The sequence below is a fragment of the Oreochromis niloticus genome, linkage group LG3, assembly GCF_001858045.2.
Source record: "Oreochromis niloticus isolate F11D_XX linkage group LG3, O_niloticus_UMD_NMBU, whole genome shotgun sequence".
Classification (NCBI taxonomy): domain Eukaryota; kingdom Metazoa; phylum Chordata; class Actinopteri; order Cichliformes; family Cichlidae; genus Oreochromis; species Oreochromis niloticus.
Window position 1 is genome coordinate 85,034,620 of NC_031967.2, and position 72,089 is coordinate 85,106,708.

General features: G+C 42.8%; 2 protein-coding genes across 2 annotated transcripts; both read left to right on the plus strand.

The window, feature by feature from the left end:
- The first annotated feature begins 13,260 nt into the window (after window positions 1-13,260).
- LOC109200014 (protein NLRC3-like) lies at window positions 13,261-34,425 on the plus strand. The gene is made up of 5 exons (XM_025905864.1): window positions 13,261-13,313; window positions 13,398-13,499; window positions 22,596-22,674; window positions 32,244-32,445; window positions 32,612-34,425. The coding sequence occupies exons 3-5, from the start codon at window positions 22,657-22,659 to the stop codon at window positions 34,423-34,425; spliced, it is 2,034 nt and encodes a 677-aa protein (XP_025761649.1). The 5' UTR covers window positions 13,261-13,313; window positions 13,398-13,499; window positions 22,596-22,656.
- A 12,975-nt stretch (window positions 34,426-47,400) lies between these two features.
- Window positions 47,401-47,922, plus strand: LOC112846043 (stonustoxin subunit alpha-like; the record flags this gene model as incomplete). Its single annotated transcript, XM_025905272.1, has 1 exon — window positions 47,401-47,922. A coding segment is annotated over one exon (522 nt), but the record flags the coding sequence as incomplete, so codon positions are not given.
- Between the last annotated feature and the right edge of the window lie 24,167 nt (window positions 47,923-72,089).

Sequence of the window (72,089 nt, forward strand, 5' to 3'; positions counted from 1 at the left end):
TGTGTGCATGTTTTAGACGTGTGTCACATGTAGAAACACAAAAATCCCACAATGACACAAAGATGTGTTTGACACAACAATTTGACTTCAATGTGAACGTTTGCCATTAAATAACCTTCTTCATCCAGCTGACAGCATCCTTCATTCTATGATATGAACAGTTCCTCCTGTTGATGACAAACCTCTGACATGATCTGCTTGAGGAGCTTTTTCATGTGAAGCTCTCTGAGCTCAGGGCTAAGTTGCTGTGTTTCATCTTTAAGAGCTGCTGCCTCCTCGCCGGACTTGTTCTTCTCTTCTTCTCCTAATGACACCATTTCTGCTTCAGATCTTTCACTGGGCCTAAAACAGATGAAGAGTAGATCTACTGCTGTTCACTGTTTGTGTCAATATGGAGAAATATGAAAGACAAACACAGCACATACAGAGAAATGTAGACAGAATGTGCAGCCAGTGCAGTAAATGGTCTAAATATCAGCTCTTTAGAAAATGATCCTGATGAACATGAAACTAACATCCAATGAGAAACACAGCTTCCTTGTTTCATGTCCAATAACAATAAATGAAGAGCTAATAAAGAGCTATTCTATTGTAAAATGCTGAGATGATTATTAGACAGAACCCAGCGGCTCACCAAAAGCCTGCATTGAAAATCTATATGAAAGTAATCTATGCTCATATATGGCAAAATCCTTTAACTGTCACTGTGTTTTTCATCTGTGCTCTTGTTGGTTGGACAAGTTTGTAAATGACAAAGAGCTCAGTGGACTTTGCATCCATCAAATCCTGTTAGATGTTTGTTTTTCCTTCACAGCTTTGTGATGAAGGCTAAAGAACAGAGATATGAACTATTGCCAATATGAATCCTGATGCATGACGTGGGCACAGACCCACCAAAGCAACACTCAGCTCACCTCATTCCAGGCGCTTGTCTGCTGGAGACCATGAGCCTTGTTAGTCACACATTAGCACCGTGGTAGGAAACAGCCTCCATCATTTCATTAGATCTGAATTTGGACTGTTTCCCTCTGGATGAGAACCAAGTCTGTCAAATCTATTGATCCAACACAAACTATCAAACACATTGGCTCACAGTCAGATTGGCTTTGTATGGATGGTGTAACAGGGGCTGGGAAAGGATGCTGAAAGCTGAATATAATACAGAACAATAACAGGACATATAATCATGTAGCAAACATGATCTTCAACAGGCACACTTCTATTATTCATGATCACAAACACAAAGAACTTGTGCAGCCCTGATATCAGCCCTAATATATGAGTGTGTTTGCCCAAAGATTGAAACAGCATCAACATGACAGCTGTAAGAAATCTTCTCTCAGTCTTGTTTGGCAGAAGATCCCTGCAACAAAGATTGTAGCTGAAAGATGACGTGTGTAAAGTTTGTCTTTGGGAGGGTTGAGGCTGTTTTTAGACCTTTGATAGTTTCCAATCCAGTTCTGAAAGACAGAAATAAAAACAACATCATTAAGATCAGATCATGGAGCTGTTTTCTGCCTTGTTTCTAGCTTCACATTACAAGACTTTACTACAATAAAGATGCTAACATGTATCTGTAGGAACAACATCATTGAATCTATAACAACTGGAGCCAAACCAGTGGCTCTGCTGGGATCACTGGTGAGCCAACACTTCCTTGTTGGATGCAGATTTCAGGGTTTCCTTTTGCTCCTCCGTTATAACTGTTCTCTCTTCTCAACACATGATGACACAAAGGAATCAGCAGTGATGAAGATGATGCTGAAGAGAAGCACACATTTCACACATATAACAGAGCAGTCCAGTTACACACACCTCTGATTGACCTTAGGCCTCAAACAAAGACACAAAACACTAACTTAATAATAATGCATTGCATTTATATAGCGCTTTTCAAGGCACCCAAAACGCTTTACAATTCCACTATTCATTCACACACTGGTGGAGGCAAGCTACAGTTGTAGCCACAGCTGCCCTGGGGCAGACTGACAGAAGCGAGGCTGCCATATCGCGCCATCGGCCCCTCTGGCCAACACCAGTAGGCGGTAGGGTGAAGTGTCTTGCCCAAGGACACAACGGACAGAGAGGCTGGGAATCGAACCGGCGACCTTCCGGTTACAGGGGCCCTTCCCAACCCCCTGAGCCGACAACCATTTTTCCCTCAAAAGTCGGAGAGGGCCTCGGACCACATGTCCGAAAACTAACTCCGCGGGGCTAAAACCAAGCGACTCCGGTCTAGCCTCTCTAATGGCAAACAACAGTAGGGGCAACCCCTCATCCCATTCTTTACCAGACTCCAAACAAAACTTATGTAACATAACTTTGAGGGTGTGGTGGAACCTTTCCAAAGCACCTTGACTTTTGGGGTGATATGGACTGGATGTAAGATGCTCGGCATGTAGTTCATCAACAACCTGCGCAAAGACTCTGGACATGAAGTTGGTGCCTTGGTCCGTTTGAATGATTTTTGGCAACCCAAACACAGAAAAGAATCTGATCAAAGCTTTAATAACCGCTTTGGCTTTCACAGTACGCAGCAGAATAGCTTCCGGAAATCTCGTTGCTGAGCACATTATAGTAAGAATGTACTGATTACCGGCCTTTGTTCTTGGCAACGGTCCCACACAATCCAGTATTACCTTTTCAAAACGTTCACTCATCACTGGGATAGGCGATAACAGTGCAGGTGGAATGGGTTTGTTAGGTTTGCCCGCCAACTGGCTGGTGGCACAAGACCGACAGTAAGCAGCCACATGTTTCTTTAAGCCAGGCCAAAAGAAATTACGCAGCACTCGGTAATAAGTTTTATTTACTCCGAGATGCCCAGCCATGCCGGCATCATGTGCTAGGCTTAGCACCTGATCACGATGTTGAGATGGTACCACCACCTGTGTAACACTTGATGTGCCACTCTGATCAGAGGACCACCGCCGCATTAACACGCCATCCTGCAGCAGAAAAAGGGGAAGAACGCTTTCCCCAGCCGTGGCAGCGGCTGCAAAACAGGGACTCAAAGACCTGTCATTTTCCTGAGCGCTTATCAAAGCTTCTTTATTGATATCCCCACTTAATGCCGGTGTTAAATTTAGCACACTGCATTTATCCCCCACACTGTCTATCTCCCCAACACAAGGTTTTTGCTCCCCAGCCACAAACGTATCTGCGATACTAATGATATCCCCAAATTTACGCGTTTGCGCCCGAGTAACAGCGCAAACGGGATAAACTGTCGCTTTGGATCAGTAACATCTGAGGCAACCACAGGGGTATCCATCACCTCAGGCGGTGGAAACACTTTCCCCCCCGAGTAGATTGTTGCCCAAAATAAACGACACACCTTTAAACGGCAACTGTCATCTTATGGCAACCTACACAGGTCCAGTTGTGATGGGTGAGTGTAAATATACTCGGTGGAGGGGTGCCCGAAGAACACTCATTGCAATTCCCCACACTAACACATCCGTGTGGCAGGCAGTTTTATCCAACAGTGGCAACACATCATCTAACAAAATAGATCGATGCGGCCCGGTGTCTCGGAGAATAGTGATGGGAACCCTGTCGTCTTTTCCTGCCACCGAAACGAAGCCTTGGGAAAGGAATGGTTTAAAACGTGACTCTACCTCGATTTCTGCGTCACACCCCTGCATCTGATCAGGACAGATAGGTGGGGAGACTACTTTAATGAGCCCCATGGGTCCCTTAGACCCTCTGCGCTGCTCTTTCTTCCACAGCGCAGGACAACCGGCGATCAGGTGACCAGAATCACGGCAATAAAACCATTCCCACCTGTCAGTTTCCTCCTGCCTCACCCTTTGGGTCTGTCTAAGGTATTTTTGTCTCTTTTCCTGCACTCCCCTCACTTCTCGTGCCGCCTCAGTTGAAAAAAATGACTTTATGAGTGAGGATGAACTCATCCGCTAAAACCGCTGCTTTTGCTAGGGACGTCACCTTCTGCTCATTTAAATACACTACCAACTGATCCGGGAGACACTTTTTAAATTCTTCTAAAAGAACCAACTCCTTCAATCCCTCAATATCCTTCACGTTGCTGGCTTGCATCCAGCGTTCAAACAAGCGAAGTTTCTCACGGGCAAACTCCACAAAGGTTTGTTCAGCGGTCTTTTCACTCTCACGAAATTTCTGTCGATAAGCTTCAGGAACTAATTCATACGCGTGCAAAATTGATTTCTTCATAATATCATATTGGAGGCTGTCATTAACGCAAAGGCTAGTACACTTCCTGAGCCTTGCCGATTAACTTACACTGAAGTAGCATCGCCCAAAACTCGTTAGGCCAACTCAATGCAGCTGCTATACGCTCAAAAGCGCTAAAATAGGAATCAACCTCAGCCTCCCGAAACGGAAGCACTAGTCTAACGTGTTTGGTGATGTCAAAACTTGGTGAAGAAATTGTGGATGTATCAGGGTGATTTGAGACGGGCGTGGAGGCAGTGGCCACAGGTATTGAGACAGCGGCGGGCTTGCGCTCCAGCTCCAAAGCTCTAACACGGAGGTGCATAGCCTGCACTTCCAGCTCCTTAGCGCGCACCTCCACCTCCCTAATACAGAGGGTCAAAAGGAGGTCCGCCGCAGCAGACCCTACTGCCTGAGGCTCCACCTCAGCCGCATCCGACTCCATTTCAGCCGCGTCCGACTCCACCTCAGCCGCTTCTGGCTTCACCCCAGCCGGGGGCACATTAGCATGCCATTTGGCATCCGGCTCCGGTCCAGTCGCCGGAGCCACCTCCACGCCTCCCCCGCCTTCAGGGGAGGGAGAATGCCCCGCTCCACCAAACCTGCACACAAGGCAGCCTTCACCTCCGCTTTACGGGCATTGTAGGACACTTTAATATCAAAAAAACTCGCCACAATAAGCAAATCCGCCTTTCGACACAACTCTATCTTATCCCCCCATACACACACACAGAGACACACGGCACCACACACAAAAGAAAAGCCGGCCGAACAAACCACAGACCAAAAAACGGGACAAAACGGATGAGCCCCCAAAATTGTTACGACCCGGCTCGTAATGACCGTAACCAGCGCGGGATGTCATGCGACTTCCCCCACCCCAAACAGACACAGCCACAGCGTTGGACTTTTAACAATAATTTATTTACACTAACGGCACAATGGGGGAGTATATACTTCGGGGTGAGCCAAGGCCAACACAATAAACAAAACTCAACCTATGCTTCGGTTCCCCTCTAACCTGTTCATGGAGAAGAAAACAAAGAAATAACACAGACTGACCTCCCTGGCCTAAAAACACAGGAGAAAAGAAGGCCTCCCAAAATAATTGGCACCTCACCCCTACTTACTCCGCACCTCACACACATGCCCGACTTTGTACTAAAGGACTATGGCTGCAGCCGCGCCGTCTGGACCAGGGGCAGGTGCATGGGAAGTCTGCCACACGTCTGCCACAGTTCTTCAGTCACCCTTTTGTAGCTCACGGCCACCGCAGGAACCAGTCACATCAGGCCGGTCATTAGGTCCACCGATCACAGCCGAGTCCCTGCACAGGTGAATTTACATACATACATCACGAAACACCCGTAACAGGTAGACACAGTGATGCTGACTGGGACACAGAGCTGAATGATGCAGCATCAGGACACTGTTTCAGTCTGACTGACAGAGAAACCTGTAGCTGCATCTACATGTGAGGCAGAGGCCACACAAAGCAGGTTTCTATGTTTCACAGTGACTGAGATCTTCAGTGGGGGTGGACATGCTTCTGTACAGACCTCTGAGGAGAACCAAGGTGCAGTCAAAGAGTCCAGTCTGTCCTCACAGATGTGAACATGTGGTTTCATCAGGTCTGCTGTCAGCTAGCAGGCTCACATCAGAATCACTGTTCCTGAAAAAAACAGTCTGTGTGACATCATCAGGCAGCTGATCGTCCCAGATCTGAATGGTTTCTGTCTCTACTGAGGAAGTCAGAGAATATCACTGAGGTGTGGATCAGGTCTGAGCAATGTTCCCTCTAAGCTGCACACGTGCGCAATTGCGCACTGCTGGCACGGTCTCTGCACACAGAAAATCTGTGTTGCGTACAAAAAAAAATCTAACCTGAATTGAAATTAAAATTAAACAATTCTGTTTTGCAGTGTTAGTCAGTAAGTGACCGGCTGCTCCTGTATGGGATTAGAACGATGCCACCTTATCCCATAGTCCCAGCCAATGATGCCATTCACATTCGTATATACGCAGCCAATCAACGTCGTTGACAGGCTACGACAGCGTCCTTGTGCCGTCACCGGTGTTTTAGCTGGCACAGCTGCGTAGCTGATGTGGAGTGAAGCCACGTTAATGGCAACGTGTACAACCATTGTTTGTTAGCTTTGATATCCACACACTCTGCACGTTTGTGAGTAACTGTGATGAAGATGTGCAGAGATCTGTGTACAAACAGGAGAAAGACTGTAAAGACTCTGTGCTTCTAACAGCCTCTGTTAACATATGTGAGGTTGTTTGTTGTTGTTGCCGTGGAGCTTTTCACTGCTTGGGTCAGCAGGTCATGTGATCAGGTTTGTTCTGCTGGACGATGGTTCAGTGTCTTGGTTTGTTTGCATTCATCAATAAATATCTAAATAAATCAAAGACTCCATGTTTGTTCTTTCATCATGTGACCTCTGCTCATCCATCTCTGTGTGTATCAGGATACATTTAGTTCATAATACACAGAAAAATCAGAGTTATTACCTGTAATAAATGTGAAAGATTCCTGCAGTGATAACCAGGCAGGACTGAAAGACATCACAGCTGTCACCACGGTAACAGCACCGTCCATCCACAGGTGGGGGAGGAGCAAAAAGAGGGACTTTCACCATTTTATACTAAAAACACTCGACTAATGTTTCTAATATGAAACAAATAAGCCCACATTAATGTGAGCATTTATTAAATAATAATAATAATGATTTCCTCCTGATCTCATTTCCATAGCAGAGAAAACTGTGGTGTATATTGAGGTGGAGGGTGTGGTCTATGGCTCAGGTGTAGAGTGAGGGTGGGGTGCACCACAGCAGCATGCTGGGACTGCTGAGGGTGGAGGAGGGAGTGATGATGACATCAGAGCTGCAGCAAAGCAGTCAGCAGCACAGAGACCAGTGAACACACAGTCTGTTCATCTTTGCATAGATACAATATATAGCACAATATTGAATGACCGAGACGCTGTGTGAGCTTCCACAGATACACTGACGTCAGTATCCAGAGTCCTCCTGCTGCTCCCCCCTCAGAGCCCCGTGATCAGCACCAACACATTCAGTTAGATGACAGAGTCCAGCTGCAGCTAGAATCAGCTCCCCTCTGTCAACAACAGCACAGCGTCAGTGTTTCACACTCAGTGAAAGGAGGAAACACCAGAAGAACACCATGTGTGCTACGTTTCCCAGGACAGACTACAAACTGCACAAATACAGAGCAGCATGTGGAAGGACCTGGAGCTGCATTTAAAGAGAAAAGACAGCGTGATGTCCTGTATGGACAGGTGGAAGGAACCAAGTCCTCAGCTGAAACACTCGTGTTTGTCCACAGACAGGAAACACAGCAGGAAACAAAGAAGTGCAGCTCATGGATAACACACTTCCTGTCAGTCAGAATGAGGCTGGAGCCAAACACAGAAAGGTGTTTTTGTCCAGATGAGCCCAGAGAAGAAACACGAGTGTTCACAGACATCAGAAGCTCAGAGAGGTGAAACATGAGGTTGGAGTCCTCGTCAGCATTCAGAAGAGCTGCTGTGAAACCCTGAGTACTCATGACAGACTCTGATGGCACAAACACATCATGATTCAAACAGAAAGACAAACATGGAGCTCCTGATCCTCCTGCATGAGAACAAGCTGACATGAGCGCTGTGTCTGAGAGTGTCTCCCTGTCACAGTGACAAGAACACAGCTGCTGCTCACAGTCATTAAACTGACCTGAGGTCAGCTGCTAGCACGTCTCTGTGCTCCTTACATATGAACCATGTGACCTCACATCAGTGCTGTGGATGACTGTAGTCATAGAAGAGTAGAGCTGTAGCAGGTGGTGTGAGGAGGAGGAGGAGGTGGTGTATTCTAGCTAACGCAGTACTGAAACACTCCAGCAGAGGGCGCTGTCAAGTCCTTATTGTAACACAGTTACTGTGTGCAGTTATACTTCATACATAATCTGCACTTATTTCCATCAGACATGCTGTCAGTAAATGATTGGTTTCTATTGATTCTACTTCCTGTTGACTAGTTTGATGACAGTGAAACAATCACAGCTGATTGTGTGATGATGTAAACTGTCACTGTTACATTCAGTGTGTGTGACATCATGTTAGTGCAGCTGATAACAGCCTGGTTATGATGCTGTTAGAAACACATGAACGTGTCCATAGATCAGTGTGTGTTTAACATGAGAGCTTCAGCCCTGCTGATGTGTTCAATTATGAGCACCTTCTACAGAGGCACCATTGAGAGTATCCTCACCAACTGCATCACTGTGTGGTATGACTCCTGCACTGGGTCCTGCAGGAAAAAAATGACAACGGGTAGTGAGAGCAGCAGAGAGGATTGTGGGGACCTCTCTTGCCTCCCTCCCCAGGAGATCTACTGCACCTGCCTCATCTGGAAAGTCCTCTCCATTACAGGTGACTCCAATCATCCCTTCAACAGCTTCTTCAGTTTGCTGCCATCAGGAAGGATACTGAAGAGCCTCCGGGCCAGAACCCGCAGACTGAGAAACAGCTTCGTCCATCAGGCTGTCAGGAGGCTGACCATCTCTGAATCGAAAAGAGGGGCCCAAGGGTACATCTTTCGCCATCTTACAATGCTGTGATTGCAGCCATTCCCCAACTCAGAATCTGTGTCTTTGATTAGTAGTCGTTGATCAATGGTCATAAGAATTTGCATACGAACAATCATGGAATTAACCCCCCAGCCCATTGTTCATTCAGTGGTGCTAGTTTCCTTCACTGTGCAAATGTACTGTTTATGAGGTTGGGGAAACCTGCAGTCAGCTGAGACTGAAGAAGTCACCTGGATGAGTGACAAAACGTTTCTTCCACTGAAAATGTCCGGATGAACAGAATCAACCTTTTGGAATTTACTTTCTTAGATGATTGAGCCTGCATCAGGACATTATTTTATTAATATTTTTGAAACGATAGCAGCACAAACAAAAATTTTTCCAGCACAAACCAGCACAAACGTAGCACAAACGTTTGACATCAAATTTGTTTGATTCCATTAATGTAGGGGGGCTGGTTGACCTCTGATGACCTCTAGAAATTTTTATTAATATCTTTAAAATGACAGCGGCACAAACGAAAATTTTTGCAGCACAAACGTAGCACAAACGTTTGATACCACTTTTGTTGGATTTGAAGAAGGTGGGGGGGCCAACTTCACTCAGGTGTTCCAACACACAGAGGTGTTTTTGCATACAAACTTTCTGTGGACGATCAGTAAGAAAGTCTCTGATCCAGTGAATAATGAATCGGTGCAATAAAATGTGTGTCCTCGTTGTTTTAAAGTCAGATCAACAAATAAACTTCTTGCCTGAGCATCTGTTGTTGTTAGTGATGTGTAGCTGTATAAACTTACAGCAGCGTTGCATCCAACACGTTCTCACTCCCAACTCGTCAAATGTGTAACACATGGTCAGGGTCCCTCTGCTTCACCCCCCTCGCGTCGAGAATTGACGTGAAGGGTCCTCCTATTGAATACTACAGGGCTTTGGAGTTGACGTCACGCCGCAGTGCATTGTGGGATCGCGGCGCCATGTCAGTAGGCTAGAAGGCAAAACAAGCGTACAGTGTTGGAATCGGGACTGCCAGAAACATGCTCAAAATCAGCGCGAAAGACAAAGGGCCGTATCGCGACCGATTGCGCCCAGACGCCAAGAGACGGTACTTTGAAAAAATTGTGTGCATCGGTAATGTGGACCCGTATGAAATAAGGAAGTGGAGTTGAAACCCAGACGACCTACCGCCTTTGTCCTATCCCGATATCTTCGCATACCTTGTCTGTGGAGTCAGCGCATACACAACAAACCAGTTTTAGAATTATAAATCCCTGAAGGCCGACATCCAATTCATGAACGTCTGGGTGCAAGATTTGTCCGTCTTTATGCCTCCACGCTGCGAGTACGTTGTCGTTAAGACAAAGGTAAGTCGGTTTGAACATGATAACTTTCTAAACAACTTCCTTGTTACAGTTTTTGATTTGCACGTACAGCCAACCCATCTATATTAGCCTTGGTTCATAACAGACCTTTTATTAAAAGTGTTTTTTGTGTGTTTCAGGTACTGCACTCACAACGATTGAATGAAACTGCACTCCAACCACTGTGACCTCGTTGTGTGGACACAGAGAGACCTTGCTGTGATACGTATCTTGCCTGATGTGGATTTCTGGGAACCACGTTTAAAGCAAGCACAAGACTTCTTTCTTAAAGTGTGTCTTCCTGAACTTGTTGGGAAATACTTCTCCAAACACCATGCTGCTCTAAATAACCTGTAATGTTTCATTCTGTGGTTCAAGATCGATGCCAGCTGTGTGTTGCCATGTAAATAGTTTGCATTTCATTTTTATGTACTTGCTAAGTACATGTGATAAGATCAAGAATAAAAAAAAACAAATACACTATTCTTTTCTGTTTTATTAAAACTACTTCACACAAAGTACAATTATTTACAATGAACCACACATGCAACACAACAGCTTTATGAATACTCAACAAGAGCAAGTTTCATTTGGCGCTGGTTTAAAAACCACACTGGGGCACATATTCACCAAAACACAGCAAACCTTAACAATCTTATCAAGCAGTGTTGTGTTTATTTCTGCTCTGCCCTGTTCATTGCACACACAATGCTTCGTCTGCCCTTTAGCTTCCGTGATGCTGTCCGATCGCCACTGTCCACATTTGCAGCTGGTACCTCAACCTCCACTTGTCCAACACAACTGCTGTCCACAACCTCTATGACATTGTGATTTTGTTGTTGGTCTTCTGTCAGATCTTCAGCGATCACTTCTGCACGTGGCACACCTTCAGACTCTGCAGCTGCATAAAAGCCTGTAAGATAAAATTAGTGCACATGACAGGTGTGTGATTCATCTGGAAGTTATGTGCGGATTAGTGTACAATGAGAGCAATTTAGTATGTTTTTAGAGGCCCATGAGCAGTGTTGGTGCCCAGTCTGGATTTGTTACATCCATTTCATATGCTGGTTTGCCTCCAATAATGCTAAATCATAAGCTACTCAGTCGACATGATGACATGACATGGTTCTGCAGCATCACACATTAGCATGTTTTATCTCATTATCTATGACCTCAGCACATTGAAAATAACACTAAAAGCCTTTTAAGAGTGATATGAATTAATTTACAACTCACCGGAAAGAAAATGTGGAGAGCAAACCAACAAAAAGCTGGGATTGCACAGAACTCGATCCGCTCGTCTCACCGCTGCAATGCAAGCCTGACGTCTTTGTTTAATAAATTTGGATACATGGCATCCCTCACGTTGCCTCCAGGATGGAAAATGATGAAAAGAGAGCCCATTATCCAGCTTCTTGCTTTTACGATCGTGTAATCTAACGTTGCAACTGCCAACACATCACGTACGAACCATAGATGAAGCTGTAACCTGTCTGGCCTACTGTCATGGCGAAAGGGGGCGTGGCCCACATCCCGTGACATCACGCTCCAAAGCCCTATAGCAGGGGTCCCCAATCCCAGTCCACGAGGGCCGGTGTCCCTACAGGTTTTAGATCTCACCCTGGGTCCACACACCTGAATCACATGATTAGTTCATTTCCAGGCCTCTGGAGAACTTCAAGACATGTTGAGGAGGTAATTTATCCATTTAAATCAGCTGTGATGGATCAAGGACACGGCTAAAACCTGCAGGGACACCGGCCCTCGTGGACTGGGATTGGGGACCCCTGCCCTATAGGGACACAGCCAGAGAAACATGCTGAACATTTGAAGCTTTGCAGCAGAAATGTTCATGTTACAAATACAGCTGATCTGGGATCAGTGTGTTCACGGCTGCAGCTACAACAAGGTTTCATGTCTCCACACGTCAGCATGTGAACTTTACTCTGACTCAGTCTGAGCAGGCAGACGGCATATTTTTAACGTTAACACATCAACACACACAGAGCTGAGCCCCTCCCACCTGTGCTGAGCTTCAGGTGGAGCCCCGCCTCCTTCCAGGAAGCAGCTCACCTGTGTGTCCGTGTTTAGTGTCCAGGTGTGGAGTGGAGCTTGTTGTTGGTGAAGAAACTGTAAGTTTGCTTTGTTTCCTCCTTTAACAGTTTGTCTTTATGAACTTTACTGTTTGTTCATGTTTGATTTCTTCACACAACAAACTGTGTGTGTTTGTATTAAAGTTAGTGTGTAATGTTTCCTGGCTAACATCAGCTGTGTGCAGCTTAGTTCAGCACAAATCTGCTGTTCCATAGTTCACGATAACGGACTCACAGCTGGACCAACGAGGCCGAGTGTGTCCTCACTCTGAGCTACGTTCGTGTTTGTGTACTTGTAGTTTGTATTTTGTGAGTTCACTCAGAGTCCACAGAGGACGCAGCGTACGTGATGACGTCACAACCCTTTACCTCCTTTATGAATATTTACACAAGAGACACAGAGCTCTGACGCTAAGCTAGTGATACAGCATGCTAACGCTAAGAGCTCGTAAAAACACGAGTTAAAAAGCTGCTTTTAGTGTTTAATCAGAGTCCAGGACTGAGAACAGCAGCAGAGCTGATGGATGATGAATTACTGGATGGAAGAAGCTTCTCATTAGCAGTGAATCAGTGTGTGTGCAGTTCTCTGCAAACTCAGCAGGAAGAATTAGTGTGAAGCTTTAACTCTGCTGATCCTCTTTGAATCATGGATCAGCTGAAATGTTTAAATGTTGTTCACACGTGTTGGACTGACTGAAGCTTCCAGTCACAGTGAATCAGTGTGTGTCAGTGAATGCATCGTGTGAGCTTCAGGCTCCATCTAGTGGACTGATAGTAGAGCAGCTGATGGCAGCTTCCTCTGCCTCACACTGCTGTCTGACTGCATTCAGCTGACACTGAGATGAAGCAGGAAAGAAGCAGCTGATATTTGGACAGCACACATGATGGAAAGGAGGATTTCAGCTGATGTGCACATGAATGATTTGTGTTTCCTCTGCAGGTGAAGGTAGAAAGTGTGTGTGAGCTGATGTGGATTGAGCAGCATGGATCAGTGTGAGGACAGAGAGGAGGGAGTCCCTCCCTCTAAAAGCACTCTGTGTGGGGAACATGAGAGCCAGACCAAAGCTCAGAGGTGAGATGACCATCTCTGACTGTCCATGACTCTTCTCCATGTCACAGCTCAGCACTCACATCACTGCTCCATCATTATTCACAGGAACCCACCTGGACCTCCACCCAGCTCTGTGTCCTTACAGAGTGACTGGTCTAAAGATGCTGGTCTTTACTTTAAATCAGGCGTGTGTCGTCCTGCAGAGAGGTAATGTGTGTGTAAATGTTGTTGTGTGTTTGTGAATAAATCCTCCATCGTGTTTAATGTCAGCTCTGTTTGTCTGTGAAGGTTCTCAGTCATCCAGGTCATCGTAGTCAAAGGAGTTTGCAAAGAAAAGCGTCTGGACTTCTTTGAGTTGCTTGAAGACGTTTCACCTCTCATCTGAGAAGCTTCTTCAGTTCTAAGGTCAAATGGCCGAGAGTCCCAGATTTAAACCCAGTGGGAGTTTCCCCCCAAAGAGGGACAAAGGACCCCCTGGTGATCCTCTAATCACATGCGACAAGGTGTGAAAGCGGGTGTGGTACCTAATCAGCCAGGGTTTCGGGTGAGCTCATTGTGAAACCTGGCCCCACCCTATCATGTGATATCCTGAGGTCAGATGGCCCAGGATGTGAGTGGGCGTTAAGGCGTCTGGGGAGGGAACTCAAAACTGGATTATAGATGGCAGACAGTTGGTGTCGTAAACCACCGCCTCTGTTCAAAGATGGTCGCTCACAGTGGACATAGATGGCCTCTTTCACTCCTCTTTCAAACCATCTGTCCTCTCTGTCCAATATGTGAGCATTGGCATCCTCGAAAGAGTGACCTTTATCCTTAAGATGCAGGTGGACTGCTGAGTCTTGTCCTGTGGAGGTGGCTCTTCTATGTTGTGCCATGCGCTTGTGAAGTGGCTGTTTGGTCTCTCCAATGTAGAGGTCCGGTCAGCTCTGTTTCACACACATTTCTATGTTCATATGTGCAGCGGTGTGTGTTGGAGTGTTTCCACACACACAGCAGATACTCAGAGATTATTTTTAGGAAGGGGAGATGTTCTCAAACTCTGTCCTAAAACTCTTCCCTCAGTCTGATCCCCACTTCCTGCTCCTCAGCAGTGCTGCTGTTTTCATGAACCAGGACAGAAATGAACTGAACTGTTGTTTCCTCATCAACTTCTTTCTGTCTGCTGAATCTGTAGTGAATCAAAGTGAAACGTGTCAAAATGTTAATGATCCAATTTGTTGGATGAACGTGTGAATGTTGCAGTGTGCTGTTAAACAGTAACTGTGACGTGTCCTCATCTGACAGTAGATCATGTTTCTGTTCTTGGTCACATGACACAGGTCAGCTGTTCACACAGAGTTCATCTTTATAGGCTGGAACAGTTTGGAATAATACTGGGAACAATGGTTCTTATATGGAGCTTTTCTCCTCTGAGCACTTTGATACTCGCCTCATTCACACATTTATACGAGTGTGTTTCCTGTTTTCCTGTGAGTTTAGATATAAATGATAACACACTGTTAGTGGATCACACTGGGGCTGCATCTTTCATTGTTAATCTCACCTTCAGTGTCACACAGACAGGATCTGATGAGCTTCTTGTTGGATTGAAAGAGGAGTGAAAGAAGCCATTTACGTCCACTGTGAGCGACCATCTTTGAACAGAGGCGGTGGTTTACGACACCAACTGTCTGCCATCTATAATCCAGTTTTGAGTTCCCTCCCCAGACGCCTTAACGCCCACTCACATCCTGGGCCATCTGACCTCAGGAATTCACATGAGAAGGTGGGGCCAGGTTTTGTTTCATCTTGTGCTCTCCATAAACTCCACAAGATGCTCGGTTGAACTTTCCCTCCTCCGAGGTAAACTTTTATTAAACTCTTAATAAACAGTCAGGAGTCACTACTTCTCACCTTCGGTGTTACACTCTCTAAACTCCGGGCAGAACACACAGGTAAATGCAATTCCCATTGCTACATCCCTTTTCTTTTACAAAGACAATGAACTATTCATAAGTTGAGAACTCAGTTTGCAACTGGAACAAAACTTAGACATGACATTTCTTTGTTGGACACAATTTTCTTCAAAAATAAAAAAAATTTCCTTCCACTTACGTTTTTAGCTTTTTTTTTTCCATTTTCCTTTATTATCACTTTTATTCATTTTTTTTCTTCCAAACAAGTAAACAGATCACAAAGCCATAACTCCAAATATTATCACAGATGTTTTTGTCTTTTTCTTTTTTTTTCCTTTTGTCTTTCCTCATACCAGTAACCAAATCACAACATATAACTCACAGATTACCCCTTAATTGCATACATAGTCCTTCAGATATCCAGGTTGTTGTACTACCCGTCCTGACCTTGTAGTACTGTTTTCTGTGTTCTCTTTGTTCTGTGTCGGCACAGTAATGTTCTGTCCCTCAGGCTGGAGATGTACCGACATGTCTTTTTTGACCTCCCCAGCTCACCTCAGATGGCGACGATTCCTTCTGAGGACTCTGCCGTTGTCCAACTCCACATCATAGGATCTGTTTCCCAGAGTGTTACACACTCTAGCCTTGGTCCATAAGATGTGTGGTTCAAAAGGTTAGACCCGCACCAAGTCCCCTGGGTTTAATGTGTCCATGTCATTCGCCGTCCTGTTGTAGTACTTTGATTGTCTCTCTCTGTTTTTCATCAGTGCTAATTTGTTGTCAGTCACTTTGGGTTGCAACAATCTGTCTCCTATTGGGAGGAGTGTCCTCGTCGTCCTGTCGAAATTCCCATTTCCGGCTGAAGTTGGCAAACTCTGTCGAGCTGTACTGGGGCCCGTTGTCAGAAAAAACAATATTTGGGATTCCCTGACGTGAGAAATGAGTCTTTAGTTTCCTAATCACAGTACTCGACTTGGTATCTGGTAGATAATCTATCTCCCAAAAGTTGGAGTAATAATCAACAGTTATTAGGTAGTCCCTACCCTCAAAGTTGAATAAATCTGTCCCAACTTTGGTCCATGGTCTAGTGGTCGGCTCGTGTGGTTTTAGTGTCTCTTTCTGTTGTTTCGCATCCACAGACCGACATATGTCACATGTTGCGATGTACTTTTTGATGTGGTCATTCATCCCGTGCCAGTAGACGCAGTCTCTAGCTCTCCTGAGGCACCCTTCTGTTCAGATGTGTGTTGAGTGAATTCGCTGTGTTATATCTGCCTGGAGTGCTTCTGGAATCACCACTCTCTCTCCCTTGAAGACCAATCCATCCTGTGTGCTCAGTTCATCCTGCAAAGATTGGAACTGGGTTATTTCAACAGGTACATCTTTTTTACAGGCCGACCACCCCTTTTGTATTGTTTTTATCAGCGTTTGTAGTGTGTGGTCGGTTCTTGTCCCTGCTCGTATGCTGTCCATGCTTTCCGTTGAAACAGGCACATAATCCACCATGTTGACACATTCTGTCTCCAACTCTGTCTGGCTTTTGATGCTGTCCTGCAGGTAGGCCCTACTCAGCGTATCAGCGAGTAGCATGTCGCGGCCTGGAACATATGTTATGGTTATATCATATTTTTGCAGCCTTAATAACATCCTTTGCAGTCTCTTAGGTGCATGTAACAGGGGCTTTTTAATAATGTTCTCGAGTGGCTTGTGATCTGATTGCACTCTCACAGTGTCAGCTCTTCTTCAGGGCTGTAATATTTCAAAACTGGGACTTGTATTCGTTTTTCTTTCAGTCTTTTAAATGCATCTTCCTGCACGTCTGTCCACTCCCATAGGCTGTCTTTTTGCGTCAGTTGTCTGAGAGGCTCACAGTCATCTGACAGATGCTTGTAGAACTTTGATAAATAGTTGACCATTCCAACTAGTCTCTGCACCCCTTTTATGTCAGTTGGTGCTGGCATCTCTGTGATGGCCCGTACCTTCTCTGGGTCAGCTCTCAGCCCCTCTGCCGTGAGTAGATGTCTGATGTATGGTACTTCCTGTCTTCTAAGCTTGAGTTTTCCCACATTCAATTTGATGTTCCTCTCTCTGCAGAGAGAATCCCCATCAGCATTCTCACCCAACGAAAGCGACCAAATGGTGTTGCGAATGTCGTGAGATGGCTTGACTCTTCTGTAAGCTTCACATGCCAAAAGCCATGTTTCACGTCACAAACTGTGAAAACTTTCGCTTTTGACACATCTGGCAGGATGTCATCTATTGTTGGTAACGGGAAATGACTACGCTTCAAAGCTTTGTTGAGCGGTCTCGGGTCAATACATATCCTGGGTTTGCCATTTGCCTTCTGCACTGTCACCATCCCACTGATCCAATCAGTACTACATTCGACTGGTGCTATTATTTGTCTGTCTGCAAGACTCATCAGTTCCTCTTTCAGTGGTTTCATCATCGACACTGGGACTCTGCGTTTTGGCAGTTTGACGGGCTGCACCGTTGTGTCGATTTCCAGCTCATATTCACCTTGCAAACATCCGTCTCCTGTAAACTGTTAAGGTTCAAAAATATAGGGAAGGAAACACAGGAGGAATGCAAGTAACCACACTGGTCCAAAGGGTAAAGATGATGATTTTAATGAAATGACACGCGTGGGAGAATGAGCGGACTCTGTAAGCAGACAGCCCCACAATCTCATCCTCCAAACATCAAAATACAGTTTTATATGCATCAGAGTATATTTAGTGACGCCCCCTCATTGCGTCATCACATACATCAGCTTCAAAACCACAAATGTTCTATTTGACAACTTAAGGCACAATTAAAAGTACACTGGCTTCCATCTTCTCCCCGGTGGTTTCCCGTAAGCCAGCTCAGCTCTCGCATCGTGCATCTACTGCTTCATCAGTCAACTTTCACCTACACCCTAACAGCGTGTGTGTGTATGTATGTCTGTCTGTGCGTGCACCGAGTGTGCATCTGCTCTCTGCACCTTAGTTGACCTCAACCAGGCTAAGGCCATCCTGTGTTGTGATGATCTTGATTTACATGTAAAATGTATAAAACAACTGTTTCAATCTAACACAACTACTCAAAGCTTAATCCGCCATAAATGCATAAAAACACCCTGCTCTTAACTTGCACTCACTCTGGTTTTGGTTTCACTTTTGCAAAGCCTGCAACTTCAAAAGCCTATAACTTCCTGTCTCATTTCGGGTTATAGATTCAACTCAACAGTTTAAAGTGGTTCTTACTGGACCTGTAATAAAGACTAATATGATACCAATATATTTGAACATTTGAATGCAATATCAATACCTCTTGTATACATATGCTTGCTATATGATTATGATGCAACAGTAATGACAGTAATAACAGTAATAACAAAATAATAAAAATAGAATTAATAAAAATAAAATAATAAATGGAAATAATAAAAATGACAAAAAATAATACTTCCTTCCCAACAAAACACATCCTGAAACTCAGTCTTTATATCTTCCAACAACCATGTGTTTTTCTCTGATGGACCTGTTGTCACTGAGCTGTCCAAAGCACAGATGTTATCATATTTAACTTGTATTAGCTTCATCGCTTCACTAGCTGTTCTCCCAAGTAGAGGCGTTTTACAATCCTCCTCTACCACTTGGAACTCGACTCTGTACTTTTTGTTGTTTCTTGGGTTTGTCAGCTTGACCTTACACTTTCCTAATGGACACAGCCTTGACTTATTGTACATCACAAGAACCTTGTCTGTGTGCTCCATTATGATGTTCGGGTTCAACAGGTTGATGGGAATAACGTTGCATGTTGCTCCACAGTCAACTTGAAACATGACCAGGCTGTTGCCAATCATCATGCCTGCAAACAGCTGCTCTCGTTTTTTCATGTCTGATTCTTTGATCTGGTTCACTTCTACTGCAGTCTGTGTCAAAGCTGTGACAGTCATTATGTCCTCACAGGAATCCGAGTCCTGCTCCATCACTGTGTGAACCTTTTTTCCATTTTCACCCTGTCTGCTTTTACTCCTACATGCTATAGCAAAATGATTTTCTTTGCCACATTTTTTGCATTTTTTTCCATATGCTGGGCATTTTGATTTGAATCTTTCGTGTGCTCTTCCACAAAATCTGCATGATATCTCTTTATCCAGTCTTTTTCTCTCTTTTTGTTTTACTGCATGCAGTTCTTCTACAGCCTGTCCCGCTATTGTTTTGTTGTATTCTCTTGAAATCTCCATTGCTCTACAAATATCCAGACATCTGTCTAATGTGAGGTTCTCTTCTCTGAGCAACCTTTCCCTCCAACTGGAGCTGTTCGTGCCACAGACGATCCGGTCTCTAATCAGTGAGTCTTTTAATCGTCCAAAGTTGCAGATGCTCGCCAGCATTCTCAGGTCTGTAACATATTTATCAATATTCTCTCCAGGAGCCTGATTGCGTGCAAAAAATCTGTATCTCTCGACAGTCTCATTTACTTTGGGAATACAGTGTTCATCTATTTTTTTTCATCAGCTCACTTACTGTTACTCGTGACTCAGCTCCGATCAGCGTCCCACAGAGCTCCCTGCCCCGTTCCTAGATGAGATAGTAAAACAGCTTGACTCTCGCCTTTTCCTCAGCATCCGGCAGAGCTAGTTCTGTGTAGAGTGTAAACTCTTCTTTCCATGTTTTCCACACCTTAGACAGGTTCACTGAATCCATACTCCACGTTGCGGGTGGCTTCAATCCATCCATCGTAGCGGCCGCTGCGAGTTAGCACCTCCGAGGCTAACTAGCCTAGCTGGACGTGTCGATACCGTCCGCTCAATCTCAATCAAAGCGCGGTGTGGATCACTCTAGACCCCGCTGCCACCATGTTTCATCTTGTGCTCTCCATAAACTCCACAAGATGCTCGGTTGAACTTTCCCTCCTCCGAGGTAGACTTTTATTAAACTCTTAATAAACAGTCAGGAGTCACTACTTCTCACCTTCCGGTGTTACACTCTCTAAACTCCGGGCGGAACACACGGGTAAATGCAATTCCCATTGCTACAGGTTTCACAATGAGCTCACCCGAAACTCTGGCTGATTAGGTCCCACACCCGCTTTCACACCTTGGCTCATGTGATTAGAGGATCATCAGGGGGTCCTTTGTCCCTCTTTGGGGGGATACTCCCACTAGGTTTAAATCTGGGACTCTCCACCATTTGACCTTAGAACTGAAGAAGCTTCTCGGATGAGAGGTGAGACATCTTCAAGCAACTTAAAGAAGTCCAGACGCTTTTCTTTGCAAGCTCCTTAGTCTACGATGACCTGGATGACTGAGAACCTTCACAGACATCCAGAGGACTTTACTACACCTTACTGACTGTGCTGATCTCACAGCAAGTTTGTTCCACAGTGTTGATGCTGAAACAGTGAAACACAGTCCTGTGTTTGAACCCTGACCTTTGACCCTGTAACAGTCATTTATTCTCTGGTCTGAGGGTCTCATCTAGAAGCTGCTCTGAGATAAAAAGTGCAGCTGTAACATGTAGAGATTTGATTCAACTGGATTCTGCTGTGAACGAGAAGCTGCTGCAGTGATGTGTTCACTGTCCTCAGTGTGTGTAGGAGTTTTGCTGCTGTGTGTTGTACTGACTGTAGACGAGACACTGCTGCATCATTTAGGCCTGAGCACACTGAGCTGCAATCATGTGATCAGGAGGAAATGAGGGTGTGGATCAGCTGATCAGGAGCATTGATCGCACTCTAGAAACCTTTGTGACCTGTACAAATGAGACTGAACTATTCACATGCTGATCAAAGATGAGCTAAGATTTCTATCAGAGTGTTTTCACTCAGTTATTAGTTGTTCAAGGAGGAGAGATTAGATTAAAAAGGCCTCTGGCTGTTTCTCAACACTTAACTACTCACATTCTTGGCAGAGATGGCATCATACCACTGTTTTATGTACTGATATCATAAATTTGGATATGAATCTGATATGGTCTATTTTATAATCACTAAAACTGCTTTTTTAAATCTATCTTGCTGCATTTTTTACTCAAATTTAAAAACAAACACTAAAGCTGTTCTGTTATACCTGTATGCAAAAACTACACTGCACTCAAAATATCTCACAGTTCGCAAAACTGATCTTTTTATATAAACTGTTAGCAAAATTTTAAGTCTGAGTATTTAAAGTAGTATTCAAAAAGTACAGGGTGGGCCTTTTATATGGATACACCATAATAACATGGGAATGGTTGGTGATATCAAAGTCCTGTTTGTGGCACATTAGTATATGTGAGGGGGCAAACTCCTCAAGATGGGTAGTGACCATGGTGGCCATTTAGAAGTCGGCCATCTTGGATACAACTTTTGTTTTTTTCAATAGGAAGAGGACCATGTGACACATCAAACTTATTGGTAATGTCACAAGAAAAACAATGGTGTATCCATATAAATGGCCCACCCTGCAGTCTGTGTGGTCACAGCTGCTTCAATGGTCGTGTCCAAATTCATGGGCTGCATCCTCCTGAGGACCCGGCCTTCGCGGTCTACGTGGGCCAGGTCCTCAGACGGTCGGGTAGGCCGGAAGTAAACGGCAGTGAAATTGGACGGTCTAGCCTTCTGATTAACGTCACCGCTGTCTCGGTGGAGTTTAATAAACTCGGCCTCAGGAGGATGCAGCCCATGAATTTGGACACGACCAGCAACTTTATCATGTTTGTGTCTGCAGAGGTCAGAGGTCACAGTCTGCAGGGTCCAGCTGTCCGTCTGTGAGGAGTGACCGGTCCAAACCTGAACCTCCTCTCTTCAGTGCTGAACCTGGACCAACGAGGTCAGAGAGCTGTGATGACTCCTTTACATGTTTGTGTTTCCTGGATAAATCTGACCTGAAACATCCTCAGATTGTTACAAAGATTCATTAAAAAGAAAACAATGAAAGAGAAAAGATCCAAATGTTAGACTTGGTCATTTGCTGTTTGAGGACAGTGATGCTCATATCTGTGGGGAAAGTGTGACCTGAGTGGGTTCATGTTTGTCTTTAAAGAGCTGCTCTGATTCTCTTTGTGTCTGATCTGTTAAACAGTCTGAGAGGTCACACAGAGACCCAGCAGCTAAAGCCTGGATCATACTGGCTGCTGTTACTCCATCAGGACAACACTGAACCACAGTGCTGTTCATGGAAATCAATCAATAAATTCAGAGCAACTTTACACTGTATTACCAAAAGTACTGACTCGTCTGCCTTCACACACATGTAAACTTGAGTGACATCATATTCTGAATCCACAGCATTTAATATGATGTCAGCCAAGAGTTCAACATATAACAGCTTAAACTGTTCTCAACAGGTTTTTTCACAGGTTTAAAATTAAAAAGGCTAAATCTATATTTTAGTAATGAAAGTGGCTTCATGTGTGTGTCCATGGTTCCTCTACAGAGTGGACCAGCAGAGCTCAGAGGTTCCCAGTGGTCAGTCTGCCCAGCAGCATCAAACACACATGGACTCCATATTTATGGTCTGTACATGTACAACAACTTTTATTATTAATATTAATAATAATACATTTATTTATAGGTCCCTTTCAGAACACCAAGGACTCTGTGGACTAAATGACCAAAAGAAACAAACTTTGAAATCAGACGGAGCAAATGTGATGACAGGGAAACGTTTTAAACATCGAGGCTTTAAACAGAAACCAAAGTGAAACAGTTTGAGATCAGTGGGAATGAAGCTGAATAACTGTTTCTGCAATAACTTTGAGAAATAAATGACAGATATGATGGAAATTAGCAGCATTAGCACTTACTAATGATGTGAGTCGACACTCGGCTGTACTGAGACGACCACATTAGGTGAAACTCAACTGTAATGGAAACCAGTGGATCCTGTCCAGTCGTGGCGACCTGTGGTGAGTCGATCTGAGCAGCTACTAATGGAAACGGGACCGTAGATGTGTTTGTGCTTAATAACAATGAATCACAGGATTTTTACATCACTGTGAAAATCTCATATTGTTTGTTAAAGTGTGCAGTTCAGGGTGTGTTACTAAAACTGTGGTTTGTTCACTTTCCAAAGACCCAGCCCCCATAAAAAGCAGCCAATCAGCTTCTAAGAGTTACACATCCACGCATATCTATCAAGTTAACTCTGGTCTAACACACTTGGATTTAGCTTGAAGAATGTTCCTGTACGAGCACTGAAAATGATTTTAAAAGCAGCCAATGTCCAAAGAACAACTTTGACACACCTTCATAAAGCCTGCAGATCACTTAAAAAAGAAAAACTAGCTGAAAGTCTGGCTGCTCTTATGAAAAGTACAGAGGAATTATGGGTAGCTCAACACTTGTGCACAATATAAGAGTTTAAATAAATCTAAGCATAACTCAAATTCCTACAGTCATACTGAGAAAATCATCAACAGCTAACTATCCAAGTGGATTTGTTTAAGACAGCTCCATCTGCTGGTGGCCCTCTGCAGGTGCATGAAAGGGGCGTGTTCATAGTGAAAGTAGTAGAGAAAGTAAAGCCCATGGGAAGGAGGAGGACTCTCAGCAGCTTCCAGCTCATATTCAGACATTTGACTTCTCACTGAAAGCAGCAAGTTTGAGTGTCTGTACCTTAATTAGAAGAGATAACGTGGCCATAGTAATTAGAGTTGATTGAGCAATGCTGTCCTTGTAATGTAGTTTATGATTTTTATACATCTTTTTGTGGACAAGTCCAGTTTTTCTGTAGAGCCTCTCAAGTTGGTGACAGCAGCAATGTTTGATCTAAGCTGCGCAGCGTCCTTTTGTGCTGACACCGGTGTTTGAGCTGGCAAATCTTGTGTAGTTAGTGTGTAGTGTAGTCAATAGTTTTGTTGTGTGTGTCAGAACAATGAGGCTGTGGAGGTAAGCATCAACGAAACAGAGCTCTCAGTTCTCACTCCTTCTTTATTCGTCTCCAACATCAACTGCACATATCGCGCCACAAAACAGAGGAACACACTTCCTCAACACTGGGTGTGAGTGGAGCCCTCTAGTGGTCCACCACACATGCCCACGAACACCCAGCAGAACTAGTCCAGGACCCGGGGCTTAAGCAAACGGCCAGAACAGCTGAACCGGGGGGGTGGGGAACTGACAGAGGGCAACCCAGCCCGGAAGCGAGGCTGGCACTGGCGGTCAGAAAAAGCTGCAGACGACTCGGACTCCGTTGACTGTGGGTCGCTCCTGGGGGAAAAAACAGAATCCATCAGCCCGGTGGCAGGTGGGCGGCTGCGGCGAGGGAACTGGGCCGGGACCACCTGATCCTCTTGCATAACATGTGCAGGCTTAAGTCTGTCAACAGAGACAACCTCCTGCCGACCGCCAAAGTCCAAAATGAAATGTTTGTTGCCTGGTTTAAGAACCCTGTATGGCCCGTCATATGGTGGACGCAGCGGAGTTCTATGGGCATCGTGCCTGACGAAAACAAAACGAGTAGAGTCCAACGAACTCAGAACAAAAGTGTCAGGCAGGCAGTGGTGCACAGTACTAGGAACAGGAAATGAGTCTCTTGGGGGGCGAAAAGGCAACAAAGAGGTATCAAAACATGGGGGAGGGCTCTCAGGTAAGAATTCCCCGGGGACCCGGAGGGGCTGGCCAAGGACCAGTTCAGCCGGGGAAACCCCGAGGTCTTCTTTAACCGCGCTACGCAATCCCAGCAAAACCCACGGAAGACGGTCGACCCAGTCGCTACCCGTTAAGGAAGCCCGGAGCGTGGCCTTAAGAGACCGGTGAAACCGTTCGCACATCCCGTTAGCTTGCGGGTGGTATGCTGTGGTGTGGTGGACCTTGACCCCCAGGCTGTCAGCCATAGCAGACCAAAGCTCAGAAACAAACTGGGGGCCCCTGTCCGAGGTAAAGTCAGCGGGGGGACCGAAATGTGAAACCCACGTCGACAAAAATGCTCTGGCCACCGTCACCGCTGTCGTGGACGCCAGGGGTACCGCCTCCGGCCACCTGGTCGTGTGGTCCACCACAGTCAAAAGGTGCGTGAAACCCTGTGACTGCGGCAAGGGACCAACCAGGTCCACATGAACGTGATCGAAACACCTACCGGGGATACGGAAAGGTTTGAGGGGTGCCTGCGTGTGCCGATGGATTTTCGAGTGTTGGCATGGGATACAAACCGCCGCCCATTCTTTCACCGTCTTGCGAAGGCCTGGCCAAATGAACCTGGCGCTGACCAGCTTGACCGAGGCCCAGACGCCGGGATGAGAGAGGGCATGCACCGAGTCAAAAACACGACGACGCCACGAAAGGGAAACCACCGGGCGGGGGCGGCCGGTGGAAATGTCGCAAAGAAGGTGCGGACCGCCGTCCCACACCGGGGTGTCCTCCAGCACCAGGGCCGTTTTCGTTGACTGAAGGGCAAGGATGTCCGGGTCAGCACGTTGCTCGGCGGCCATGGCAGCGTAGTCGACGCCGACATACACCAGAGAAACCAACACACGTGACAGACAGTCAGCGACGTGATTGGACTTACCAGCCACGTGCTGAATGTCTGTGGTAAACTCTGAAATGGCCGCCAACTGGCACTGCTGGCATGCGCTCCATGGGTCAGAGACCTTGGACATTGCAAATGTACGCAGTACAGTTGCGACCCTCGAGGAAAAAACGAAAATGTCGTGTCGCCAGGTGCAGAGCCAGCAACTCCCTGTCAAAAACACTGTACTTGCGTTCGGCATCCCGGAGCGTACGACTGAAAAAGGCGAGCGGTTGCCAGAGACCTGAAACGCGCTGTTCCAACATCCCACCCACTAGGTTTAAATCTGGGACTCTCCACCATTTGACCTTAGAACTGAAGAAGCTTCTCGGATGAGAGGTGAGACATCTTCAAGCAACTTAAAGAAGTCCAGACGCTTTTCTTTGCAAGCTCCTTAGTCTACGATGACCTGGATGACTGAGAACCTTCACAGACATCCAGAGGACTTTACTACACCTTACTGACTGTGCTGATCTCACAGCAAGTTTGTTCCACAGTGTTGATGCTGAAACAGTGAAACACAGTCCTGTGTTTGAACCCTGACCTTTGACCCTGTAACAGTCATTTATTCTCTGGTCTGAGGGTCTCATCTAGAAGCTGCTCTGAGATAAAAAGTGCAGCTGTAACATGTAGAGATTTGATTCAACTGGATTCTGCTGTGAACGAGAAGCTGCTGCAGTGATGTGTTCACTGTCCTCAGTGTGTGTAGGAGTTTTGCTGCTGTGTGTTGTACTGACTGTAGACGAGACACTGCTGCACCATTTAGGCCTGAGCACACTGAGCTGCAATCATGTGATCAGGAGGAAATGAGGGTGTGGATCAGCTGATCAGGAGCATTGATCGCACTCTAGAAACCTTTGTGACCTGTACAAATGAGACTGAACTATTCACATGCTGATCAAAGATGAGCTAAGATTTCTATCAGAGTGTTTTCACTCAGTTATTAGTTGTTCAAGGAGGAGAGATTAGATTAAAAAGGCCTCTGGCTGTTTCTCAACACTTAACTACTCACATTCTTGGCAGAGATGGCATCATACCACTGTTTTATGTACTGATATCATAAATTTGGATATGAATCTGATATGGTCTATTTTATAATCACTAAAACTGCTTTTTTAAATCTATCTTGCTGCATTTTTTACTCAAATTTAAAAACAAACACTAAAGCTGTTCTGTTATACCTGTATGCAAAAACTACACTGCACTCAAAATATCTCACAGTTCGCAAAACTGATCTTTTTATATAAACTGTTAGCAAAATTTTAAGTCTGAGTATTTAAAGTAGTATTCAAAAAGTACAGGGTGGGCCTTTTATATGGATACACCATAATAACATGGGAATGGTTGGTGATATCAAAGTCCTGTTTGTGGCACATTAGTATATGTGAGGGGGCAAACTCCTTGGTGACAGCAGCAATGTTTGATCTAAGCTGCGCAGCGTCCTTTTGTGCTGACACCGGTGTTTGAGCTGGCAAATCTTGTGTAGTTAGTGTGTAGTGTAGTCAATAGTTTTGTTGTGTGTGTCAGAACAATGAGGCTGTGGAGGTAAGCATCAACGAAACAGAGCTCTCAGTTCTCACTCCTTCTTTATTCGTCTCCAACATCAACTGCACATATCGCGCCACAAAACAGAAGAACACACTTCCTCAACACTGGGTGTGAGTGGAGCCCTCTAGTGGTCCACCACACATGCCCACGAACACCCAGCAGAACTAGTCCAGGACCCGGGGCTTAAGCAAACGGCCAGAACAGCTGAACCGGGGGGGTGGGGAACTGACAGAGGGCAACCCAGCCCGGAAGCGAGGCTGGCACTGGCGGTCAGAAAAAGCTGCAGACGACTCGGACTCCGTTGACTGTGGGTCGCTCCTGGGGGAAAAAACAGAATCCATCAGCCCGGTGGCAGGTGGGCGGCCGCGGCGAGGGAACTGGGCCGGGACCACCTGATCCTCTTGCATAACATGTGCAGGCTTAAGTCTGTCAACAGAGACAACCTCCTGCCGACCGCCAAAGTCCAAAATGAAATGTTTGTTGCCTGGTTTAAGAACCCTGTATGGCCCGTCATATGGTGGACGCAGCGGAGTTCTATGGGCATCGTGCCTGACGAAAACAAAACGAGTAGAGTCCAACGAACTCAGAACAAAAGTGTCAGGCAGGCAGTGGTGCACAGTACTAGGAACAGGAAATGAGTCTCTTGGGGGGCGAAAAGGCAACAAAGAGGTATCAAAACATGGGGGAGGGCTCTCAGGTAAGAATTCCCCGGGGACCCGGAGGGGCTGGCCAAGGACCAGTTCAGCCGGGGAAACCCCGAGGTCTTCTTTAACCGCGCTACGCAATCCCAGCAAAACCCACGGAAGACGGTCGACCCAGTCGCTACCCGTTAAGGAAGCCCGGAGCGTGGCCTTAAGAGACCGGTGAAACCGTTCGCACATCCCGTTAGCTTGCGGGTGGTATGCTGTGGTGTGGTGGACCTTGACCCCCAGGCTGTCAGCCATAGCAGACCAAAGCTCAGAAACAAACTGGGGGCCCCTGTCCGAGGTAAAGTCAGCGGGGGGACCGAAATGTGAAACCCACGTCGACAAAAATGCTCTGGCCACCGTCACCGCTGTCGTGGACGCCAGGGGTACCGCCTCCGGCCACCTGGTCGTGTGGTCCACCACAGTCAAAAGGTGCGTGAAACCCTGTGACTGCGGCAAGGGACCAACCAGGTCCACATGAACGTGATCGAAACACCTACCGGGGATACGGAAAGGTTTGAGGGGTGCCTGCGTGTGCCGATGGATTTTCGAGTGTTGGCATGGGATACAAACCGCCGCCCATTCTTTCACCGTCTTGCGAAGGCCTGGCCAAATGAACCTGGCGCTGACCAGCTTGACCGAGGCCCAGACGCCGGGATGAGAGAGGGCATGCACCGAGTCAAAAACACGACGACGCCACGAAAGGGAAACCACCGGGCGGGGGCGGCCGGTGGAAATGTCGCAAAGAAGGTGCGGACCGCCGTCCCACACCGGGGTGTCCTCCAGCACCAGGGCCGTTTTCGTTGACTGAAGGGCAAGGATGTCCGGGTCAGCACGTTGCTCGGCGGCCATGGCAGCGTAGTCGACGCCGACATACACCAGAGAAACCAACACACGTGACAGACAGTCAGCGACGTGATTGGACTTACCAGCCACGTGCTGAATGTCTGTGGTAAACTCTGAAATGGCCGCCAACTGGCACTGCTGGCATGCGCTCCATGGGTCAGAGACCTTGGACATTGCAAATGTACGCAGTACAGTTGCGACCCTCGAGGAAAAAACGAAAATGTCGTGTCGCCAGGTGCAGAGCCAGCAACTCCCTGTCAAAAACACTGTACTTGCGTTCGGCATCCCGGAGCGTACGACTGAAAAAGGCGAGCGGTTGCCAGAGACCTGAAACGCGCTGTTCCAACATCCCACCCACTGCCACGTCGGACGCGTCGGTGGTCAACGCGATCTCCGCTGACGGAAGCGGGTGTGCCAGCAGGGCGGCATCAGCCAGCGCAGACTTGGCTGCGGAAAACGCATGGACGCGTTCCTGCAGCCAGTCAACCGGATCTTTGGCTGTTTTACCTTTTAAGGCAGCATAGAGTGGCTGTAACAGGTGGGCAGCTCTGGGGAGAAAGCAGTTGTAAAAATTTATCATCCCCAAGAACTCCTGCAACGCTTTAACCGATGTGGGGCGTGGAAAAGCTGAAACGGCCTGGACTCTGTCGGGCAACGGAACCACACCTTCAGCGGAAATGCGGTGCCTGAGGAAATCCAGAACAGGCAACCCAAACTGGCACTTGGAAGGGTTGATGATCAGGCCGTGCGCTGCCAAGCGCTGGAAAACCTGGCGCAGATGGGACTCGTGCTGGCTCGCTGAGCAGCTGGCCACCAATATATCGTCCAGATAAACAAAAACGAACGGCAGCCCACGCAAAACTGAGTCCATCAGCAGCTGAAAGGTCTGGGCGGCACCTTTCAGGCCAAACAGCATGCGCAAAAACTCGAACAAGCCGAAGGGGGTAATGACAGCGGTCTTAGGAACGTCTTCGGCACGCACGGGAACTTGGTGATCACCCCGCACCAAGTCAATTTTAGAAAAAATCGACGTTCCGGCGAGATTGGCAGAAAAATTCTGAATGTGGGGGATGGGGTAACGGTCATTCTCCGTGGCATTATTTAAACGGCGGAAATCTCCGCATGGCCGCCACCGACCGTCCAATTTGGGCACCATGTGAAGCGGAGAGGCCCATGCACTGTTCGAACGCTGTACAATGCCAAGGCGCTCCATGGCTTCAAACTCTTCCCGAGCGATGGACAGTTTTCGCGGGGTTGAGGCAGCAAATCAGGTCCAAATGTGTTGTTCACAGTGATAAGATAAGATGACCTTTATTAGTCCCACAGGTGGGAAATTTGTTTTGTTACAGCAAAAGTGCAAGTTATGTAGCAGAAATTAGAAAAAACTGGAATGCAATAAAATAAAATAAAATACTATATACAATAGAAGATAGTGAGTGGTGTTAAGGTTCAGATATTGAGGAGGAATCCAAAATAACCACCACTGATCCGGCCGTGTGCAATTAGACGACATTTTAATGGATACACATGTGGAGCCCCAACACAGAGCAGATTCAGTGTTGGACTGACTTACAAACATCAGAACAAAGGTTTTTATAGGGGTGAAACAGTACAGCCCCTCCCTGTTGTCAGGCAGACTTAATACAGCATAAGTCAACTCAAAACCACAACTGTTCAGTTAACTTTTGACCCAGTTTAAAAGAACATAGCATCTTTGGCTCGAACCCAGGTGTCGTCCCACAAACGATTCTTATCTCGATGACATATCTAGTGTCTTCCTGTTTCAACTGACAGCCTAGGCACACTTTGCAATTACAGCAAAACACATCTCACTTCTAACCTACTAAAATGATTCTAAAGTGTTCGTGTATGGGTGTGTGTTCGTGTGCTCAGTGTTTGGTGTATGGATGTGTGCGTGCTCTGTGCACATCTCATGACCTCGTCTGCACCCCAGCTCACCTCACACCTCTCAGTCATCTTGAGACATGAGGCCCGCACGTACACAGGGAAACTGTATGTGTGGTTTTCTAAACTAAATGTCACACTCAAATGAGGCTACTGAGAGTATAAATGAGACTGCTTAACTCTTAGAACTTAAAACTTAACTCTAAAAGAATATAAGTACTAAAGGATGATAAAACTTAAAACTTAAACTTAACTCTAAAAGAATATAATTAATAAAGGATGATAAAACTTAAAGCTTAAACTTAACTCTAAAAGAATATAATTAATAAAGGATGATAACTGGAAAATATGACATGTAAGCAGGTGTGTTGCAATTCCTTTCAGAGCTCCGTCGTCCTCACCATGTATTGGCAGATCATAGCGTCCGCCAAGCGTTTCTGACCTTCACTTGACCAGGAGCCACAGCTCTTTTAATAAGCACAAATGCAATCATGTATAAAAGATTAAAATCATTTTCCTTATGGAGGGGTACTCCCCAAACTGCCAATATGTTTGCTCCTGTCACTTACAGTCAAACTGTTGGAAATCACAATGGTCGGCATGCTCTTTTGGAAGTTGCAAATTATATCCTGACCAGGGCATCTTTCCTGAACTGACAGTGGGATCATCAGTGTGCTGCTATGTTAACATCCTGCAGCAGGATGTGTTTGGTCAAAGAATTGTGTTTGGTCAAAGGTTGATTCTGTTCATCTGGACGTTTTCAGTGGGAGAAACGTTTCATCATCATTAGGTGACTTCTTCAGTCTCAGCTGAATGCAAGTTTCCAGCCTTATAAACAGGACATTTGTATGACTGAAACCAGCCCACTGAAGGAACAATGGGCTGGGAGGTCAGTTTATTGATCATTGGTACGCATATTGTCAGGACTATTGATCAGCAACCACTGATCAATGTCCATGAGTCCCATTCACAGAGAGTTGGGGAATGGCTGCAATCACAGCATTGTAAGATGGTGACAAATGTACCCTTAGGCCACCTCCTCCATTCACAGATGGTCTTTCCCTTTTCATGTAAATGGCCTCCTTGACTCCGCCCTCAAACCAGTGTTCACATTTACTCAGGACCTTCTTGATGTGATGCTCTTCTGCTTCCCTGGCTGCTGTGTCTGTGGGGATGGTGTTTGCTCTGTGTTGTAGCGTCCTGATGACGCCCAGTTTGTGCTCCAGTGGACGATGAGAGTCAAACCTTAAATACTGATCTGTATGTGTAAACAGAGTGAACCTTTAAGACAGTTGGCTGTACAATCAACTCAGTCACCTGAAACATCTCCAGGCTTCGATTATCAAACCGTTGGTAGTTCAGCTCTGAACACCAGTGAAATGTTTCTCCCACTGAAATCGCTGCATTCATATCAACAGAATCAACATTTTGGGATTGTGGAGTTGTGGAGAATGTCTCAGTTAATCAGATAAAGTCAAACTTATAATTGATGAAGAGATCGTGGATGATATGTTCCTTGATCATAAAGAAGTGGATGTTGTGTAGACTAAAGTTCAGAGTGGTGGGTCATTCATAAAGTATTCTCTTCCAGCTGCTGGAGGACAACATCATCACTTTTGTGAAGAACGAGCTGAAGAAGATCCAGAAGGCTCTGAATCCAAATAAGCCCCAGTGCTTGGAGTTTCAGAGGGAGGATGATGAGCAGAGGAGCAGCAGAGAGGCATTTGTGAAGATCACAGTGAACTTCCTGAGGAGAATGAAGCAGGAGGAGCTGGCTGATCGTCTGCAGAGCAGTAAGAGGATTTCTTACTTAAGGTTTTAAGCTGTTAGATAAAGGAGACACTTGTGACACCAGTGTGTTCAGTCATTTCTCAGTGGGTCAGAAATTGTTATCAGCATTTTGTAAAATATGATTGTTGAAGTTGTATTTTTATTGTTATTATTATTCAGAACTTCCAGCAGCAGTTTGTCTTAGTAACCTTAAGTCTGCACTGAAGAAGAAGTTCGAGTGTGTGTTTGAGGGCATCACTAAAGCAGGAAACCCAACCCTTCTGAATCAGATCTACACAGAGCTCTACATCACAGAGGGAGGGACTGCAGAGGTCAATGATGAACATGAGGTCAGACAGATTGAAACAGCATCCAGGAAACCAGACAGACCAGAAACAACAATCAGACAAGAAGACATCTTTAAAGCCTCACCTGGAAGAGATGAACCAATCAGAACAGTGCTGACAAAGGGAGTGGCTGGCATTGGGAAAACAGTGTTAACACAGAAATACAGCCTGGACTGGGCTGAAGACAAAGCCAACCAGGACATCCAGTTCATATTTCCATTCACTTTCAGAGAGCTGAATGTGCTGAAAGAGGAAAAGTTCAGCTTGGTGGGACTTGTTCATCACTTCTTTACTGAAACCAAAGAAGCAGGAATCTGCAGCTTTGAAGACTTCCAGGTTGTGTTCATCTTTGATGGTCTGGATGAGTGTCGACTTCCTCTGGACTTCCACAAAACTGCAATCCTAACTGACCCTAGAAAGTCCACCTCAGTGGATGTGCTGCTGATAAACCTCATCAGGGGGAAACTGCTTCCCTCTGCTCGCCTCTGGATAACCACACGACCTGCAGCAGCCAATCAGATACCTCCTGACTGTGTTGGCATGGTTACAGAGGTCAGAGGGTTCACTGACCGACAGAAGGAGGAGTACTTCAGGAAGAGATTCAGAGATGAGGAGCAGGCCAGCAGGATCATCTCCCACATCAAGACATCACGAAGCCTCCACATCATGTGTCAGATCCCAGTCTTCTGCTGGATCACTGCTACAGTTCTGGAGGATGTGCTGAAAACCAGAGAGGGAGGACAGCTGCCCAAGACCCTGACTGAGATGTACATCCACTTCCTGGTGGTTCAGGCCAAAGTGAAGAAGGTCAAGTATGATGGAGGAGCTGAGACAGATCCACACTGGAGTCCAGAGAGCAGGAAGATGATTGAGTCTCTGGGAAAACTGGCTTTTGATCAGCTGCAAAAAGGAAACCTGATCTTCTATGAATCAGACCTGAGAAAGTGTGGCATCGATATCAGAGCAGCCTCAGTGTACTCAGGAGTGTTCACACAGATCTTTAAAGAGGAGAGAGGACTGTACCAGGACAAGGTGTTCTGCTTCATCCATCTGAGTGTTCAGGAGTTTCTGGCTGCTCTTCATGTCCATCTGAACTTCATCAACTCTGGACTCAATCTGCTGGAACCACAACAAACAACAGGCTTTTGGTGGCCTTTCCATTTTATGCTGTGGTTTAAACCACTTCCAGAGAAAATAAACCTTTACCTGAGTGCTGTGAACAAGGCCTTACAGAGTCCAAATGGACACCTGGACTTGTTCCTCCGCTTCCTCCTGGGTCTTTTACTGCAGACCAATCAGAGTCTCCTACGAGGTCTGCTGACACAGACAGGAACTAGCTCACAGACCAATCAGGAAACAGTCCAGTACATCAAGGAGATGCTAAGTGAGAATCTGTCTGCAGAGAAAAGCATCAATCTGTTCCACTGTCTGAATGAACTGAATGATCGTTCTCTAGTGGAGGAGATCCAACAGTCCCTAAGATCAGGACGTCTCTCCACAGATGAACTGTCTCCTGCTCAGTGGTCAGCTCTGGTCTTCATCTTATTGTCATCAGAAAAAGATCTGGATGTGTTTGACCTGCAGAAATACTCTGCTTCAGAGGAGGCTCTTCTGAGGCTGCTGCCAGTGGTCAAAGCCTCCAACAAAGCTCTGTGAGTACATTTGTATTTATATGCTCGTTGACAAAAAGCAGGTGTGATCAACTAAAACAACTAATAAAATAACCCCCAAAACCACAGTTATGAGTGCTGGTGTCTGAAAAGTGTATACCACTTTTAAGTGATAATCAGTACTCACTTTGTTCAATACTGATTACCTGTCAGCATTTCTGAAATTTTTTTGGGTGTAACTGTCATCAAAGTTCCATCCAGACCTGGCCTTCAGTTGTTATCTAAGTTTTAATCATGAACTCTTCTGAAACGATTACAAAATAAAGAAATTTGACACATTTTGTTGATACCAAAAGCCTATTGAACTATCCACTGTTCTTTTACTGCTCTGTTCTCTCTTCTCTCTCTGATTGTTTCCACATGTTGCTCCTTACTGTCTTGACAAAAGAGAATGGAATATAAATAAATGTTATGTAATCTCATTACACTTGATCAAAAGTAATTTTTTAAATTGTTTTTCTGTTATTTTTCAGACTGAGTCTCTGTAACCTGTCAGAGAGAAGTTGTGAAGCTCTGTCCTCAGGTCTCAGCTCTCAGTCCTCTAATCTGAGAGCGTTGGACCTGAGTAACAATAACCTGCAGGATTCAGGCGTGACGTTTCTGTCTGAAGGACTGAAGAATCCACACTGGAAACTGGAAACTCTCAGGTGAGATCAAGCATTTTGTAATCAACTGGCAGAATTGGCAAAGTAATAATAAGGTAATCCTTTAATAAGAGGAGATGTGGAGGTGTTCTGATGTGCAACATACTCTTATGTTGAAAGATTCTAAAACAAGAAGTAGTCTCTGGGACTGCTTTCTGTTTTGTTGCTGTCTAAGTAGAAACTTGATGAGTTTGCAGAGTTGAATCCACAGCACACAACACAAATATTCTCACACCCGACAATATGTATATACTCACGGTGTTGGGTGCTGAAGATCATAATTAGAAATTTAATTATAAATTTCTTCAAATGCACATTCAGGTCTGTGACACTCATTCAGACCGTGAGCCATGGCTCTGCGCTACATACAGACATTTCTGCATCCCTGCCATTCAAAGGCACTTTGTTATATATAGTTTATATATGTAGTATTCAAAACTGACCCGTAAGCTTGGTGTTTTTAAAGGAAGTAATGTTAATTCAGTGTTTTCATTAGTCTTAATTTTATCCATTTACTACCACTAAGAAGAGAACGGACATGACCTTAAGGCCTGGACAAGTTTGAAATCTTTTGTCCTTCACAATGAAAAATGGGTATCACTTTATCCAGCTTCTAATTTATACATTCTGCACTCTGCTTTGCCATCTCCAATGTCACTGAAATTCAGCCAGATGCTGCTCATTTTATGCTTTCACTTTTTCCTGACACGCTTGAATTTAAACCTGTGTCTGTGTGTACCAGGCCTGTACCACTAAATTTGCTTTCTTCTGAACGTTTGCCCCCATCCCTTTCTTTAAATAGTGGCATGATCCCAGGCTGTCTCTTAATGTAATTGGCCACATGATGTGTCCATCAGAATAAAGTCCCAGCCCTGCTGCCTTGGAATATCAGCAAGCGCCCCTCCGACAGCCAAACCCATCTGTTCTCTGATTGTATTTTTAAATTTGTGATTGACATGACATGGACCAATCAGATGAAAGGAAGAAGAATAGGCTCAAAATTCGTACTTGTAACTTGCAAGCTTTTTTTTTTTTTTTGGCTAAGTCCACACACAAATCTTGTGTACACATACAAATCTTTTTTAAACACACACATTCTTTTTACACATACAAATCTTTTTCACACACACACATTCTTTTTACACATACAAATCCTGATTTACAAGTACAAAATATTTATGACCACAACAAATAAAACCAAATCCCAAAAAGCTTCAAGTCAAAAACACATCAAACTTTGAGGTTTTTCCCAAGGATGAGGAAGCAGACTCGGCCCCAAACAGCTGTATATATGGATGGTTACCACAGCAACCACAGCAGTGTGCTCTCATTATATTTAGTTGTATAAAGGTGTTTGTCATGTGTTGCAGCTGAAACAGCCTCATGTATGTTGACACAGGGAGAAAATAGTGTGAGAACACTGTTCACAGCAGTCACAGCTCGCTGCCTTCAACAGTCTCTTCCTTCCTTGTTTAGATGTCACTGATATCATCTTCTGCTCTCACACTGACCACCTGTTGGAGCTAACATGCTAACAACACAGCAGCATCACTACATGTAGTCCTTAGTGATGGAAACTGGAAGCATGAAGTCAGTGATGCTGGAATAAGCATCTCCACAGTGACACTAATGGTCACTATCATGACTCTTTGATGATATTCTGTGAAACACTGACAGAGAAAAGTGTTGGACAAATCTGAACAAGTCTACTTATTATACACAACTGTTCATAATTGTGATGGAGAAACGCCCTCCCTCCTGCTGCTCAGTTCACTCCGCTGTTCCACTCATGGTTGTTTATTATAGCCTGTTTTATTTTGGTAAGTATGGTCTCTGGTGTCAGACGTTGTCTGGATGAGTTTCATCTGTGTCACATGACCCTCCTGTGATGACCTCAGGTGTATAAATGGCTCTGTCCTTCCCTCAGTCTTTGTCAGTGTCAGTTTATCCTCATCATGTGCTGCCAGCCTCTTTTAGATTCTCTTTAGTTTGTTCCTCGTGTCCTTTCATTCCTCAGTTTAAGACACCAAACTCATCAAAGGATCAGTCTGCCTCCTGAAACACACCCATTCATGACATGAGACCAATACAAGATGTCCTTGGCAGCACAAACATTGTTTTAAAGGCAGCGATGGGCAAAGTGAGGCTTCATCAAACTGAAACATTGGAAGCATTTGTGCCGTCTTGAAGATGCTGTTCTGTGAAACGGGGACACAGACGAGCCCAGCACAGTTCACAACACAACTACAGACACAATAAATCAGTTTAGTCAAACAGAACAGACTGCTGTGTTTACTGTAATAAGCACACAGGTTTACAGCTGTTTGTTGGCTTCATGTTTTGCTCCCAGCCGTGAAACTTTGGATGCTTTATGTTGATTTTGAGGTTTTCTGGGAGTTTGTGTCATCAGGCTTGTTCTACACACTGTCAATCAAAGCTACAAGCTGGCATGGTGTTAGCTTTGATTTGGAATCACTTTTAAAAAGATAGATTTCCATGAAAAGACTAAATGTGTTTCTTTCTTTATACAAAGTTTGTCCCATTTTCACAGGCTCATTCTGACCAATCAGAAGTACGGTGGCCCCTAGAGACAAAGCACGTACAAACTCCAAAACACATGCAAACTCCAAAACACATGCAAACTCCAAAACACTTGCAAACTCCAAAACACTTGCAAACTCCAAAACACTTGCAAACTCCAAAACACTTGCAAAATCCAAAACACTTGCAAACTCCAAAACACTTGCAAACTCCAAAACACTTGCAAAATCCAAAACACTTGCAAACTCCAAAACACTTGCAAAATCCAAAACACTTGCAAAATCCAAAACACTTGCAAAATCCAAAACACTTGCAAACTCCAAAACACATGCAAACTCCAAATCACAACGGAAGTGCTCCAGGACGCTAGGGGCAGTGTTGAGCTCGATTTGCAAAATAAACGGCAAGTTTGTCTGTATGGGACGGTCTAGTCTCCGTCGCGCTTCCCAGGTTGCCTAGCAACCATGATACTAACCGCTGGAAACGTGTCATACAACTTTGTTTGACAGAAATGAAGGAGAACATATTTTGTTTATTTGTTTGTTTGTTTCTACAAGAGTTTTGTGTGATTTGATAAGTATCTGAGGCTGAGACCACAGGACAGTAAAACATGATTTTTGGGCTTCATTTCTGCACTGAACAGTCATTTAAGATTAGTTAGTAAATAACAATTAGCTAATGTTGTTCATGAGACTAAAGTCATATCACTTTGGTAATGTAAATATAATATGGCCAATATTATAGTTATTACATTAATCATTATTAGCTATTACAGCAGTGAACATGAACTCTGTGTCAAATACTGAGCTTCAGTACACATTCTAGTTGCAGTTATCTATATGTCTTATCACCTTAAATCTTCACTCAAAGAGAAGTATCTTTGACAGTGCATATATAGGTGTATCATATATAAGAGACAAATGTTGTTCCTTCAGTATGTTGGCATTGCTAAATTTAGCTCATTGCTTACATATATTTATAAAAAGAAAATGTACAAACTGTGATAACTGTTTCTGATAGAATGAAGATCAGACTGAAATATTAAATATTCCTTTATTGGGTGAGAAAATCAGACCATGTCATAACTGCTTTAAGTCATACAGAATAGATATCAGAGCCTTAAACAGGCTGACTTCTGCTAAATGGGTCAAACTGGGCAGAAAGTCTACAAACACATAACATCCTTATAGAATATGATGTAACACTATAGATCAACTTACCTCAGAATATATAAAGCATATAAACAATTACAGCAATATGATGCAACAAACACAGCAGTGCTACTAATCCAAAATACTCAAAGCTTCATAGAACTGAGACAAACATTTATTTTTAGCTCCATTCTGCTGCTGATACATACTTTAGGTTTCTGGACATTAAACTTGTTGCTGCCTTTCACAGTGTGTAACTTGAAGGCCCTGAGTACTTTCTCCCACACTGAAAACACTGGGATGATAACATTATTTGAACATTACCTAATGAGACTGATTCAGGACAGACAATTAGTGATGTTAAACTTTTCTAGCAGTCCTTCACAAACAGGGAACAGTCTGTCTATTCTCTCCATCTGTCAGCTGCTGCTGGCTCTTCCTCCTCCTCTTCCTCACACACTGCTGAGTTTGTCCTGGTGGATCATCAGGGGTGCAAAGCCTCACAGATGATGTGCAGCAGTGGGTCCCTCAGTCTGTCCTCACTCTGGACACTTGCAGTCGTCACACATGGAAATCAAATGTGTGATAAGCTGCAGGATTCAAACACAAGTGTAACTTATAAATACATGTTCATACTTTTATTCCACAATCAGAGAGAAAGAAACAGAGAGAGAGTGCAGGACAGACAGACAGGTGACAGTCTCAGGTGTACACACTGCTACAAAACAGCACAAGAGAAGGAGGATTTAGTGTTTGTGTTATTACAGGTGCTAAACAAGAAGAGTTCCCAGATGGTACAGTGGACACATGTGTGACTCCTGTGATTAAAGCATCTTTCTTTCAGCTTAACGAGTGAACCGTCAGCTCGTTCAAACACACGTTAAAGTCCGTTTGGCTCGACACCACCGAACAGAGGCAGCAATATAACATAGCTAACATTAACAGTGCAGTGAATCCTGCTTGTGCCGTCATATTCAGGACTGCAAACCGAGCAGCATCACTGACTTTCAGCTTGTTGTGTTTGTGGATATATGACTGACTTTAATTATCCATAAAATCATCACATTCTCTGTAAGATTAAGGTCAGCTATTGAACGGCGTATATTTTAAAGTAAAGGCTTTAAACCCAAGTTAGTACAAACATCGCTAATGTCACTTAACTTTGCTGACATGTGGCCAACAGTAATGTTTTAATGTTCTTCATTATAAAAACATTTGCGCATAAATAAGTGACATAATATTCAGTACTTACTTCTGAAAGTTTACTCTTTGGCGGCTCCGCTTCCGCCGTTTTTTTTCGGCAAAATTATCCACACCACCGCCGCGCTATGAAATCTGGGATATGTTGGGCCATGAAGGCTACACTGACCCATCCTTAAAATTCAGGGAAATTAAGGACGCATTTGAGGGCCGCATTTCGAGCAGCCTTTAAATTGGGACAGCCTTTGGCCTTAAAATGCGGCCTTTAAGGCTGCAGACCCTGAATTGGGATACAGCCCAAATCCGGTCATTGGTACTTCCTAGCTTGTGTAGTTACTAGGTAACAAAAGCTCAACACTACACTAGCGTCCTGGAGCACTTCCGTTGTGTTTTGGAATTTGCATGTGTTTTGGAGTTTGCAAGTGTTTTGGAGTTTGCAAGTGTTTTGGAGTTTGCATGTGCTTTGGAGTTTGTACGTGCTTTGTCTCTAGGGGCCACCGTACAGAAGCCTCCATTTCACGCACATCTTTAAGTCGTCCTCTGCTGAAGATCTTCTGAACCATGAAGAAACTTTCCTGAACTTTATCTTCTAACACTGGCCTGATGTTTCACTGTCAGTCTGGAGTTTGGCTCATAGTGAACCTGCACAAGTTCTGTTGGATTTTACAGACACATGATAGAAGCGTCAGTGGAAATCAAAAAGGGAAATAGAGCCTAGAATCAATCAATGTGTTTTTCTAGCTTTCCTTTTTATAGGATCAGTATTTTCTGTATTTCTACACACAGTGTGTGAGTAACGGCTGACAGTGAGGATGATATCCCTGAATGCAGTAAATCCTATTTCCTGTTGAAAGTAGAAAAAAGTAGAGCGCAGACAGAGCTGAAAACTGGAGCCTGTTTGATTTAGTCTTTGAAGCAGAGGTGGTGTTTTACTAAGATCTTCTAATGATGTTACAGACAGTGTGTGTCTCTCTCTCTGCTGATAGGACTGAATGTGTGTGGAATAAACTGAAGCGGTGCTATAAAAGCATCATTCAGTCATTACAAGTCCCAGTCCAAAAGACCAGCCAATCAAAAATGGGAATTCCCGAGCCTGGCAATGCCTGGAAGCAGCAGGTATGCCACCTGTGGCATCTAAGGTCACGTGATCTGAGTGTTTGAACCACGTGTTGGAGCAGTGTTTCCAAACATCTGCACTTCAGAAGCTCCAAAGTGTGGAAACGTCACTGTGGAATGTCTCATCCCTATTAAGAGATCTTCTTGGCACTGTAAAGCTAAGCTTGCAAACAGCACCATAGTTTGTGAATCCCAACCAATCAGAGCGCTCTTTATGTCACGTCACATGACTCATTTGATTGCCACCAAAGAACTAAAGAAAGGCTAAAAGGACGTTTAGCCAATCAAATCCCTCCTAGGAACAGAAACTCTAGAGAGGAAATGGAGCAGAGAAGGAGAATCACCGGTTTAAATGTCTGAGTTTTAAACTGGTGACCCTCTAAAGAGGCTTTTATTGAATCTGTTTTCTTTAAAGCTTTTTTCACCATTTCAACTGTTTAATATCAGATTTAGAAATAACTTTTGGATAGTTTTTCTACATTTCCACTAGAATGTGACACGAATAATGACTTTCTGACTTGACTTTGGACTGAACTAATGACTCAGCCTGGCTATGTTGGACTTCAGGGCTCGGAAAATTTCAAAATCCCTGGTAGCCCTTCGGGCAGGCACTCTTCAGTTTTTGGTAGCCCAAAATAAATGTAAGAAGCCCGTATAAAAAAAAAAAAAAAAAAAAAAAAAAAAAAGAGGACTATTTTTTGATTGATGTTTTGTTTCCTTTACAATATTATACTTTAAGGTATAATATTGTAAAGGAAACAAAACATCAATCTAAAATATTTAAAACACAAATTACAACAACAAATTACAATCATCAACTCAAATACTTGGTTCTAATTGAACAGAAATTTCTATGAACTTGCAAGAACTGTGTAGAACATGAATCAGTCTGTGTCAGATCCTGAATTTGAAATTTCCACTGAAATCACAGGTAAGAGGCAAGTGGAACCAAGATCTAGGCCATTTGCTTTTTGAAGTTTGCAAAGACTGCTAAATTTTGCCAATGGTAGTTCACTCTTTGCAACATAGTACGCTGTTCTAAACAGCTTTTTCAGGGCAATAATGCATTTATTGCATTTCTAATGGATTCTGATGGGGTCTTTCTTAAAATGACTGGTCCCAGTAACAAAGGCGCTTGTCGACTCAGAAATCGAGGGACACTCACAACACACCCAGCAGAACATGATGTTATTTAGCTTACCATATTCCAACCACAGAAATTCTTTTGTCCATGAAACCAAAATAGCTGCGCTTTCCTTTTGCCTCATAGTCCGATTTGTCATAACTTTTCCGTTTTGTGGTCAGCTTTTCTTTGGCTGCCTCTTGTTCACCCTGACCTGTCTTGTTTGGCTCTGCAGAACTAAAATACCTGCGTAAATCCATCTGCTCTTACACACATACTTACATAACGATCAGCAATTCTCTGCGCAATCAACCTCTATCACATGTTTAAGCTTGCTGCGGGAGATTTCACTTGTCATGTTTGATAGTAAGCTAACAATTGATAAGACGATGCCATAGGAATTGGTGTGCAATCTGTGACTTACCAATCAGTGCTGCCACTGCCACGCGATCGCAAAGTGAAAGTGAAAGCAAAAAACAAGCGCAAATTCAAACGCGATTTTAATGTGTCACATATTGACAGTGGCTTATCGATGCCGATGACATAATTACTCAGCTACATTTGCGAAAGAATGCAAAAGCATTGAAATATCCTTCCTTCCCATGATAGCCCGACGGGCAGGACTGAGATGGATTTTGGTAGCCCGACTGGAAAAATCGCTACCCCCCGGGACGTCGGGCTAGCGATTTTGCGAGCCCTGGACTTGGTGTGGAAGCAGCTCCCAGTTTGAGTTCAGGAGACAGACACCCTCTCTACTTTGAAGATCAGCTTCAAACTTTCTTTTTTGATAAAGCTTATAGTTAGAGCTGGATCAGGTGACCCTGAACCATCCCTTAGTTATGCTGCTATAGGCTCGGGCTGTTGGTGGACTTCCCATGATGCTCTGCTTTCTTCTCCACTCCTCTCTTTTCACTCCTGATGCTTTTATATGTCACTACTGCATGTCAACTTTTGGCTTCTCTCTCCTTAGTTTGTGTTTTGTTCTTGTCTCTCTGAGCTCATCTCTTCTCTTTCCCCTCACCCTGCAACCAGTCATGGTAGATGCTCCTCCTGGAGCCTGTTTTCACTGGGAGGATCTTTGTGTCAAAGGGAGTTCTTCCTTCCCACCATCACCAAGTGCTGCTCACAGTGGATTGACTGATGTTTGGGGCTTTCTCTCTAATATTAGAGGCTGTTACCTTACACTGTTAAACAGCTTGAGATGACTGTTTGTGTCTGTTGGGAATTGTCACTTATAAATAAAGTTACACTGAATGAATGTAAATGGATAGATGTTATTTTGACATAGAGAAACTAATTGTTGACAGATGGTTTGTTGTTTTGTGTGTGTGCAGTCTGTCAGGCTGTCTGATCACAGAGGAAGGCTGTACTTCTCTGGCCTCAGCTCTGAGCTCCAACCCCTCCCATCTGAGAGAGCTGGACCTGAGCTACAATCATCCAGGGGACTCAGGAATGAAGCTGCTCTCGGCTGGACTGAAGGATCCAGGCTGGAGACTGGACACTCTCAGGTATGGAGAGAAAGTCTGATAGAGGAGGAAGAGCTGGAAACAGTTCCTGTATCCTTCACTCACTTCCTGTGTGTTTCCTGCCGATGAGACATGAACAATCACACATGCAGGAATATTTTCAGGGACAGACACACTAGTCTAGCTGGATAGTACATGGATATTTATGTAGGGGGTCTCCAAGGAGTCTGTTTGCAGGAACATTTAGGTCACAGGTATACCTGAGATAGATGCCACTGTGTGCCTAATAAAGTGTCAGCCATCTGTATGTTTCCCATGTTGTATGTCCACAGTGACAGTGACAGAAGGATGAAACAAGGCTGTGAATCATTTCAGTCTGTGTGTGTGACAAAGAGGCAGACAGGAGCAGCTAACATTTGGAAATGGAAGCTTAAATAATGACAAACTCTACATTCACAGCTGAATTTACAATAAATTTGATCTCAAGTACACATTTTTCTGTTATTGTTCTCAAACAACAGAATGAGAATGAAATATTGATTCTAACAGGGCCCATAAACAGCATTAGCTTAGCAGCATTAGCTTATCAGAGTTTCCGTCATGGTCACACAAATCCTTAGCAGAGCAAAGTGGCCTACTTAGCAAAAGCTGCTCAAGTTATATTCAGCAAGGGAAACCAGGGGAAAACATTAGCATTAGCTGCTAATGGCAGCCTACTTAGCATAAACTCTTCACATCGTTATAAACAAGGGAAAACAGTCACTCATGGCAGCCTATTTAGTATTAACTAATATAATGCTAATTTACCACTAGCCAATAATGGCGTATTGTTAAAAAGTAAGAAAAAACATTGTTAGCATAAGCGCATAATGCTAATTCACCTCAAATTAGTATTAGCTAATAACGGTAACCTGCTTAGCATTAGCTGGTCACATTGTTATAAGGAAACGAAATATGGTATTAGCATTAGATGCCAATTCCTATTCACCTAAAATTAGCATTAGCCACTAATGGCAGTCTACTTGGCATAACTCCTCACATCGTTATAATGCAAAGGAAAATAGTTAGCATTATTTGATAATGCTAATTCACATCAAATTAGCAAAAGTTATTAACGGTAACACACATCACATTGTTAAAATGGAAGGAAAAATAGTATAAGCATTAGCTACTCATATTGTTAAAATATATAAAAAAAAATATTGTTAGCATTAGCGGATAAATTAGTATTAGCTAATAACGGCAACCTACTTAGCATTAGCTGCTCACATTGTTAGAAATCAAGAGCATATGGTATTGGCATTAGTTGCCAATGCTTATTCACCTAAAATTAACATTAGCCACTAATGGTAGCCTATTTAGCATAAATTTCTTAATGCTAATTCAAGTTAATTTATGCTAAATAGGCTTAACTGAAATGAAAGTAGTGTTAGCATTAGCTGCTGATATTGTTAAAAAGTAATAAAAAGTAAGATAAAACATTGCTAGTAGTAGCAGATAGTGCTAACACACATCAAATTAGCATTACCTAATAATGGCAGCCTTCTTAGCATTAGCTGCTCATATTGTTATAATGCAAGGAAAAAGAGTTAGTGTTAATGGATGATGCTAATTCACGTCAAATTAGAAAAAATGGTATTAGCATTAGCTGCTAATGGTTATTCACCTAAAATTAGAATTAGCCACTAATGGCGTCCTATTTAGCATTAACTCCTCACTAATATAATGCTAATTCACATCAAATTAGCATTAGCTGCTAGCATCAACCTACCTAGCACTAACTGCTCACATTCTTAAAAGGGAAGGGAAAACGATATTAGCATTAGCTGGTAATAATTATTCACCCCTAATTAGAATTAGCCACTAATGGTAGCACACTTAGCATTAACTTCTCACATCGTTATAATGCAAATGGTGCTAACTTTAGCAGTAGCTGCTCTTATTGCTATAAAGCAAAGGAAAACGATATGAGCATTAGAATCTAATGCGTATTTGCCTTAAATTAGACGTAGGTGCTAATGGTGGCCTAAATAGCATTAGCAGCTCAGATTGTTGTAATGCTAGGGAAAAGAGTGTTAGCATTAGCCGTTCACATTGTTATAAAGTTAAGGGAAATAGTGTTAGCATTAGCTACTCACATTGTTAAAAAGTAAGTGTTAGCATTAGTGCATAATGCTAATTCACGTCAAATTAGCATTAGTTAATAACGGCAGCCTATTTAGCATTGGCAGATAATGTTGACCTTGGCCCACTGGAAAAGTTCAGAACTAAAGATTTAGGAGTGTTTCTCGATAGCTCTTTCTCATTTGAGAAACAAATAAATTCTGTTATTAAAACCAACTGTAAGGTTTATATTGTTGATTATCATTTATGCTTAGAAGTATTTACTCATATATGCTTAGAGTTTTATAATCGATTGCATAATGATAGAGGTCTGATCCTTAGTAGTCTGTAAAGACTCTGTGTGCCTTCCAGAGTGCTCTGGCATGCACAAACACTGCTTGGGGTCATGAGAGAGGTCGTACCTTCTCTTACTCATTTATGGTATAGGAGGACACCTACTCTGTGTCTGGTTAAGTATAAGAGCCCTTTGTTAGGGGGACCTCTGGACTCTTAGCACCAGCTTTGGGGAGTCTTCACAGGGTCATATCTGGAACACACACACACCTACACTATGCACAGACTGGTACTCTTTGTTCATACCTGTGTAAGACGTCATATGTTAATGAACTTATGCATATTCATGTAACCTCAATAAAGAGCAGTGTTACCAGGGAGCAGACGAGAGCGACTGAGGTCAAGCGAAGGAACGGCGCTGTCACAGATCTCTCTCAAACTATGGTCTCGAGATCAAACTATGATCTTGAGATCATAGTTTGATCTTGTGCATGAGCTCAAAGAGCTCTGCTTGGTGCTTTTTGCAGTTGTAGTAGAATTGTCTGGTTCCAGCGGTGGCTCTGTGACAGACGACCCATCACCAGCTTTTTCCACTGGTTACCAGTACGTCGTAGAATCCGCTTACAGATTTTGTTGTTTGTCTTTAAATCTCTGAATGGATTGGCTCCATCTTATCTCTCTTTAACAAAAATAATCCAAGTCGAGCCCTCAGGTCTGCAGATAAGTAGCTTCTGACCAGAACTAGACGTAAAAACAGAGGTGAGCTTTATCGATGGCTGCAGCCAAACTCTGGAACAGTCGCCCTTCACATCAGGTCGTCACCAACACTCGACATTTTTAAAACCCGGTTGGAAACACATTTGTACTCTGTAGCTTTCAATTCTGACGAGTCTTTATAGTAATTACTGTGTATGTTTCCTATTTTATCTCTACTCTGTGCAGCACTTTGGCTCAACCTGTTTTTAAATGTGCTGATAAAAAAATGTAGATTTCTTTGAATAAAACAGTGGAGCTGAGCTTTGAGCTCAGTGTGTAACAGTGTGTGTGTGAGAGCCATGTAATGTCCATGTGTGCATGCTGACTGTGCTGCTCTGACCCCTCCTCCTTTCAGGGTGGAGCCTGCTGGAGTCCGATGGTTGAGACCAGGTCTGAGGAAGTGTAAGTGTGTTTTTAATGGGATTCAAGAAAACAAAGCAGCACACATTCAACCATCTTCATCATGTCAGGAGTCATCATCAAAGTGTCAATCAATGAACAGATGATGGATCAATAACTGCAGCTGGATTGTGTTTGTTCTCTCCATCAGATTCCTGTCAACTCACAATCGACACAAACACAGTGAACACAAAGCTCCAACTGTCTGACAACAACAGGAAGGTGACACGTCTGGAGGAGGTTCAGTCATATCCTGATCATCCAGACAGATTTGATGGTTGTAAACAGCTGCTGTGTAGAGATGGTCTGACTGGTCGCTGTTACTGGGAGGTCGAGTGGAGAGGAGACGTTTATATATCAGTGAGTTACAGAAGCATCAGAAGGAAAGGAGGCACTTATCACTGTGTGTTTGGATACAATGATCAGTCCTGGAGTCTGATCTGCTCTGATGATGGTCCTCAGTCTGTCTGGCACAATAACAGATCAACATCCATCTCCTCCTCCTCCTCCGCTGTCTCTAACAGAGTAGCAGTGTATGTGGACTGTCCTGCTGGCACTCTGTCCTTCTACAGAGTCTCCTCTGACACTCTGATCCACCTCCACACCTTCAACACCACATTCACTGAAACTCTTTATCCTGGGTTTACAGTCTATTCTTTTCCTCCTGGTTCCTCAGTGTCCCTGTGCTGAGTGTAAAGAGTGTCTCCTGTTAGAGAAACACTCTGACTGTTGAACAGATAGTTCAGTCTGTACATGTCTGTCTCTTTCACTCACAAACACGTTTTCACATTCATGGATTCAGTCAGTTGATGTTTGAAACTCTTCTAAATGATTCCTGTCCACACAGCAGAATGAGTCTATTGCTGACAGTGATGTACAAACAGAGTGAGCATTTCTGAGGCCCAAAATAAACTGAGTAGTTCACTGAATGAACACTGTGAGCTCAGTTCCTTCATCATTAGTAGGGATGGGTATCGTTTAGGTTTTATCCGATACCGGTGCCAAATCGGTACTTTTGAAACGGTGCCGGTGCTTAAACGGTGCTCGAACCGGTGCTTAAAGAATGGAGAACACAAACTTCGTCCAAAAAACTCTCATGTTTTTATTTTTAGCAGTCTCTTTTTTTCTGCAAAATGATAAGAACTGTAGCAACATATAAACATCATCTGTGCAAAGATTTATGTTTTAAAAGTGAAACAGTGAAAATTTACAGCGCTGTCAATACATGAATATCCAGATGTTGTACAAAAATGTCCAATCCTTGCACACAATTGGACAACACGCCAGTTGATTTTTTTTAAGGTATTTAAGAGCAGTCATTAATTAATTTTAATAACATGCCTAAAATGGTTTTTTTTTTAAAATGCGTTTTTGAAGAATTAGCCATACATTTACGTGGTAATGGGCCTTTTCTGCCATGGAGCACTTAATTGGCCTCTGGCCCTTTAAACTCTGAGGGGCTGTAACTTTGGTTTCTTTTGGTCAATTTGCATGATTGACACCTCTTTTTAATTGTTTGAGCCAATAGAGTCACAGTAACAATGCCACGTTCACGTTACGTCAACCAATCAGACGTTGTAATGCCAAAACCCACGTGGGCCCAAATTTACTGCATGTGACGTCTGTCCAGTCACGTGTCTATAGGTGGGTCTAAAATGGAGGTTGTTGACGGAAAACGGCTCTGGTGCGGCTAGGTAGGTGTGGCAACTGCTGATAGTCACATGGCTACCAGCTACTGGCGAAAATAACGGGGGAAATCTGGACGGTAAGTCAATTTCTGTCTTAGCGCATTTGCGCCGCTGTGTGTTTTTGTGGTCTTCTTTTGCGGCTCATGCAGTGAATTCTGGTCAGAGTGTGGTGAAACTTGGTGTTTGGAATTGGTGATAGCTCTGGAAGATAACCAGCTTTTCTTTAGGGGTTATATGAAGTCTGGAGAATTTCTGGTTCGCCTTGTTTGTTTAGCGGACTTGTGCGCATTTACACAGCTGCTCGTTTAATCATGGCTTGTTTTCGTTGAGTTTGGTGGTTGTAGAAATGGTTTATCCTCGGAAAGGTAAAATGATTGGCTAGAATCCAAAGTGTATGACATCTCAAGAAAAAAAAAAAGCACCGAAATAAAGCACCGAAACGTGCGCTGCTTTTCGGTCTGGTTACTACCGTTTATGTCAGAACCGGTGCCGGTACCCATCCCTAATCATTAGTATGGATTATATATGTATATGTATTATATTAGTATCATATATATCAGGTGCTGCTGGTTTCAGTCATTGTGCAAATGTGCTGTTTGTAAGGTTGTAAAGCTGCAGTCAGCTGAGACTGAAGAAGTCACCTGATCAGTGAGCAAACGTGAAAACGTCCAGATGAACAGAATCAACCTTTTGGGATCAGCCAGCAATGCAGCATCATTGTTGTTCAGGTTCAGAGGTTTGCAGGAATGAACTGATGACCAGAAACAGCTGCAAAGTCCAATAAAATACCAGCTGGAGTTCAGCTGCATCTGAAGAAGTCAAAGAAAAGTAAGGATGGCAAAGGGCGATGTTTTCTTCCAAAGAACTGAAAATATGGTCGACGCCTCATTAGAAGAATAATCTGGACATTTGTGAGTAGAGCAGGGCGATATGACCAAAAATATTTATCACGATATACATTTGAAAATTTGCGATAACGATATAACTGACGATATAATTGACACTAGACAAAATACTTTACAACTCCACAACTTTATTTGTACAAAAAACCCATCAATGTATTTTCACTTATACAAGCAGCTGTTTTTTTTTATGTGCATTAAAGTTATATAAAAATTTAACAGTGCAAATGCAAATTCCTCGCTGACAGTTTAACCAAAAGGCATTTCCAGTGGAAATTGGCCGACATATCCTCAGCATAACCATGTATAATATCCACAAAACTTGAAAAGAGGTTACACACACACAATACGGTAATATTATGTTGAAGCACAGTACGTATCACTCCGTGAGGCTCCTGCCCACGATAGCCGTAATGCTCCGACAGTCCATCAAGCGGTGCGGGTTCGTAGCTTGGCAAAGTCGTACTAAAACATTTGACAGATTTTCGAGCGCCGTGTACCACATAAAATCGTTTCGAGGTCAGTAAACACAACCAGAATTCATACAGAAGGCACACGGGATTATAAGGGGCACTGTCGATTTTCAGAAAAATCAAAGGATTGATTTTAAGTGTGCCGTATTTTCCAAACAACACGGTAATAACGGCGGCCGGCTAGCATGCTCTACCAAAAATAGTGCTTTGTTGTGTATCTGACGGACGAAAGCTAAACCAGTTCCACACCACTGAAGTTGCAGCATTTTTACAAACCAGTTCTGGTTCATCCGTTTCATTTAACGATACGCTTTCGCTCTTCTCATTCTCCGTCGCCGCCATGTGCAAATGTAAACACAGGCACTGCGCATGCGCGTTTTACCCATATTCTATCGCGATATTTCATTTTCCTATCGTTGCCCAAAATTACACCGGTATTACCGTGGACGGTATGATATGGCCCAGCCCTATTTGTGAGGAACTCTAACCAAGAAAGCAACACAAGAAAGCAACGTCACACAGATCCAACAGACAGTTTCCATGACTGGAAGTGTTCAGTGTAAAAATGTTACATTGCATTATTGCATCCTCTCACCACAGGAGGCGCTGTTACCGTGGTAACAGCACCGTCCATCCACAGGTGAGGGGAGGAGCAAAAAGAGGGACTTTCACCATTTTATACTAAAAACACTCAACTAATGTTTCTAATATGAAACAAATAAGCCCACATTAATGTGAGCATTTATTAAATAATAATAATGATGATTTCCTCCTGATCTCATTTCCATAGCAGAGAAAACTGTGGTGTATATTGAGGTGGAGGGTGTGGTCTATGGCTCAGGTGTAGAGTGAGGGTGGGGTGCACCACAGCAGCATGCTGGGACTGCTGAGGGTGGAGGAGGGAGTGATGATGACATCAGAGCTGCAGCAAAGCAGTCAGCAGCACAGAGACCAGTGAACACACAGTCTGTTCATCTTTGCATAGATACAATATATAGCACAATATTGAATGACAGAGACGCTGTGTGAGCTTCCACAGATACACTGACGTCAGTATCCAGAGTCCTCCTGCTGCTCCCCCCTCAGAGCCCCGTGATCAGCACCAACACATTCAGTTAGATGACAGAGTCCAGCTGCAGCTAGAATCAGCTCCCCTCTGTCAACAACAGCACAGCGTCAGTGTTTCACACTCAGTGAAAGGAGGAAACACCAGAAGAACACCATGTGTGCTACGTTTCCCAGGACACACTACAAACTGCACAAATACAGAGCAGCACGTGGAAGGACCTGGAGCTGCATTTAAAGAGAAAAGACAGCGTGATGTCCTGTATGGACAGGTGGAAGGAACCAAGTCCTCAGCTGAAACACTCGTGTTTGTCCACAGACAGGAAACACAGCAGGAAACAAAGAAGCTCATGGATAACACACTTCCTGTCAGTCACAATGAGGCTGGAGCCAAACACAGAAAGGTGTTTTTGTCCAGATGAGCCCAGAGAAGAAACACGAGTGTTCACAGACATCAGAAGCTCAGAGAGGTGAAACATGAGGTTGGAGTCCTCGTCAGCATTCAGAAGAGCTGCTGTGAAACCCTGAGTACTCATGACAGACTCTGATGGCACAAACACATCATGATTCAAACAGAAAGACAAACATGGAGCTCCTGATCCTCCTGCATGAGAACAAGCTGACATGAGCGCTGTGTCTGAGAGTGTCTCCCTGTCACAGTGACAAGAACACAGCTGCTGCTCACAGTCATTAAACTGACCTGAGGTCAGCTGCTAGGACGTCTCTGTGCTCCTTACATATGAACCATGTGACCTCACATCAGTGCTGTGGATGACTGTAGTCATAGAAGAGTAGAGCTGTAGCAGGTGGTGTGAGGAGGAGGAGGAGGTGGTGTATTCTAGTTAACGCAGTACTGAAACACTCCAGCAGAGGGCGCTGTTAAGTCCTTATTGTAACACAGTTACTGTGTGCAGTTATACTTCATACATAATCTGCACTTATTTCAATCAGACATGCTGTCAGTAAATGATTGGTTTCTATTGATTCTACTTCCTGTTGACTAGTTTGATGACAGTGAAACAATCACAGCTGATTGTGTGATGATGTAAACTGTCACTGTTACATTCAGTGTGTGTGACATCATGTTAGTGCAGCTGATAACAGCCTGGTTATGATGCTGTTAGAAACACATGAACGTGTCCATAGACCAGTGTGTGTTTAACATGAGAGCTTCAGCCCTGCTGATGTGTTCAATAAAGACATGCAGGAAAACTGATGAGACTCTGAAATAACTCTTTATATTTATAATGTAACTCTGCATCAAAAGAACAACAAAGGATCCCAGACAGGTTTATGTCAACAAAGACGATTCTGATGTTTCTGTGTTTCTAACAGTTTGACATTATTAGTAAACAGACTGCAGTGAACAGGATTTATAAAGAGCTTATATATAAAGATATGACAGCTGTTTGTTGATCACTCTGTGTTTGGACCTGATCAGTCCAGCTGTTTACTTGAAATATGTTCATTTACCTGTGACGTTATATTTATGTTCTTGTCTCTGTTGAAAAACACATTTTAATGTCCCTCAGATTTTTCTCCCAGATGAATAAATATAAAAATGACACAAACTGACTGCAGCTACTTTTTGTCCTCTCTGTCAGAAACCTTCATGTGACTCATGAGAGACACGTTTCAGCTGTTTGTGACAGATCAGAGGCCAACAAGTCATTTATAACACTTTCCATCATTGTTTAGCACAAACACATGTTGACACAGCAGCGGGGCCGCAGTGAGAGTCAGAGCCAGGAGATAAAAACTCCTGTTTGACCACAGCCTCAGTTTGTTCCTGCAAACACTTCCTGTTGTTGACTGGGTGGAGTCAGGAAGCCAGCGAGGCCCTGCAGGACTGAGACTGCAGACTGGGACGTGCTCTGTGATGGAGATCAACAGCATCACTGACTGTTTCTGTGAGGACACCATCATCCCAGCAGGGCTGTTTCCCAGCAACAAGCCCTGGACCATCAGAGACCTGAAGCTGCTGCTGAATGAAAGAAGAGGATCTTCAGGTCTGGAACAAGGACCAGCTGAGAGTGTTAATAACGTTACTAATGTTCAGTTACACTTTACTAGGTCACATCTGTGACACACGTCACTTAAATAAAGAAGGAAATATTGGCTCTGTTTTATCTGCTGGGCCCAAAAGTGACTCCCCGTATTTAAACTGCTATGAATAACTTGTTGGTCTATAATATGTGAAACATGTGTCAAATGTCTCCATAATGAAAGATATCAGGTCATCTTGAGCCACAAAAACATTCCTATCATGAGGTAGAAGCTGGAATCAGTTTGTTGCAACAAGGAAGTGTTGGCTCACCAGTGATCCCAGCAGAGCCACTGGTTTGGCTCCAGTTGTTCTAGATTCAATGATGTTGTTGCTACAGATACATGTTAGCATCTTTATTGTAGTAAAGTCTTGTAATGTGAAGCTAGAAACAAGGCAGGAAACAGCTCCATGATCTGATCTTAATGATGTTGTTTTTATTTCTGTCTTTCAGAACTGGATTGAAACTATCAAAGGTCTAAAAACAGCCTCAACCCTCCCAAAGACAAACTTTACACACGTCATCTTTCAGCTACAATCTTTGTTGCAGGGATCTTCTGCCAAACAAGGCTGAGAGAAGATTTCTTACAGCTGTCATGTTGATGCTGTTTCAATCTTTGGGCAAACACACTCATATATTAGGGCTGATATCAGGGCTGCACAAGTTCTTTGTGATCATGAATAATAGAAGTGTGCCTGTTGAAGATCATGTTTGCTACATGATTATATGTCCTGTTATTGTTCTGTATTATATTCAGCTTTCAGCATCCTTTCCCAGCCCCTGTTACACCATCCATACAAAGCCAATCTGACTGTGAGTCAATGTGTTTGATAGTTTGTGTTGGATCAATAGATTTGACAGACTTGGTTCTCATCCAGAGGGAAACAGTCCAAATTCAGATCTAATGAAATGATGGAGGCTGTTTCCTACCACGGTGCTAATGTGTGACTAACAAGGCTCATGGTCTCCAGCAGACAAGCGCCTGGAATGAGGTGAGCTGAGTGTTGCTTTGGTGGGTCTGTGCCCACGTCATGCATCAGGATTCATATTGGCAATAGTTCATATCTCTGTTCTTTAGCCTTCATCACAAAGCTGTGAAGGAAAAACAAACATCTAACAGGATTTGATGGATGCAAAGTCCACTGAGCTCTTTGTCATTTACAAACTTGTCCAACCAACAAGAGCACAGATGAAAAACACAGTGACACTTAAAGGATTTTGCCATATATGAGCACAGATTACTTTCATATAGATTTTCAATGCAGGCTTTTGGTGAGCCACTGGGTTGTGTCTAATAATCATCTCAGCATTTTACAATAGAATAGCTCTTTATTAGCTCTTCATTTATTGTTATTGGACATGAAACAAGGAAGCTGTGTTTCTCATTGGATGTTAGTTTCATGTTCATCAGGATCATTTTCTAAAGAGCTGATATTTAGACCATTTACTGCACTGGCTGCACATTCTGTCTACATTTCTCTGTATGTGCTGTGTTTGTCTTTCAGATTTCTCCATATTGACACAAACAGTGAACAGCAGTAGATCTACTCTTCATCTGTTTTAGGCCCAGTGAAAGATATGAAGCAGAAATGGTGTCATTAGGAGAAGAAGAGAAGAACAAGTCCGGCGAGGAGGCAGCAGCTCTTAAAGATGAAACACAGCAACTTAGCCCTGAGCTCAGAGAGCTTCACATGAAAAAGCTCCTCAAGCAGATCATGTCAGAGGTTTGTCATCAACAGGAGGAACTGTTCATATCATAGAATGAAGGATGCTTGTCAGCTGGATGAAGAAGGTTATTTAATGGCAAACGTTCACATTGAAGTCAAATTGTTGTGGTGTTGAACAGATTCATGGACTGATTGTCTCCAGAATGTTAGAAGAGCTTCAATGAATCATTAGAAACAACTTACAGCTGCACAGTTGTGTCAAACACATCTTTGTGTCATTGTGGGATTTTTGTGTTTCTACATGTGACACACGTCTAAAACATGCACACAATTTGAAGACAAACAGGGACTCATTTGTTCCCACAGCCAGATGCTGAGAGCCATTTCCTTGTAGTCCTGTGTCTATATATATGTACCATTAGATGTTATTGGAATGATTGTCAGCTTTGATAGTTTCATGTATGTTTAGCTGGACGGCTGTTTGATCCTCCACATGTTTAAAGGTGTCCAGTCCTGAGACACTGGGGGTGGAAACAGCTGTGATGTCATTGGACTGTCACAAAGACAGAAGTGCATGAAGTGAGCAGCCAAGGAGCCGCTGATGTTTTGGATTCAACAGCATTTGAAAGGTTGACACAGACACATTTGCACATAGAAAGCTGAATTTGTCATATGCCACAGTGAACTCACTGTTCAGTGTTTTTCAGGAAGCTTCTTAACTGCCTCTGCTGCCAAACAAGCAGCTGATGTCCTTGAGAAGAAGCTGAAGAAGTCTTCAACAACAAATACAGGAAGTGGACTTTCAAATACTAGATTCACTTTAGACTCACACAAGAAATGACTCAACTAGCTGTGTTTGATTGACTCCTTTGACTCTATGAAAGCTCAGTGTGTGTCTGTACACAGACTGTTGTGTTGGACTATTATTCAGTTGTCTGCTTTTCAAATGTCTGCATCTCAGTGTAGATGAGGCTGGGGGTCATGGGAGGCCACCATAGCAGTCTCTTCAACATCATGACATCATCATAAATGCTGCTGGACTGTCTGATGGGCTGACGGTGAAAAAGCCGTCGGGAAGGAAACAGAAGACATTTCAGAGGCTGCAGGCAGATTTCTTTGATTTGGGGCCTTTTTCAGCTTTATTGGACAGAGCAGTGAAGATAAGTGACAGCAAAGCAGAGGGAGAGAGAAAGGGGGCGTGGTCAGAATCAAAGCCAGGCCAGCTGCTCTCCACCTCGTGGCACATGGTCACCTGCTCATCCTAGTGAGCTCCACCAGCAGCCCTTTCACACAGTTTACACTGTCAAACACTGTGTGTGGACCTCAGCTAACAATAGGCTACATTTAAGTCTGGACTACATGCTTTTATATTGAGGCAGATTTTTACCTGTTTTTATTCCATCAGCAGCTCAACATCATGAGCAGCTTTGACATAAAGACATCAAACTCAAGCTGACTTTAAACTGGATCTACTTTCAATACAGGGGCTCAAAAACAACTCACATCTTTATTATATATCAGGACAGAAAGTCATCTCAAATGGAAAACAGCTTTATTTGGAATAATCAGCACTATCAACTGGTTTGGGATCTCCACCAGTTTCATGTCTTTACAGCTTCTCCAACAAAGTTCCTGTAAAATCAGCATCTTTATTGGTTTGATAGTGATTGATTATTCAGTCCCAATCTGCTGTCATCTAAAGAACAAAATGATGTTTCTATGAGTCAAAAAGCTCCAGATGTTGTTCACAAAGAAAACAAAGATTAGGAACTTAAACACAAAGTGTTTGGAGCCAAAATGTTACCAAGCTGCTCTTTTTGAAATGGCAGAGGTACAGTGGTGTCTAACAGCACACTGTGGAAGGCAAACATGTTATTGTTGGATGACACTTCATGAATCCTTTGTAGATTTGAGCTTTTGGAGCCTTTCTTTTCTCTTCAGGTGTACAGAGGCTGAGGAGGCAGGTGAAGCAGGTGGAGCTGTTGTAATGCTGGCAGAGGGTGTGTCTTAGTAACTCTGTGAGGTAGAACTGGATCCAACATTGTGGATGTGTTGATGTTGGAGCCATTAAGATTCTCTGCACACTGTAGGATTTCCCTGTGATTCACTGCGGGGGCATTTTGGAGTCTGTCAATGAAACTCTTCATATTTGTGTTTGACACCAGTTTATAGAAACAGACAAATGTGTCATGCTTTTGTTCGGCCTCCACAAATATACACATTTGTTCATTGGTTGGACTTTTTGGAAGGAGACACATTGAAAACCATGTTAATAAGATCTTGTTGTTTCCTGTGGATCCGACACAGAGAGTGGACTTCAGACAGAAAGCGTGGAAGAGATTTTAGAGGCCGTGTGTGGCAACAGGAAGTTTCTGTATGTTTGCTGATCTTACATGTGGAAAACAACACGTGATGTTTGTGAAGTTCTACAATGATCATTGTTCTGACAGCATTTTGAGTGGGAACAGTTCAAACTGAGAGTAGTGGGAGTTATTTACTGATTGAAACAAGCTGAATGTTTCTGTGCACGATGAAGATCAGCAGCTCAGCTGATCAATGAATTGACATCTATCAGTCATTTCATGAGATGAAGTCATCAGCAGACATTTGTTCTAACTGTGTGATAAATGTCAGAACGTCAGGGCTCTGCTTTAGTCACTACTTGATGATCATTGGCTCATTGTTGAATCCAGTGGCCCAGTCTGACCTCTGACCCTTTGCTGCAGGTCTTCTGTGTTATCTCCACTTTCATGTCTGATCTTCTGCTGTATCGTCCAAAATAAACATGTGAATCATTTCAACACTTCAGCAGATCTTTAGTTTGGGCAGCACAGTACAAAATAACACATATTGTACTATACTGCCCACTTCCTGATCTTATTGGATCTGTGTGTGAGGTTGGTGAAGGAAACACATGTTTACTGAGTGAATCGCTGCCATTAGGAACTAGTTTTTATATCACAGCCTAGAAATCACACAGGACCATTTCTGCAAGTGAAAAGTCCTGATTGGAGGAAAATAATTGTGTAGTTTGTGCGACTGAAGAATTGTCCCAACTACATGTGCTGCTGACCTTTGACCTTTCCTTTAGGTCAGGGGTCGGCAACCCTAGGCACGCGTGCCACCGTTGGCACGCGAAGGGTTAACTGATGGCACGCACGACCATAGCTGGACTGGCCATCGGGCATTTGCTCGGTGGCCCGATGATTTTTTTTTTTTTTTTTTGGTGGTGGTTTGGCCAGACGTTGGTCGGTGTGTAAAAATAACTCAGTTGTTTGGTGTTGGCCATGGCGGAGCTTCCACAGATTCAGTAAAATTAACAAGTGGTGGAGGCCAGCAGGTGGATGAGGGAAGGGTAGGCAGGAGGAGGAGAGACCCGAGGCAGCCGCCAGTCCGAGCGTCAGGTGAACTGAACTTCAGGTAAGAAGTTATGACCTGCAGTCTATCTGGGTCAGATATAAACCAAGTTTAGGTGGAGTTTATTTTCGTTGTGCTGACTTTTTACAGTCAGTTACAATAACTCGTACTGCGTGCTAGCTAGCATGACGGAGTTTCTATACTGCTGGGCGGGTGCTATGATTTTATTGATAGTGAACTTTATTTTATTCATAAGGTTAGTTAGTAGTTTCCAACCGTCCCGTACAAACGGAATCGTCCCGCATTCAGAGAAAATATTACGCGTTTCGTGTTGAGCTGAGAAGGAACACAGTTTGTCCCGGACTTCAGCCAGGATGGAAAAAGACACAAAGCTGGAGTTATTCTGTGTCTTTGCTGCACAGCTGCCTCTTCTCCTCTCATTCTCTCCCCTCTCTCTCCTGTTGCTACCTCAATCATGAAACTGATCAATGATCAGCTGATCTCTCTTGTTTGTTTATCGCTCACTTTGCGCCAGAAAGAGGAAACTGCCGGATGTCGCACTAAACAACAGCAGCACGTTTAAGCTTGGTCAGCTGCTGTTAGAATTTATGTAATATTAATTTCTAGTATCAGCTGATGTTTGCTGGAGCCACAGCTGTAAAAACTGCTGGTCATGATGTCGGTTTGTATATCTGGTGAGAGGGAAACATGAAGATGAAACCAGGAGATATCCTTACTGAATCATCAGAGCTGAACAGGTGATGGAGAAACAGGTTTACCTTTTAGGTGACATAGATGAGTTGAAGGGAAGTTATGAACTGTTTCTGAGAGACCAATAACACCAGGATCCTTTTCTACGTAGCTGACAGCTGGTAACTGTGCAGGGGCGGGTCTAGGAAAGTTTTGCCAGGGGGCCAGGTAGGGCATTAACAGGGAAAGGGGGGCACAAAGAAATACTTTCTTATTCTCATTTAAAATGTCTGGCTGTTATTAAATAATTATCTGAAGCTTACAACCAAAGTTTTTATCTGACGTAAAATGAATAGAAATCATACATTTACCAACAAGACAGAGTACATCACTGTCACAACAGCGTTTGTTTTCATTCAAAGGCTTTATGGCTTTAATATCTGGGGGGCCGGTCTGTAGTCAACATGCATCCAGAGACTCGAGACACAATGCATTTTTGGGACTTTCAGGTGTATGGACCAATGTTTTATTTTCTGATCAAACCAGAAATCTTTAATGAGCAGCTGGATTTGTCTCGCATTAACTGGCTGAGTTAATGCCAGTTAATGCGACATCGAAGCAGCTGGTATCCACAGCTGTGTGTGTTCATGGAGCTGCATGTTCACCTGCTGGACATCACTACCTGACAAGTTTAACTGTCTTCAGAACATTGCAGAGGCCTTATTGACAGTATTTGGCTCTACATATCTGTGTGAGCAGATTTTCCCTCACATGAGTGTCCTCAGGTAGCTGTCTGAATGCTGGACACTCGGAGACCTGTGTCTCTGAGTGGGAGACCAGAGATCACATTAACATGTGTGTCTCTGTATTAACAAACATACCATATTGGCGCAGTTTATTTTTCTTATCATTGTTGTGAGGAGACCATAAATAGCATTTGTATTTTCTGTTGTACAGTTCATTTGCTGTTCTTGTTATTGATAAAAAGTGTCTTTTTTTGTTTCAAAATAGCTGATAACTATTCGCTGATAGCTGCCAACACCTACGAACAAATATAATTCTATAAAGTGGTTCTATATAATGTGTAACTGTTAATATAGAGCGTTATTAAATTTATTGCTAATGCAATCATATGGCACACTGACTTCTGAGGAAATTTTAAATGGCACTCGCCATCAGAAAGGTTGCCGACCCCTGCTTTAGGTGCACAGAGGAGTCTGTGGAAACATCCAGAACTGAGGCAGTGCTACAGATGTCTTCAAATAAAGTGGTGTATTATCCATGTTTTCTATGGCTCACATCCAATATCCTGATCTAACAAGCGCCCTTTTTGTGGATTTTAGAGCCTCTTGTAGTGGATTTTTGTGTGATATGTATAACTATGTAACTATATACTCTATATATCTATCTGCACTGAACATATATATTTTAACTTTCATGTAGAGTCTTGAGCACAAGACATTTTTGCTTCACCGAGGGTTATTAAGTTGGTACAGTAACAGGGCCGTTAATGCTGTTGAGAGTTCGCCTGAATAACTCACTCTCCAGCTCTGGTAACTAACCTCCTCCAATACACACCCAACGTCTTTCATGCAGCACAACCAAAACAGTAACATTGTAACAGATATCATACGATATAATCACACACACACACACACACACACACACACACACACACACACACCTATACGGGTTTCTATACATTGTAAGGACACTTTTTCCACTTTCCGCTTGCCCCTGAGAGATGCTGAATACGTCAAAAAATCTGGTTTGAGCCACAGAGCACAGATCTCACTTCAAAGTTCCTATACACGCAACACAACTAGAGATATAAGAACCTGTTTTATTGCAACCTTATTAGGACATAGATAATTAGGTGAGAAGCCCCGCCTATGAAAATATTAGACATTTTAACACCCAAAAGGCTTTGTGAGGACACTGGCTATACAACACACATACCTGTCACCAAAGTATATTATAGGGCCAAAAATGAATAAGTGGGACATGGCTAAACTCACACACTACTACGTATTAAAATTAATAGTTAACAATACATGTGGTTTTATGACAAAAATTGAACATCACAAAACACAAAGACTTGAATTTGAGAACCAGCTCAATGCAATTTGCAAAGACAAACCTTATTCTTAGATTTGTATTGGGGCCATCACATATTTATAATGTGAATTCAAGGATCCACATTAAAAGGAGACATATACTCTTCTTTCTTCACAAGTTGACACAATTCCCTATAGTCTTTATGAAATGTCCAATGCTTAAGTCAAAGCAATACAGGGATAAGAGTTCCAAAGGTAACTTTTCAAACATGAATTTACAGGTCTTTTCTTTTAAAGGCTAGCAATTAGAGGTTAGATTTCCTAGTTGGTATATTATGCATTTACATTAAGCTCATATCTTTCTTAATTTATATTTAAGTTATACAACTGCTGATAAGAATTTGCTTTTAGGAACTTTTTCCCTCAGTATCAGAAAGCCTCACTGAAAGACAAATATTCAGTTCCAAAAAGAAACTGCCAGGGTTGTGCATCTTCAAAGTTTTTGAATTGGTAATTAGATACATGCTCTCAAGCACAGAAAAGGTGCTTTTCACATATCACGTACGGTCTTTAGAGACCAAATTAAAAAAAAATATAACAGCCAATCTGCTGGTGAATGCTCAAGTTTATTTCAAACAAGAACAAGTGCTTTTTGCAAACATGACATACACATTAAACATCTGTGTATATATTTTTGTAACCTGATTAATCGTTTAGCGGCTGTTCCTCTTTTTTAGTGTTATGCCACGGTTCCTGACGAAGTCTCTCACATTTTGAACAGAGCGACTGTCTAATACAGGACGTTCAGCATTTTTACACTGTTTGATTTCTGTCACAGTGGCTAGTTTCCCATTTGCAATGTGCCCACGGAAATGTCTCATGACTGCTGCAATCTCTTTGGGAGACCATGGACATTTTTGTCTCCTTCGAGGATTCTCCCCTTCTGCACCATTTCCAGGGAATGCTACAAGGAGGAGAGAAAATAAGATCAGCTTACTTTTGATTTGTTAATTATTAAGTTATTATAAAGTTACTCTTCAAGAACAATAGGGATGTAAACATCAAATCCCTTTCATGGTACACATATCAAAAAGAAATCCAGGTATTAACCACAACATTTTTTTAACTTGGTTTAAATAGCTGTGGGGCTTTAGATTTACGCTGGGTTTTGGCTTTTTGCCATGTTAGATAAATACATTAAAAGCTATATTCTGATTAGCAGATCTAGCTCGTTCTTTCCCGCAAAAAAATTAACGCAAAGAAAACTATTAAAGATAAAACTTCTAACTATGTGAAAGCCACAGGACACCCAATTACAAAGTTACATTAGTTTCCATCCAGTTTCCACATATCCTCCTTTATTTCTTATTTTTTCCACTTCCAATCATGCAGAATCCAGGTTCAACCCATTACTTCAGCTTTGTCCTCTGATCTTTTCACTTAGCTTGTCAAGCAAATTATTACTCATTTCCACCACTTTTATTCTCACATGATTTTGTACTGTAACAGTAGCCCAGTTCAGATCTGGCATTATGAAAAGTTCTGGGTGATCAGATACAACCAGCATTAATGAAAACTTTAAAGATATCCAGGATACTTTGAGGACACATTCAAGATCCAGTGATGTAAGGCACACATTTGTTTCCATTCCTCTGAAAGTCAAAACAATCTGTTCCGAAGACAATGTAGGATAGTCTACTCTGATGTCATACTCAGCAAAACTCACATTAAACCTCTTTCTCATTAGATAAAAACTGTGAAATATGGAAGATTAAAAAACATTTGAGTCAGAAATAACTTGAGCAAAAAAAATATTTGTTTAAAAGATGTACAGATTTACAAATTAACCAACACTGAGAATAAACTCTCATATTGTCACTGTCAAATAAAAAAAAAAGCTTTCAATCAAAAGGTGATCTAACATGCCTATGTAGTTTTCAGATATGTTTTAAAAATATCTTTGTTTTCTAATAATTATGAACATTTGAACTGTTATTCAGGCTTTTGAAGATGATTGTATTAATATGCAATATTAGTATTTAAGCTGAGTGTACTAGAGCTTTAAGTGAGCCAACTTTCAAGTCGATGTGTACTGTAGACCTACGCAGACAGATCAGTATTTAAGGTTTTACTCTCACCATCCACTGGTGCACAACTTGGTTGTCACCAAGATATTACAAAATAGAGCAAACACCATCCCCACAGACACAGCGGCCAGGGAAGCACAAGAACATGACATCAAGAAGGCCCTGAGTAAATGTGGTTATTCCAGCTGGACTTTTGTCAAAGCTGGGAAGGCGCCTAAAGAACGCTCCAGCCAATCCAGGAGCGAAGAAGGACAAAAACAGCTGATATGGATTTTCTTAAAACATAACGTCTCTGTGGCTTTCAAATCCCAAAACTGAAATAGGAACTGAAACAAGAAAAATATTCTAACGCTGAACCTGAGAAGAAAATTCCTCATGCCAACTTTAAGGTCATACTGGATATTAGTCATGAACGTTTGTTTGTAAAATTCTGGCATGTCATATTGACCAAACATTAATAACAGCATCATGATATATCTGCAATACCAGAATTTGAATAAGCATTGTGTCTTTTAAAAGTAACCTTAACTGCATTTCCCAAAACTAGAAAGCATTTTACTAGAAATAAAACATATAAAAGCCATCTACACAGATGAAAGACATCAAAAATCTCGTCAAACACTGTTACATAGATAACCATTTGCTAGTCTGTTGTTCAAAGAATCTGTTCAAAGATGTCTTGATATTTTAAAATTTTTATTCTTGTGGTACCTTGTGATGTGCCTTCTCCAGCCGAGTCCACATCTGTAAATAGATAAGTAAAACAAAAATATCACAAACAATATGAGTGGCTTGGTAATCATGGAAGAGCCGTCAATTTGCAGGGTGATGGATAGTTATACCGTTTGAGGTGTTTGGAGGTTCCTCTACAGGTGGCATAGTACTCCTCCCTATAGTACAATGAGTATTTTAGCTCAATATAGCAGTCACATTATCTGTTCCTGTTCAGACTTTCCTTTAACATGAAAATGATTTTCACTAACAAGGAGAGAGGCACCCATAAATACAAGTAATCCTCAGGTCCATAGCTCAGTCCTAAAATGACTGAGGAAGTTTAAAGTTACATTGACCATTTGTTCAGCTGGCATATCAGTGAATTGTCATGATATATCTGCAGTACCAGTTAAAACTTTGGACACACCTGTTTATTCATTCTGAATTTGAATAAGCATTGTGTCTTTTCAAAGTAATCTTAACTGCATTTCCCAAAACTAGAAAGCATTTTACTAGAAATAAAACATATAAAAGCCATCTACACAGATGAAAGACATCAAAAATCTCGTCAAACACTGTTACATAGATAACCATTTGCTAGTCTGTTGTTCAAAGAATCTGTTCAAAGATGTCTTGATATTTTAAAATGTTTTATTCTTGTGGTACCTTGTGATGTGCCTTCTCCAGCCGAGTCCATATCTGTAAATAGATAAGTAAAACAAAAATATCACAAACAATATGAGTGGCTTGGTAATCATGGAAGAGCCGTCAATTTGCAGGGTGATGGATAGTTATACCGTTTGAGGTGTTTGGAGATTCCTCTACAGGTGGCATAGTACTCCTCCCTATAGTACAATGAGTATTTTAGCTCAATATAGCAGTCACATTTTCTGTTCCTGTTCAGACTTTAACATGAAAATGATTTTCACTAAGAAGGAGAGAGGCACCCATAAATACAAGTAATCCTCAGGTCCATGAGAGACAGGGTACACCCTGGGCAGGTCGCCAGTCTCCCACAGGACTATTACAGAGAAAAACAACTATACGCAATCACATTCACATCAATGGGCAATTTAGAGTGACCAATTAACCTAACCCCAATGTCTTTGGACTGTGCGAGGAAGCTGAAGTACGCAGAGAGAACCCAAACACACATGGAGAAAACAACTCCATGTTTGCGGACCCTGGACCCTAGTCTGATGAACTCAGGACCGTCTTGCTGTGAGGCAACAGTGCTAACCACAATGCCAACGTCCTGCCTTGTCGACGGGGCAGCAAAGTCCAGTAAAGTCAGTTCATTTACACACATCTCTGGCTAGATATCTGTAGCATCACAACACAACACAAAACTATCACTGTAAGTACTATTAAATTTTTTGTATCGATCTGGTTAGACCTTTCTTTAGTGACATTATTTGACAGACATCAATCTTTATGACTATGTCAAGAATAGCTTAAGCAGTGTATTAACCTCAGCCCAAAACAAATTAAGACATTTTCAATACTTACAGTGCACATATAATCCTTACTACTACCTAGAGCAGGGCAATATGACCAAAAATATTTATCATGATATACATTTGAAAATTTGTGATAACGATATAATTGACGATATAATTGACACTAGACAAAATACTTTACAACGCCACAACTTTATCAGTGCAAAAAACCCCATCAATGTATTTTCACTTAAACAAGCAGCTGTTTTTTATGTGCATTAAAGTTATATAAAAATGTAACGGTGCAAATGCAAATCCTTGCTGACAGTTTAACCAAAAAGCATTTCCAGTGGAAATTGGCTGAAATATCCTCAGCATAACCATGTATAATATCCACAAAACTTAAAAAGGTTATACACACACAATACGGTAATATTATGCTGAAGCACAGTACTTATCACTCCACGAGGTGCCTGCCTACGTTTGCTGTAATGCTCCGACAATCCATCAAGCGGTGCGGCTTTGTAGCTTGGCAAAGTCGTACTGAAACATTTCGAGCACCGTGTACCACATAAAATCGTTTCCAGGTCAGTAAACACAACCAGAATTCATACATAAGGCACACGGGATTATAATGGGCACTGTTGATTTTCAGAAAAAAATCAAAGGATTGATTTTAAGTGTGCTGTATTTTCCAAACAACACTGTAATAACGACGGCCCGCTAGCATGCGCTACCAAAAATAGTGCTTTGTTGTATGTCTGATGGACGAAAGCTAAACCAGTTCCACACCACTGTAGTTGCAGCATTTTTACAAGCCAATTCTGGTTCATCCGTTTCATTCAACGATCCACTTTCGCTCTTCTCATTCTGCATCGCCGTCATGTGCGTATGTAAACAAAGGCACTGCGAATGCGCGTTTTACACATAGTCCATCGCGATATTTCATTTTCCTATCGTTGCCAACATTACACCGGTATTACCGTGAACGGTATGATATAGCCCAGCCCTACTACTACCTTTTAAATAATTGAGTATACCTGAAACATCTCACAATAGTGCATTCAACTGAATACTACATAAATATGAGTTGTTTGTTGGTGCATTTACCCATTGTTGTTTGTGCTGGTGGGTATTCTTCATCCGCCTCGCCGTCTTCACTCTCACCAGAGTCTGTCAAGTCTAGTTTATCTGACAAAAAAATGTTAGGCAGCAGGTACAAACATTGCTTGTTTCTCTTAACAGCTTTAATGTAAAAGTTAGGTTATATATTAAATATAATGTGTTAAGAACACTCAAAAGCTTAAAAACTAGACTACTTAAAATACTATTATTAATTAGAAATACCTTCGATTTCAATCTCTTCCAATGTTTTGCCTTGGAGATTTCCAAGGGTCCCTTTCTCCATGGCAAGTAGTAGTTTTGATATTTTTGCCAGCTGGGTTGTAGCCTCTGGAAGTCTGTAATATTCTCTGTGGACACGGATATCATGGCCCAGAAAGTCAGCAACTTGGTCAAGCTCGTGATTTTTTAGGTTCAAGACCTGTGACAAAGTTGCCACATGTTTGCGTAGCTGTGTTGACCTAAGGAGTTCAGGACTTTGTGCACCACAGTCGTTTGCATAAATCCTGAGACAGTCCTGTCCTCTGTAAGGAGTCAAACAGTTGGGTCTTGCAAAGAGGAAGGGGTTTTCTTCCAGGACTCCACACTCTAGTCTTCTGCTTATGAGCTGCGTTAGGGCTTCAACCATGTCTGGTGATAACAGTACAGCAACCTTTCGGCCTCTTTTACCCCTAATTTCAACACGACTGAAATGTGCACACAGTTTTTGCTCAAACTTAGAGAGACCAACTGCAACATCCTTATGTAGAGCAGCTGTGTCCCTCTGAAGAAAGGCTTCCAACTGCATCTTTGAAACCTCTCCTCCTCTTCTTCTATTGAACAAAATAATTTTTGACAGAGTTATTCTGCAAAGTTCCCCATAGACTTGTGGTGATGGATTATTTTTCAGTTTCTCAGATGCTGAATTTGCCATCTTTTCAAGATACTGGTGAAGACGCTGCACATCCTCAGTGAAAGGGAGTGTGGATGGCTTGTTAAAGTGCTTGTCACTCAGTGTTGTTAAAGCTCTGTGAGAGATGAGCTCAGACCATTTTGATGCGTACAGTTTTTTGAAAGTCTGGGTTGACTTTTCCAGCTCATTGTCTTCTGCTATCAGAGCCCTACACTGTATGATGTCGCATATCTTGTGCAATGAGTGACCCAACTTTAGAGCAAGACTTGGAGTTTTGTAGGAGAGCCTGTCTTCGTCAAACCCAGCCACCTGCTTGACAGCTTGGATAAGTTTATGAAAATTTGCAGGTCTGATCGTATCCTCAAGGTTGTATATTGAATATTCCTTGCGTAGGATCAGTAGAAGTCTTCCAACTTCACGGATCTTCTGCCGAATATATTCATGTTTGGTCGGATCTTGACCATGTTTGTTGAAAAATGACTGCGCAAGCTGAAGAATGTAAAAGTCACTTTGCACAGCAGCAGAAACTTCATCATCTTTCATCACAGTTAAAAGCTTCCATACACCTCTGGATATTTGTTGACACAGTGTTGAGTCCACCATCGTGGACAAGGACAAGACTCTTTTTCTTCCAGCCTTTTCATCAGCCTCCATCGGTTTTGAGAGACATTTACGAGCATGTCGCCAGAGGTCTCTCCGAAGGTACATTCCTTGACAATACATGCAGTGCACATACTGTTTCACATCATAGTTTTTCTTGGATTTACGTTTTAGTTTTAACAGTCCACTACCACTTGTTAAAACATCTGTGTTGTGTTTAAAATTACCTTTATTCCTCATTTTCTCAAGCATCTTTTTACGATATTTTGAGTTTTTTGGGAGTGCTAAAATTTGAGCAACTTCAGCATTTGTCTTCTCATGGGTCTTCAAGTGTCGGGCCAATTTTGACTGTGGTTTGTCACAGATGAAGCAATAATTTTTGGGATTTGCTGAAGAGGATATGTGTGAAGACTGTGTGCTCTCAATTTCCCGAGTTCCTGTGCCAGTCTCCACAGATGCAACTTCACTCTGAACTTCTGATACTTTTTCTTGTTTACTCTCCGCACAAGTTTTCACTTGCTTCTCTGTAGTATCTGCACCTTTAGACACTGGCCCTTCAACCAAGACAATTTCTGTGCCGTCTCTGATTTTTGGAATTTCTGGCGAAAGTTCACTGCAATCCTCCACTATGAGCATATTTAAAGGTTTTGAACGTAGGGGGGTAATTTCAGCTGAACTGTCTGAGTAACTGCTAGAATCCGGTATATATTCTTCCCCTGACATCTCTTCACTTGAACTAGTTTCTTCACTAACCTTGAAAAAAAAAAAAAGAATGAAAAATAAGTCTACATCATGTATTTTAAGTACTAAAATATAACAATATAAATTCTTACAATAACCTACCAGTTCAAGTCCAAGCCTTGTGCTTTTGATGTAACAGGACTTGTGCCAGATACAAGAGCACCCTAGAAAGATGAAAAACAGAATATGTTTATACATTTACATTACAAAAGATATTCAAGTACTTCCATCCAGCTTAATGATTTTAGGTTCCCAGAACAAAAGCAAAAATTACATATCATACAAAAGACATTTCTTTAGGGATAGGGTTTTGAGAATTGGTACTTAACTTGTACATGTTCGGGACGAGTTGGTACTACAGTATCAAAGTAGTGGAACACATGGTGTCACAATATTTATTTTACATAAATTGATTTTAATGGTCCACTAATGATGACCATGTTGCATTTTTTTAGTCAATGACTGAAGGTTAGATGGAGTTCTATTTTGCCGTAGTTTGGCAAACTGGTATTACTCCCTTAAAAGGCCTATAACAGCTGGTAATACTAAAGGCAGAATGCTGCTTGATGTAGTCAGGAAAGCAGAACTTAAAAGTTTACTTCTAAAACCTGTTTGTATGTTTCCACGAGTTACTGAACAACTTGTGTCATTAATATTTGACACAAGAATCAAATATTAAAATTGAAATGAATTGAATATTTCCATAAGAATTAGAAAGCTGCCAGCGTGACAATGTTTGGCTCATGAATGTGTTTACATTCTGTTAAGCAGAATTCACACACCGTACCCCAAGTCATTAAACACTGGCAGAAAGCTGGTGTGTAGTGTAGAGCCAGTAACTTCAAAAACATAAGATAAGTGAATAAATAATGTGCCAGCAGAAACAATAAATTAAATATTACAGGTAATAACTTCCTCTTGTTAATAGAGTAATATCTTGACAATCATCTAAAATAAAAGGACAAAAATACTCACCTTTACATTTCACGCAAATCAATTTGAAAGCAGGAAAATGTGCATTACAAAAGGCACATTTTTTTAACATCATCTCTGACGAATACACCACATCATGTTTGCAGTTCTGTTGAAAAACAAAGTTCATTGAGTTTATACCATTCATTTTAAATTCTTTTGTGGTTAATAGTAAATGGCCTGTATTTGTATAGCGCTTTACTAGTCCCTAAGGACCCCAAAGCACTTTACACATTCAGTCATCCACCCATTAACACACTGGTGATGGCAAGCTACATTGTAGCCACAGCCACCCTGGGGCGCACTGACAGAGGCGAGGCTGCCGGACACTGGCGCCACCGGGAACCTCTAACCACCACCAGTAGGCAACAGGTGAAGTGTCTTGACACTTGCATTTAACTGAAGAATAGATTTGCATTTAACTGAAGTCTCAGCTAAATGCAAATTGAGTGGCCTAGCTGTTGATTTAAAACATTGGCAAACATCAGGAAAAAATTTTGTGGAAGAGATGATCTTTCAGTAGACTTACACATTCAAAACACACACAGTCCTCAAAATGTAGGGATCTTACATTAACCAGCACTATAGGACTTGTGTCTAACACCCTCACTATCAACATCCAAACAACTCTGCTGTGTTCTTGTTGCAATAATAACAACAGCAGAAAATTAGTCACCTGCTCATCATCCTTAAGGGAGGAAGATGCCATGGGCACATCAGCTTGAGGAACGTCAGGGTGCTCTGAAACCTTGTGCAAGCAAACACAAAAGTACATCAACATCCATTTAACACAGAAACGTTGAGGCTATACAATACAGTTACGTAGCTACAGTATGGTAAATGTAAATATAAATATGTACCTTTACTCTCCATGGCCAGTCAGAGTCACCGTAGTTGTATGTTATTTCTTCCCCCGGCTTTATGTCCTTTATGGCAAATAAACAGAGATGAGGCTGTCCATTTACTGTGATTGTCCTCATTTTGCTGTTTGGGCTCACGTGATCGTCATTCACCAGTCTGCCCAAGGAGCCATCCTCTCTGGCTGCATCAATGCTGAAACAACAAAAAAATGTAAGACACAAAATTACACAAGCTTTATAAAAACGCTGAACAATTTGATTACATTTTTAATTATATGGATTTGTAACAAACTAGCAGTTTGTCTTAATGTGGTCGTCATAACTTTTGCAAAAAGTAGGCTGAAAAATGAATTATTCTAATTTACATACCATAATTGTTTTCCATTGTACCGGAATTCAAAAAGAAAAACCTTTAAGGCATCATGGTACAATCTTGTTCTGTTTTCATATTCCTTCTTGGTTACAATGTCTCCGCGATATTCCAGAAGAAAGTCTCCTTTGTTATAGTTGCACCTACTAAACACTCCTCGACCTTACACAGAAAATAGAAAATGTCAACATTGGTCTACTGCAATGGTTAAACTTATGACTGTGCCAAAAATCCTCAACAAGTACCCTAGTACCTCACCTTTTATTGAATTTATGAATTTCACTTCAAATCCATCTTTGTCCTGCCCCAAAGATGAAAATTTTACAGCTTCATCTTTCGGTTTAATTTTTGCTCTCGGGGGCCTCATTGCAATACACGGTCTCAAAAAAGAAAAAAAAATAGTACAATTTATGTAATATATCAGGAAAATAGTTTACAGTGAAAACTGATATTTTACAGGAGGTGTTTTTAACCCTCTGGAGTCAAGGTTATAATTGGCTGTTTTTGACTACTTTTGATTTGTTTGATCGGATAATGTTCATTTATCCACCACAATAGGAAAGGAGAGGCAATAATGTATCTCTCTTTTTTTTTTAAAGAAAGAAAGAAAGAAAGAAGATACGGTTTTTATATTTTCCTGCACTAAACGTGACGACAGTTTTCAGGAAAAACCGTGAATTATGTATCATAACTCTGGTTTTGATAGCCTATCAACACATTTTAAAAAACTGTTAGATACGCATTTTGCTGATACACCGTAAATTGGCCATATAATCTGCACTCCAGAGAGTTAAATGTCAGCTACCTCGGTTAAATGTCTCATTAATAGCATGTCACCTATATTTCAGCGTTGCTTAAAATCTGGAGACAGTGGGATGAATAAATAATAACATCTCAGTAATTTCAAATGTTACAGTTTTAACTAAAAAGATGTGTGTTAGACTAGGTATTTAACCTTGACCTTGACTAATTAAATACACCACTACGTGTCATCAAAAAAAAGCTAGCTTTAGCATGAGAATTACATTGAAATACAAAACTCAATCAAGGAATATACACCAATGAAAAACCTCAACAAAACTACATCTGACCGGTTGCTGGGATACAAAGCTGGCA

What these genes read in the sequence shown, in the direction of transcription:
- LOC109200014 (XM_025905864.1), top strand. An exon ending in GGCTGATCGTCTGCAGAGCA is followed by an intron (nt 32,446 to 32,611) that starts GTAAGAGGATTT and finishes CAGAACTTCCAG; the next exon opens with CAGCAGTTTGTCTTAGTAAC.